Below are 72,089 nucleotides of genomic sequence, written 5' to 3'. Positions count from 1 at the left end.
GGAGAAAAAAAGAAACTTTGGGAAATTACCCGATTACAAGGAAATGGCCCGGGATTATATCAGGTGCAGTGCAAAACACAAACACATGCCAAAACTAAGCTCACAGATGTTTCTAAAGCAGGGGAAAACATCAAGGAGGACGACACAACTTGGAGGGGAAGATATGAGGGACATGGCATGGATACATGAAAAAAAAAAAAAAGAAACAATCCTTCCCAAAGTCAAAGCCATCAAAAGGTATGGCATACCATAAAAAGCAGGGCCAAGCACCAAAGATTCCTCCATTGGTGCCCATTGAAATCGCAAGATTCCCTTTCCCATCCCGTAAGGGGACTTCATTTCCTTTCGGGAAAGGAAAGGGAATCTTGCCACCCTGAAAGAAAGCCGTACAAACACTCGGGGAAGGAGATAGGATCAAATGAAATGCTCTTGAAAAAAACCAGAAAATCGGGAATGTTTGTGCATTCAAAAAATGGCCTGTGAGGAAATGAGCTGCATTGCAAAGGACCAACACATGCCAATCCTAAGCCCACCGATGCTGCACACCAGGGGGAAAAGTCAACGAGGAGTACACACCATAGGGAGAAAGATATGAGGGACATGGCATGGACACTTAAAATAAAGAAAAAAAAAAAACTTTCTCTCAAATTCAAACCCATCAAAATGCAGGATGCCCATATGCCATCAAGTGCAGGCACATGCAGCAAAGCTTGCCAAAATTGATCCCCACTGAAGGCCAAAAGAGAAAAGAAGGACTTACAAACATGCTGGAATGGAGATAGCATCAAAGGAATTGCAATTGGAGGAGAAAACAAGAAAATTTGGGAAATTCCCCGATTACAAGGAAATAGACCGGGATTATATCATGTGAAGTGCAAAACACAAAAACATGCCAAAACTAAGCTCACCGGTGCTGCAAAAGCAGGGGGAAAAGTCAACGAGGAGTACACACCATAGGGAGAAAGATATGAGGGACATGGCATGGATACTTAAAAAAAAAGAAAAAAAAATACTTTCTCCCAAAGTCAAAACCATCAAAATGCAGGATGGCCATATGCCGTCAAGTGAAGGCACATGCAGCAAAGCTTGCCAAAATTGATCCCCACTGAAGGCCAAAAGGGAAACGAAGAAGTTACAAAAATACTGGAATGGAGATACCATCAAAGGAATTGCAATTGGAGGAGAAAAAAAGGAAATTTGGGAAATTCCCCGATTACAAGAAAATGGACCGGGATTATATCAGGTGCAGTGCAAAACACAAAAAAGTGCCAATACTAAGCTCACAGATGTTTCAAAAGCAGGGGAAAACATCAAGGAGGAGGACACAACTTGGAGGGGAAGATATCAGGGACATGGCATGGATGCATGAAAAAAAACAAAAAAAGAAAACACTTCATACCCAATGTCAAAGCCATCAAAAGGCATGGCATGCCATCAAGGGAAGGGACAAGCACCAAAGATTCCTCTATTGATTCCCATTGAAATCGCAAGATTCCCATTCCCTTCCCCAAAGGACATGAAATTTCCTTTCGGGAAGGGAAAGGGAATCTGGCCACCCTGAAAAGAAAGCCACACAAACCCTCTGGAAAGGAGATAGGATAAATGAAATGGAATTGAAAAAACAAAGAAAATCAGGAATATTTGTGCATTCAAAAAATGCCCTGTGAGGGAATGAGCTGCATTGCAAAGGACCAACACATGCCAAAACTAAGCTCACCGATGCTGCAAAAGCAGGGGGAAAAGTCAAGGAGGAGTACACACCATAGGGAGAAATATATGAGGGACAAGGCATGGACCCTTAAAAAAAAACGAAAAAAAAATACTTTCTCCCAAAGTCAAACCCATCAAAATGCAGGATGGCCATATGCCATCTAGTGCAGGCACATGGAGCAAAGTTTCCAAAATTGAGCCCCACTGCAGGCCAAAAGAGAAAAGAAGGACTTACAAACATTCTGGAATGGAGATACCATCAAAGGAATTGCAATTGGAGGAGAAAAAAAGAAACTTTGGGAAATTCCCCGATTACAAAAACGGGACTGGGATTATATCAGGTGCAGGGCAAAACACAAACACATGCCAAAACTAAGCTCACAGATGTTTGAAAACCAGGGGAAAAATCATGGAGTGGGACACAACTTGGAGGGGAAGATATGAGGGACATGGCATGGATACATGAAATAAAAATAGGAAAGCAATCCTTCCCAAAGTCAAAGCCATCAAAAGACATGGCATGCCATAAGAAGCAGGGCCAAGCACCAAAGATTCCTCCCTTGGTGCCCATTGAAATCGCAAAATTCCCTTTCCCATCCCGTAAGGGGACTTCATTTCCATTCGAGAAGGGAAAGGGAATCTTGCCACCCTGAAAGAAAGACATACAAACACTCTGGGAAGGAGATAGGATCAAATGAAATGGAATTGAATAAAAACAGAAAATCGGGAAAGTTTGTGCATTCAAAAAATGGCCTGTGAGGAAATGAGCTGCATTGCAAAGGACCAACACATGACAAAACTAAGCCCACCGATGCTGCACACCAGGGGGAAATGTCAACGAGGAGTACACACCATAGGGAGAAAGATATGAGGGACATTGCATGGACACTTAAAATAAAGAAAAAAAAAATTCTCTCAAATTCAAACCCATCAAAATGCAGGATGGCCATATGCCATCAAGTGCAGGCACATGCAGCAAAGCTTGCCAAAATTGATCCCCACTGAAGGCCAAAAGAGAAAAGAAGGACTTACAAACATGCTGGAATGGAGATAGCATCAAAGGAATTGCAATTGGAGGAGAAAACAAGAAAATTTGGGAAATTCCCCGATTACAAGAAATTGGCCCGGGATTATATCAGGTGCAGTTCAAAACACAAAAACATGCCAAAACTAAGCTCACAGATGTTTCAAAAGCAGGGGAAAACAATAAGGAGGACTACAAAACTTGGAGGGGAACATATGAGGGACATGGCATAAATACATGAAAAAAAATAAAAAAAGAAAACACTTCATACCCAATGTCAAAGCCATCAAAAGGTATGGCATACCATAAAAAGCAGGGACATGCACCAAAGATTCCTCTATTGGTTCCCATTGAAATAGGAACATTCCCTTTCCCTTCCCGAAATTACATGAAATTTCCTTTTGGGAAGGAAAGGCAATCTGGCCACACAGAAAAGAAAGCCTTACAAACACTCTGGTAAGGAGATAGGATCAAATGAAATGCAATTGAAAAAAACAAATAAATCGGGAATTTTGTGCCTTCAATAAAGGGCCTGTGAGGAAATGAGCCGCATTGCAAAGTACCAACACATGCCAAAACTAAGCTCACCGATGTTGCAAAAGCAGGGGGAAAAGTCAACGAGGAGTACACACCATAGGGAGAAAGAGATGAGGGACATTCCATGAACACTTAAAAAAAAAAGCAAAAAAAATATTTTTCCTGAAGTCAAAACCATCAAAATGCAGGCAGGCCATATGCCATCAAGTGCAGGCACATGTAGAAAAGCTTGCCGAAATTGATCCCCACTGAAGGCCAAAAGAGAAAAGAAGGAATTACAAACACGCTGGAATGGAGATAGCATCAAATGTATTGCAAGTGGAGGAAAAAAAAAGAAAATTTGGGAAATTCCCCGATTACAAGAAAATGGACCGGGATTATATCAGGTGCAGTGCAAAACACAAAAACATGCCACAACTAAGCTCACAGATGTTTCAAAAGCAGGGGAAAATATCAAGGAGGACAACACAACTTGGAGGGGAAGATATGAGGGACATGGCATGGATACATAAAAACAATACAAAAAAAAGAAAACAATCCCTCCCAAAGTCAAAGCCATCAAAAGGAATTGCATGCCATCAACTGCAGGGAAAAGCAACAATGATTACTTTATTGGTCCCCATTGAAATCACAAGATTCCCTTTCCCTTCCCCACAGGACATGAAATTTCATTTCGGGAAGGGAAAGGGAATATTTCCACCCTGAAAGAAAGCCTTACAAAGACTCTGGAAAGGAGATAGGATCAAATGAAATGCACTTCAAAAAAAACAGAAAATCAGGAATGTTTGTGCATTCAGAAAATGCCCTGTGAGGGAATGAGATGCATTGCAAAGGAACAACACATGCCAAAAATAAGCTCACCGATGCTGCAACAGCAGGGGGAAAATTCAACGAGGAGTACACACCATAGGGAGAAACATATGAGGGACATGGCATGGACACTTTAAAAAAAAGAAAAAAAAATTCTTTCTCCCAAAGACAAACCCATCAAAATGCAGGATGTCCATATGCCATCTAGTGCAGGCACATGGAGCAAAGCTTTCCAAAATTGATCCCCACTGAAGGCCAAAAGAGTAAAGAAGGACTTACAAACACGCTAGAATGGAGATACCATCAAAGGAATTGCAATTGGTGGAGAAATAAAAAAAATTTGGAAAATTCCCCGATTACAAGTAAATGGACCGGGATTATATCAGGTGCAGTACAACACACCAAAACATGCCAAAACTAAGCTCACAGATGTTTCAAAAGAAGTGGAAAACATCAAGGAGGAGGACACAAGTTGGAGGGGAAGATATGAGGGACACGGCATGGATACATGAAAAAAAAGAAAAAGAAAACAATCCTTCCCAATGTCAAAGCCATCAAAAGGTATGGCATGCCATCAACAGCAGGGACATGCACCAATGATTCCTTTATTGGTCCCCATTGAAATCGCAAGATTCCCTTTCCCTTCCTGAAAGGAAACTTCATTTAAATTTGGGAAGGGAAAGGTAATCTTGCGACCCTGCAAAGAAAGCCTTACAAACACTCTGGAAAGGAGATAGGATGAAATGAAATGCACTTCAAAAAAAACAGAAAATCAGGAATGTTTGTGCATTCAGAAAATGCCCTGTGAGGGAATGAGATGCATTGCAAAGGAACAACACATGCCAAAAATAAGCTCACCGATGCTGCAACAGCAGGGGGAAAATTCAACGAGGAGTACACACCATAGGGAGAAACATATGAGGGACATGGCATGGACACTTTAAAAAAAAGAAAAAAAAATTCTTTCTCCCAAAGACAAACCCATCAAAATGCAGGATGTCCATATGCCATCTAGTGCAGGCACATGGAGCAAAGCTTTCCAAAATTGATCCCCACTGAAGACCAAAAGAGTAAAGAAGGACTTACAAACACGCTAGAATGGAGATACCATCAAAGGAATTGCAATTGGTGGAGAAATAAAAAAAATTTGGAAAATTCCCCGATTACAAGTAAATGGACCGGGATTATATCAGGTGCAGTACAACACACCAAAACATGCCAAAACTAAGCTCACAGATGTTTCAAAAGAAGTGGAAAACATCAAGGAGGAGGACACAAGTTGGAGGGGAAGATATGAGGGACACGGCATGGATACATGAAAAAAAAGAAAAAGAAAACAATCCTTCCCAATGTCAAAGCCATCAAAAGGTATGGCATGCCATCAACAGCAGGGACATGCACCAATGATTCCTTTATTGGTCCCCATTGAAATCGCAAGATTCCCTTTCCCTTCCTGAAAGGAAACTTCATTTAAATTTGGGAAGGGAAAGGTAATCTTGCGACCCTGCAAAGAAAGCCTTACAAACACTCTGGAAAGGAGATAGGATCCAATGAATTGCTATTCAAAAAAAACCAGAAAATCGGGAATGTTTGTGCCTTCAAAAAATGGCCTGTGAGGAAATGAGATGCATTGCAAAGGACCAACACATGCCAAAACTAAGCTCACCGATGTTGCAAAAGCAGGGGGAAAAGTCAAAGAGCAGTACACTCCATAGGCAGAAAGATATGAGGGACATGGCATGGACACTTGAAAAAAAAGAAAAAAAATTTATTTTTCCCAAAGTCAAAATCATCAAAATGCAGGATGGCCAACCGCCATCATGTGCAGGCACATGCAGCAAGGATTTCCAGAATTGATCCCCACTGAAGGCCAAAAGAGAAAAGAAGGACTTACAAACACGCTGGAATGGAGACACTACCAAAGGAATTGCAATTGGAGGAGAAAAAAAAAAACTTTGGGAAATTCCCCGATAACAAGGAAATGGACCGGGATTATATCAGGTGCAGTGCAAAACACAAAAACATGCCAAAACTAAGCTCACAGATGTTTCAAAAGCAGGGGAAAACATCAAGGAAGAGGACACAACTTGGAGGAGAAGATATGAGGGACATGGCATGGATACATGAAAAAAAAAAAAAAATTCCTTCCCAAACTCAAAGCCATCAAAAGGCCTGGCATGCCATCAAGGGCCGGGACAAGCACCAAAGATTCCTCTTTTGGTTCCCATTGAAATCGCAAGATCCCTATTCCCTCCCTGAAAGGAAATTTGCTTTCGGGAAGGAAAAAGGAACCTTGCGAACCTGCAAAGAAAGCCTTACTAACACTCTGGAAAAGAGATAGGATCAAATGAAATGCAATTGATAAAAACCAGAAAATTGGGAATATTTGTGTTTTCAAAAATGGCCTGTGAGGGAATGAGCTGCATTGCAAAGGACCAACACATGCCAAAACTAAGCTCACCGATGTTGCAAAAGCAGGGGGAAATGTCAACGCGGAGTACACACCATATGGAGAAAGACATGAGGGACATGGCATGGACACCCAAAAATAAAAAGCAAAAGAAAAATATTTTTCGCAAAGTCAAAACCATCAAAAGGCAGGATGGCCATATGCCATCAAGTGCAGGCACATGCAGCAAAGCTTGCCAAAATTGATCCCCACTGAAGGCCAAAAGAGTAAAGAAGGACTTAAGAACATGCTGTAATTGAGATAGTATCAATAGAATTGCAATTGGAGGAGAAAAAAAGAAAATTTGGCAAATTCCCCAATTACAAGAAAATGGCCCGGGATTATATCAGGTGCAGTGCAAAACACAAAAACGTGCCAAAACTAAGCTCACAGATGTTTCAAAAGCAGGGGAGAACATCAAGGAGGGAGACTAAATTGGAGTGGAATATAATAAGGACATGGCATGGATTCATGGAAAAAAAAAAAAAATATTCCTTCCCAAAGTCAAAGCCATCAAAAGGCCTGGCATGCCATCAAGGGCAGGGACTAGCACCAAAGATTCCTCTATTGGTCCCCATTGAAATCGAAAGATTCCCATTCCCTTCCTGAAAGGAAATTTCCTTACAGGAAGGGAAAGGGAATCTTGCCACCCTGAAAAGAAAGCCTTACAAACACTCTGGAAAGGGAGATAGGATCAAATGAAATGCAATTGATAAAAAAAGAAAATTGGGAATATTTGTGTTTTCAAAAATGGCCTGTGAGGGAATGAGCTGCATTGCAAAGGACCAACACATGCCAAAACTAAGCTCACCAATGTTGCAAAAGCAGGGGGAAAAGTCAACGATGAGTACACACCATTAGGAGAAAGATATGAGAGACATGGCTTGGACACTAAAATAAAAGAAAAAAAAAAACGTTTTCCCAAAGTCAAAACAATCAAACAGGATGGTTATATGCAATCAATTGAAGGCACATACAGCAAAGCTTGCCAAAATTGATCCCATTGAAGGCCAAAAGAGAAAAGAAGGACTTACAAACACGCTGGAATGGAGATACCATCAAAGGAATTGCAATTGGAGGAGAAAAAATGAAAATTTGGGAAATTCACCGATTACAAGAAAATGGACCGGGACTATATCAGGTACATGCCAAAACTAAGCTCACAGATGTTTCAAAAGCAGGGGAAAATATCAAGGACGACGACACAACTTGGAGGGGAAGATATGAGGGACATGGCATGGATATATTAAAAAAAAAAAGAAAAAAAGAAAAAAATCCTTCCCAAAGTCAAAGCCATCAAAAGACATGGCATGCCATCAAAGGCAGGGACAAGCACCATAGATTCCTCTATTGCTCCACATTGAAATCGCACGGTTCCCTTTCCCTTCCCCAATGGAAATGAAATTTCATTTCGGAAACGGAAAGAAAACCTTGCGACCATGAAAACAAAGGCTTACAAACACTCAGAAAAGAAATAGGATCAAATGAAACGCAATTGAAAAAAACCAGAAAATCGAGACTTTTTGTCCCTTCAAAAAATGGCCTGTAAGGAAATGTGCAGCATTGCAAAGGACCAACACATGCCAAAACTAATCTCACCGATGTTGCAAAAGCAGGGGGAAAAGTCAACGATGAGTACACACCATTGGGAGAAAGATATGAGAGACATGGCTTGGACACTAAAATAAAAGAAAAAAAAAAACATTTTCCCAAAGTCAAAACAATCAAACAGGATGGTTATATGCAATCAATTGAAGGCACATACAGCAAAGCTTCCCAAAATTGATCCCATTGAAGGCCAAAAGAGAAAAGAAGGACTTACAAACCCGCGGGAATGGAGATACCATCAAAGGAATTGCAATTGGAGGAGAAAAAATGAAAATTTGGGAAATTCACCGATTACAAGAAAATGGACCCGGACTATATCAGGTACATGCCAAAACTAAGCTCACAGATATTTCAAAAGCAGGGGAAAACATCAAGGACGACGACACAACTTGGAGGGGAAGATATGAGGGACATGGCATGGATATATTAAAAAAAAAAAGAAAAAAAGAAAAAAATCCTTCCCAAAGTCAAAGCCATCAAAAGACATGGCATGCCATCAAGGGCAGGGACAAGCACCATAGATTCCTCTATTGCTCCACATTGAAATCGCACGGTTCCCTTTCCCTTCCCCAATGGAAATGAAATTTCATTTCGGAAACGGAAAGAAAACCTTGCAACCTTGAAAACAAAGGCTTACAAACACTCAGAAAAGAGATAGGATCAAATAAATGCAATTGAAAAAAACCAGAAAATCGAGACTTTTTTTCCCTTCAAAAAATGGCCTGTAAGGAAATGTACAGCATTGCAAAGGACCAACACATGCCAAAACTAAGCTCACCAATGTTGCCAAAGCAGTGGGAAATTGAACGTGGAGTACACACCGTAGGGAGAAAGATATGAGGGACATGGCATGCACACTTGAAAAAAAACCAATTTTCCCAAAGGAAACCCATCTAAATTCAGGATGGCCATATGCCATCAATTGCAGGCAGATGCAGCAAAGCTTGCCAAAATTGATCCCCACTGAAGGCCAAAAGAGAAAAGAAGGAGTTACAAACACGCTGGAATGGAGATACCATCAAAGGAATTGCAATTGGAGGAGAAAGAAAGAAAATTTGGGAAATTTCCCGATTACAAGGAAATGGACCGGGATTATATCAGGTGCAGTGGAAAACACCAAAACATGCCAAAACTAAGCTCACAGATGTTTCAAAAGCAGGGGAAAACATCAAGGAGGAGGACACAACTTGGAGGGGAAGATATGATGGACATGGCATGAACATTTAACAAAAAGAAAAAAAAAAAAGAAAACAATCCTTCCCAAAGTCAAAGCCATCATAAGGCATGGCACGCCATCAAGGGCAGGGACAAGCACCAAAGATTCCTCTATTGGTCCCCATTGAAATCGCAAGATTCCCTTTCCATTTTCGAAAGGAAATTTAATTTCCTTTCGGGAAGGGAAAGGGAATCTTGCCACCCTGAAAAGTAAACCTTACAAACACTCTGGAAAGGAGATAGGATCAAATGAAATGCAATTAAAAAAAAACAGAATATCGGGAATTTCTGTGCCTTCAAAAAATGGTCTGTGAGGAAATGAGCTGCATTGCAAAGGACCAACACATGCCAAAACTAAGCTCACCGATTTTGCAAAAGCAGGGGGAAAAGTCAACGAGGAGTACACACCATAGAGAGAAAGATATGAGGGACATGGCATGGACACTTAAAAATAAATAAATAAATAAATAAAACTTTTCCCAAAGTCAAAACCATCAAAATGCAGGATGGCCATATTTCCCGAGTGATAAATGACACAAGACTCGGATAAGTTTTGCTGGTGCTTTATTAAGGGCCTGGGGGACTGGGGGACTCACGTCCCAATGTCCGAACCCCCAAATTCACATTAGGATGCTTCCCTCTTATACATGCAATTCACAACAAAGTCTCCAAGAAACAGTTCCCCTTGCCTTTTCACAGACCCCTTGTGATACATTCCTTGGTTCACAAACAAGATTATTAATCCTCTGCTTATCTTATTCTGAGAGCATTGTATGCTGCCTCCAGACAGGTTAGCATTCTTACTTTCCTGCACTAGTTTAATTATTTATTAAATGCCTAAGACTAGCTGCTAGGTTACACACAAAACCCAACACACTTTCAACGGCTACAAAACTACTTTTTAACATACCAGATCACAAACATCTCACTATAATTAAATATTTTGCTAAATTTAATTTCTTTTCCAACATTTCCCCCCTTTTGAGCATCCTTCAGTCCTGCTGCAAGGATGCTCAATCAACAGTATTGACAGTAACATCTTCATAACGAGGTGGGGAGTGTTCTTCATTCTGCCGCTCGCGGGTCATCGCCTTCAGCAACCGGAGAGATCGCCTCTTTTCCTTTTCGATCACACCTAAGAGGCATCTATATACAATCCATATAGTCACTGGAAATACAGAAAACATTAGTACATACTGTATAGCAGACGTAATCCAGCCAGACAGGTGAAGCCCCAAAGAATCAAATACTGCTCCTATCCAATTATGCTGTGCTTCCTTTTCAATTTCCTTGGTTTTTGTTTCCACTTCTGCCAGCTGAGAAATATCTTTCTCAACTTCAAGTGTAACATTTGGAATGTGTACACAGCAATGATCTATTCTCCTACTCAGGTAACCACAAACTCCATGCTCTTTTAACAGTAGCAAATCCAATGCCATTCTATTTTGTAGGGCCATTCTTGATGTAGCTTGCAATTGCACATTTAGATCTTTAAATCCCTTCTTAGTAGCTGCTGCCAACCTTTCTGTCTGTCCTAACAAATTGTTGAGCATTTCCCTGTTTCAGTATGTCGCTACCAGAGGGAATAATGACTCCAATATCCATCCAAATTGTACTCCTGAGCCAGGTTCATGCCACTGCTCCTCTAGGGATTCTTCCCTCTTTCTGAGTCCTTTCGTTTGGATCAATCTATTCTGTTTCCAGTATGGACACAATGTGGGAACCCCTAGGGTGATTTGTGTTACTGATCCATCTAGAGGTAAATGTGTGGTCCACTGCCTGTGTCCCAACACCCAGACTAGATTTCCAGGACTGTGCACAGTAGTATATCTGCAATCTATAGGTCCATCCATGGACTCTCTGCTAACCGTGTGATCATACCCCCTACACTCACATCCCCACTTTAATGCCATTTTCACCGGTACCAATCCAATTCGGTCTTCCGGTGTATCACATGTAAAAACCTCAGTACAATTCCAATCCTCTTTCTGCGGTCTGAACTCTCGGGAAGATGTAGACGTAATGAGGGCCCTATAATGTGACTGATTCTTTACTCCTGACCATTGGATGCACCACTGTACTTCCCCAAGGTAGTTATAGTGTTCCAAAACACTAGGTCCCCATAATGTCTTCCAACTGTTCCAGGTGTCAAAATTCTGTGTGACATTCTGACAACTCATCTCATTTCATTGGGATTTCGTTCTTATTCGTACTGTATTGCATGGCTCATCTATTGGGGTTGCAATTAAACACCTCCTGGTATTTTGAATCCAACCATAATGATTGGATTTCTTTCCACATTCCTCTCTAGTCATAGCCCAAATGGTCATACACAAATCCCTCCATACATCTACTGGTTTGGGAACTGACTGGCAGGACCATGAAACATTCTTGAATGTTTCAGGCATTTTGGTTACCGGTATTATTCCCCAGGGAATTGGTTCACCTGCAGCCTGTGGTAATGGCAGGCAAGCTGTTATCTTAGTCACATTCTGCATGATCCCAAAATCTCTGATTAATCCTACCACTAAGTTTTCCTGCTCAGTATTTCATTCTATTGTATCATTAACCTCCCGTCTACTCCTTCTACCGTGTCTCTGTAAGGATAACATCATTCTGTCATGCCTCCACCATGCATTTCCTATTCTAGGATTAGTGACACTCGACCACCCACAGCCTTTGTCTTCCTTCTCCCACCAACTGGTCCCGTCCTCTATTCTGTCCCAGGTCAGTTCCCTATTTTGCTTCCACCATTTAACCCAAAGGTTCTTTTGATATCTTGATCTTACTAGGAAGGAACAATTTATTCTGAGAGGTGGCCCATCCCACATGTCCACTGCCACTGATACTGGATTAACCTTTATGTTTTCAGCACGATCCCCTGTCCATGGCAAAACCCTCATACTCACTCTTTTGTAATCAAAACAATCCCGTATTGTTTTGATATATACCAAACATGTATATTCTCCCGTATCGTTTGTGGTTACCTTGGTAAGATTCAGTACCGTGTTTCCTTGTTGTTTATCCTGATCCCAACCGACTCCTATCTTGCCTCGGCTTCTTTCAGCCCCCGTTGCCGTATTGCAATAACTTCACCGGCCTCAACTTTCTGGCTGTCAAAGATAACACAAGTTAATTGAACATCCATCCCTTCCATGACTGTAACCTTTGTTTCTTCAACCTGTACTAGAGTAGACCCTTGAACGGGTACTAGTCTCATGATCACTAGCAGTATTATAATTAAGAAGGTGGCTTTGCGTGGAAGATCATCCGGGTTGGAGACACTATCTGGGTTTCCCATTGGAACGGTGCCTTCTTTACCCTGGTGTAATGGATCCAAGCATCCATCCCCTGGACCTTCACCGCCGTGTAGGTCGTCATCATCACCTGGTAGGGTCTGCTTCATGATTCCCGCAGCGGATCCGTGATCCACTTCTTGACGTACACCTGGTCCCCAGGCTGGATGTCGTGGACAGAATTCTCCAGCGTGAGCGGTCTATTCCACTGTAACGTATTTCTTAAAGAATTCAAGATCTTATTAAGTGACATAACATACTCTGCAATCGCCTGGTCCCCACTCACATGTACCTCCCCTTTTAATACAGTTGCATGATATGGTTTGCAATATAATATCTCATATGGACTTACGCCTACCTTTTCCCTTGGTTTAATTCGAATCCTGAGTAGGGCCAAAGGCAAAGCTTGAGGCCAGTGCAGTTTAGCTTCCTGGCAAATCTTTTTGATTTGTCCTTTCAGGGTTTGATTCATCCTTTCCACCTGCCCACTAGACTGAGGTCTCCAGGGGGTATGCAAATTCCAGGTTATATCTAACATTTGTGCTAATTCCTGCACTACCCCGGCTATAAAATGCGGACCCCTATCTGATGACAATCCTAAAGGTACTCCAAATCTTGGTATTATTTCTTTTAACAAGGTTTTTACCACCTCCTTAGCCTGATTAGTTCTACATGGAAAAGCTTCCGGCCACCCTGAGAACGTACATATGTACACTAACAAGTATCTGCATCCCTGTGCCCTAGGCAATTCAGAAAAATCAACTTGCCAGTAATCTCCTGGTTGTGGCCCGACTTGTAACTTTCCCATTTGTATTTGTCTCCTAACTACTGGATTATTTTTCAAACATACCGGGCACATTGCATTAACTCTTTTTGCCATTGTTAACATCTGATTAAAGATTATCTCATTCTTCAAAAATTTTACCAATACTTCTGCCCCCCAATGACATTTATTATGTTCTGATTCCAAAATAAATTTCATTATGCGGGTAGGTACCACTATTTGTCCCATTGGTGTAACGTACCACCCAAGTTGATTCTTCTGTGCCCCTAGCAAGGTTATTAGTTTTCCATCTTCTATTGAATATTTGGGCTCCTGATTCAGGAATGGGGTAGCCGGATTTGTTCTTACCGGTACCAATGCCATTTGAGTCCATACTTCCCGTGCCACTTGCCGTGCTGTAACATCAGCAAATCGATTTCCTCTGTAAACGTCTCCTTCCGCAGTCTGATGTCCTCTAACATGCATTACTGCAACTGCTTTGGGACTGTGTACCGCATCCAGTAGCTGTAGCACTTCTTCCCGGTGCTTGATGTTGGTTCCCTGTGAATTCAAAAACCCCCTTTCCTTCCATAACGCCCCATGTACATGAACCACACCAAAGGCATATTTAGAATCTGTCTAGATATTAACCTTTTTGTCCTTGCTCAAATACAGGGCTCTGGTGAGTCCAATCACCTCTGCCTTCTGGGCCGAAGTTCCAGGTAACAAAGCCTTTGCTTCTATTACCTGATCCAATGTTACCACTGCATACCCGGCATAGCGAGTCCCAGTCTCAACAAAACTGGATCCATCAGTGTATAGTTCCCATTCAGGTTCTTCCAATGGTTCATCCTTTAGGTCAGGTCTGCTGGCATATACTTGTTCAATTACCTCTACGCAATCGTGCACCAGTCCCTCAACCTCCTGGTCACTGCGTAAAAACTCTGCTGGATTAACATGATTAGTAGTCCTTATTTCAATATCATCCTGTTCTCTCAGGATGGCCTGGTATTGCAACATTCAACTGGATGATAGCCAGTGACCCCCCTTTTGCTCCAAAACGGCCATGACCATATGGGGAACAAACACTTTCATTTTTGCCCCCAAAGTCAATTTCCGGGCCTCTTGAATAAGAATTATTGTTGCCGCCACGGCTCGTAAACACGAGGGCCACCCGGAACTTACCGAATCCAGTTGTTTAGAGAAGTATCCCACTGGCCTCTTCCAGGATCCCACCTTCTGGGTGAGGACCCCCAATGCCAGTTTTTGCCTCTCATTCACGTACAACTGGAATTCCTTGGTCAGGTCAGGGAGTCCTAGGGCTGGGGCCTCCTTCAGTGCCTGCTTCAATTCCTGGAAGGCCTTCTTTTGCTGTGTCGTCCACTCCAACCGATGCTGCTTCAAGGCCTCATATAGTGGCTTGGCTTCGGAGACCGAAATTCATGATCCACAGTCGACACCATCCCACCATTCCTAGAAAATATCTCAATTCCTGATGGTTACAAGGCAAAGGAATAGAACATATTGCCTCTATTCGGTTTACTCCCAAACGTCTCTGCCCTTGTGTGATCTCACAACCGAGGTAAATAACGCTATTTTTGACCAATTGAGCTTTTTCCTTAGAAACCCAATACCCTGCTGGGCCAAGCATGTTGAGTAATTTAATTGTTAATTCCACACACATTTCTCTTTCCTTAGTAGCCAGAAAAATGTCATCCACGTACTGCAGGACTACATACAAGGATGGGGATATTGTTACCTGGGTTATCTTCCATTCCTCCAGCTCCTTGGCCAGTTGGTTTCCAAAAATAGTAGGGCTGCTTTTAAATCCCTGTGGGATTCTGGTCCATGTAAGCTGCTTCTTTCTCCCAAAATCAGGACTCTCCCACTCGAAGGCAAAATATTTCCTACTCTCTACTGCCAGTGGGATGCAGAAGGCGGCATCTTTAAGGTCAATCACTGAGAACCATTTAAACTCCTCCGATACAGGTGTTAACAAGGTATAAGGATTAGCAACAACTGGATGTATGTCTTTCACTATTTCATTAATAGCCCTTAAGTCCTCTACCAAACGGTACTTACCATTAGGTTTCTTTACTGGAAAAATTGGAGTATTATACTCCGATTCACATTCCTGTAATATTCCTTGAGCCAAAAATTGTTTAATTAACGGGGCTACTCCCCTCCTTGCCTCAAGCTTCAAGGGGTATTGCTTTATCCTCACTGGTCGGGCCCCTTCCTTTAGTTCCACCTTTACTGGCTGCGCAAATTTAGATTTTCCGGGGACACCTGACTCCTATACCCAGGGTACTACAGCCTGCTCAATTTCTTCTGGAATAGGAGAGGCATCCACTTCCTTGATCACAAAAATGCCTGCTATTTGTTCCTCAGGTATTTCCAATTTCACCCTTCCCCCTTCAAATATTATTTTCACATTAAGTCGGGACAACAGGTCTCTGCCAAGAAGGGGTGTGGGGCAGTTTGGCATATACAAAAATTGGTGATCTAATTCCTTCCCCCCAAACCTAAGATTTAAAGGTTGTAAAAATGGTCGTTCCTCTAGCTTCCCTGTTGCCTCCACCACCTGTACCGTTGTGTCACTCAAAGGTCCCAATCGTCTATTGAGTACAGAATAAGTAGCTCCAGTGTCTACCATAAATTCTTGATCCCGTGAATCCTCCCACAGGAGCGTTCCCCATTGGACCTGTCCTTAATCCCATGTTTCCCATGCCCATACCTCCTCTAACCGGGCATTCATTTTTCCAGTGTCCCAAATGTCGGCAAAATACACACTGGTTTGGATCCAACCTCCCCATGTTAGGTGCAAACCCAAATCCTCCCAGACCTCTTGGCAACCTTCTTTGTCCGCGATTAGCTCCTCCCCGACCTCAACCCCCAATGGGTCTTCCTCCTGCCCCTGTCTGTTGCATTACAGCCAGAATACTAGCTTGTTGTCTTTTTGCAGTTTTTTTTTCCCTGTTGTTGTATACCTTCCACGCTACCTCCAGCATTTTATCCAAACTCCTAGTATCCTCTCCTTCCAGCTGTTGTAACTTTTTCCTAATATCCTCTTGTGATTGCCCCATAAACAACAATGCCAATTGAAGTTTTCCTGATTGATCCTCTACATCTAAATTAGTAAACTTCTGAGCCATGTCTTTTAATTGTTCTAAAAAGGCAGACGGAGACTCAGTCTTGTCCTGCTTGACCGAATACAACTTAGACCAGTTCATAGTCTTAGGTATTCCTGTCCTAATTCCTTCCACTAACAATTCCTGATATCGTTTTACAGCCCTTATTCCTCCCGTAGAGTTTGGGTCCCACTTAGGTTCCTCACTTGGTACCAATTCATCAACTGTCTCATTTAGTTGTCTCAACCGAATTTCCTCACGAGCCTTTTCTCTAGTGGCTCTAATAACCATTTCCTTTTCCGTGGAATCCATTATAGTATCTAATAAACCCTGAAAATCATTCCAGTCCAGATTCTGAGTCTTTATTACCATTTTAACCACCCTTGCCACCCTTTCAGGATCCTCCCGATAACTCCCGCTGATTGCTTCCATATTACCAAATCCCCCGGGGAGAAAGGCACCTTTATAAGTATCCTTTCTCCCTGTGGTCCCACAGATTCCCTTAACGGCGCAATTAACTGTGGCCCCTTCTGCCCCTTCCTTCCCTTGCGAGTCTGCCCTGCTAACGGAGTTCTTTTAACACTCTCATTCTTTTCACCATCACCACCATCACTATCACTCTCACTAGATCCCGTTTTTATAGCTATATCTGGAGGGGGAGCAGGGGGCGCATTAGGAGCAACCGGAACCCTCGGAGGTGCTATACAATAAGACAAATCTTCCTCAACTGAAGGATACAAATTACGCTCCTTTCTTTCTTCACATCCCACACACTCCCTTTCATCATTCACTTCTAAAACCAAGATACCACATTCCTTTTGCCATTCCTCTTTCCGATATAAAATGAAAAACAAATCCAAATATGGTATTTCATCCCATTTCTCATTTCTCATTAAAAATTGCATCAAAGATTCCATTATCCCCAATTCCAGTGTACCATTCACCGGCCATCCCGCTTCCCCAAACTCATATTCAGGCCACCAATGATTACAATAATCTATCATTTTACTTTTATCCAATTCTTGATAATACGCCTCACTTTTCCACCGTTTCAATATACAATCTAATGGTGTATTTCCTGGTATTTTACCATTGGCTTGCACTAAGGTTTTAAAAGTTTTAAAAGACATCATATTACAACCTTTAATTCCACCTTTAATCCCAATAAACCAATATACCTTAAACCAATATACCTTCTCGCCGTCCTTCCCTAAAACAAACAGGAGGCGAGTTCCGGTCCTGCGTCCTTAGACATCTTATGGCCGGAGCCTAGGCTTTTTTACCAACCACCAAATCCAAATCCAATTATCACCTTTTTCCAATATAAAGCACCTTCGGGCTTACCTTGGCAGTTGTCCAACAGGGGCAGGGGGGCCGGGTACGACCGATGACTCCCCGAGAAGTGCTCGGTGCCGGCTTGGAGAGGATCGGGAAAAGAACCGCCCCAGCAGCCTTTGGAGTGCTGCCGGGGTCGCCAGAAAACTGTTGCCCGATTGATAAATGACACAAAACTCGGATAAGTTTTGCTGGTGCTTTATTAAGGGCCCGGGGAACTGGGGGACTCACGTCCCAAAGTCCGAACCCCCAAATTCACATTTGGATGCTTCCCTCTTATACATGCAATTCACAACAAAGTCTCCAAGAAACAGTTCCCCTTGCCTTTTCACAGACCCCTTGTGATACATTCCTTGGTTCACAAACAAGATCATTAATACTCTGCTTATATTATTCTAAGAGCATTGTATGCTGCCTCCAGACAGGATAGCATTCTTACTTTCCTGCACCAGTTTAAATATTTATTAAATGCCTAAGACTAGCTGCTAGGTTACACACAAAACCCAACACACTTTCAACGGCTAAAAAACTACATTTTAAAAAACCAGTTCACACACATCTCACTATAATTAAATATTTTGCTAAATTTCATTCCTTTTCCAAAAGCAATATGCCATCAAGTGTAGGCACATGGAGCAAAGCTTGCCAAAATTGATCCCCACTGAAGGCCAAAGGAGAAAAGAAGGACTTACAAACACGCTGGAATGGAGACACCATCAGAGGAATTGCAATTGGAGGAGAAAAAAAGAAAAATTAGGAAATTCCCCGATTACAAGAAAATGGACCGAGACTATATCAGGTGCAGTGAAAAACACAAAAAGAGGCCAATCCACGATACGCAGGATGTTTCCCAGACCCATGGTGGGAACACTGCCAAGTCGGACTGGTTTGATGGTACCAAGTATCTCGTGTCAATTGCCATCCAGAAGCGGAGCACCTGAGTTTTGTTTGCCAAAGAAAAAGGCCTTGGTTTGTGTTTGGGGCTTATTGCCTAGAGTAGCCAGCTGGCTCCTAAAAATCTACGATAGGCAGGATGGTTGCCAGACGCAAGGTGGCACCAGTGACAAGTCGGGCTGGTTTGATAGTACAGACTAGTTCCTGCAAGCTGCCTTCCACAAGTGGGGTAGGTGAGTTTTGTTTGCCAGGGAAACGGGGAAAGGCTTGTGTCTGGGGGCCTATGGCCTGGAATTACCGGCTGGCTACTGAAAATCCGCGATATGCAGGATTGTTCCCAGACCCAAGGTGGCATCAGTGCCAAGTCGGGCTGGTTTGATAGTACCAACTGGCTCCTGCAAGGGCAGATTGCAAGAGCCACATGGTACTATCCAAACAGCCTGACTTGGCACTGGTGCCACCTTGGGTCTGGGAACCATACTGCGTATCGTGGATTTTGTGGAGCCAGGCAGCCATTGCCGGCCACTGGCCCCCGAACACAAAACTCGGCCCGTACACCTGGCAAACAAAACTCAACGGCCCCGCTTGTGGATATCAGATTTCGGACCCACTCGCTACTATCAAACCACCCCTACTTGGCACTGGTGCCACCTTGGGTCTGGGAACCATCCTGCGTATCGTGGATTTTCAGGAGCCAGCCGGGCACTCCCAGCCATACTACCCCAAACACAAACCACGGCCCTTTTCCCTGGCAAACTAAACTCACCTGCCCCGCTTCTGGATGGCAGATTACAGGAGCCAGTTGATAATATCAAATCAGCCCGAATTTGCACTGGTGCCACCTTGGGTCTGGGAACCACCCTGTCTGTCGTGGATTTTCAGGAGCCAGCCGGCCACGCCAGGCCATAGTACCCTAGACACAAACGTCGGCCTGTTTCCCTGAAAAACAAAACTCACCTGCCCTGCTTCTGGATGGCAGATTGCAGGAGACACTTGGTACTATCAAACCAGCCCGACTTGGCACTGGGGTCACCTTGTGTCTGGGAAGCATCCGGGGTATCATGGATTTTCAGGAGCCAGCCGGGCACTCCCAGCCATACTACCCCCAACAAAAACCACGGCCCTTTTCTCTGGCAAACAAAACTCAACTACCCCGCTTCTGGATGACAGATTGCAGGAGACACTTGGTACTATCAAACCTTCTCGACTTGGCACTCGTACCACCTTGGGTCTTACAAACAGCCTCCCGATCGTAGCTTATCAGGAGCCAGCCACAGCCCACTAGACCATAGTATACCCATCACAAACCTCAGCCCGTTTCCCTGGCAAAAAAAACTCAGCTGCCCCCATTCTGGATGGCAGATTGCAGGAGCCACTTTACACCATCAAACCAGCCCAACTCGGCACTGGTGCCACCTTGGGTCTGGGAACCATCCTGCCTATCGTAGCTTTTCAGGAGCCAGCCGGCCACTCCCAGCCAAACTCCCCCAACAAAAACCACGGCCCTTTTTTCTGACAAACAAAATTTCGCTGCCCCGCTTCTGGATGGCAGATTGCAGGAGCCACTTGGTACTATCAAACCAGCCCGACTTGGCACTGGTGCCACCTCTGGTCTGCGAACCATGCTGCGTATCGTGGGTTCTAAGGAGCCAGCCGGACACTCCCAGCCACAGGCCTCCAAACACAAACAACGGCGCTTTCCCCGGGAAAACAAAACTCGCCTGCCAACTTTTTGATGGCAGATTGCAGGAGCCACTTGGTACTATCAAACCAGCCCAACTTGGCACTGGTGCCACCATGGGTCTGGTCACCATCCTGCCTATCGTAGCTTTTCGGGACCCAGCCGGTCACTGCCAGCCATAGGCCCCCAGACACAAACCTCGGCCTGTTTCCCTGGCAAACAAAAGTAAGCTGCCCCGCTTCTGGATGGCAGATTGCAGGAGCCACTTGGTACTATCAAACCAGCCCAACTTGGCACTGGTGCCACCTTGGGTCTGGGAACCATCCTGCGTATCGTGGCTTCTAAGGAGCCAGCCGGCCACTGCCAGCCCCAGGCCCCCAAACACAAACAACGGCACTTTTCTCTGGCAAACAAAACTCAGCTTCCCCTCTTCAGGATGGCAGATTGCAGGAGCCACTTGGTACTATCAAACCAGCCCAACTTGGCACTGGTGCCACCATGGGTCTGGTCACCATCCTGCCTATCGTAGCTTTTCAGGAGCCAGCCGGTCACTCCCAGCCATAGGCCCCCAGACACAAACCTCGGCACGTTTCCCTGGCAAACAAAAGTAAACTGCCCCGCTTCTGGATGGCAGATTGCAGGAGCCACTTTGCACCATCAAACCAGCCCGACTTGGCACTGGTGCCCCCTCTGGTCTGGGAGCCACCCTGCGTATTGTGCATTGTCAGGAACCAGCCGACCACTCTTGGCCACAGAACCCAATCAAACACAACGGCCCGTTTCCCTGGCAAAAAAACCTCTGCTGTCCCGCTTCTGGATGGGACATTGCAGGAGGCACTTGACACTGACAAACCAGCCCGACTTGCCACTGGTGCCACCTTCGGTCTGGGAACCATGCTGCATATCATGGATTTTCAGGAGACAGCCGTCCACTCCCAGCCACAGGGCCAACAAAAAAAACTATGGCCATTTTCCTTGGCAAACAAAACTCAGCTGCCCCACTTCTGGATGGCCGATTGCAGGAGCCACTTGGTACTATCAAACAAGCCCGACTTGGCACTGGTGCCACCTTGGGTCTGGAAGCCATCATGCGTATGGTTGATTTTCAGGAGTCCGCCGACCAGTCTCATCCATAGGCCCCCAAACACAAACCACAGCCCTTTTCCTTGGAAAACAAAACTCGCCTGTCAACTTTTGGATGGCAGATTGCAGGAGCCACTTGGTACTATCAAACCAGCCCAACTTGGCACTGGTGCCACCATGGGTCTGGGAACCATCCTGCCTATCGTAGCTTTTCAGGAGCCAGCCGGTCACTCCCAGCCATGGGCCCCCAGACACAAACCTCGGCACGTTTCCCTGCCAAACAAAAGTAAGCTGTCCCGCTTCTGGATGGCAGATTGCAGGAGCCACTTTGCAGAATCAAACCAGCCTGACTTGGCACTGGTGGCACCTCTGGTCTGGGAATCATCCTGCGTATCGTGGATTTTCAGGAAACAGCCGGCTACTCCCAGCCACAGGCCCCCAAACACAAACCACGGCCGATTTCCCTGGCAAACAAAACTCTGGTGCCCCGCATCTGGATGGCAGATTGCAGGAGCCACTTTGCACCATGAAACCAGCCCAACTTGGCACTGGTGCCACCTGTGATCTGGGAACCATCCTGCCTATCGTGGATTTTCAGGGGCCAGCCGGCCACTCTCATCCATAGGCAACCAAACACAAACCACGGCCCTTTTCTCTGGCAAACAAAACTCAACTGCCCCTCTTCTGGCTGGCAAATTTCAGGAGCCACTTGGTACTACAAAACCAGCCTGACTTGGCACTGGTGCCACCTTGGGTCTGGTTACCATCCTGCGTATCGTGCATTTTAAGGAGCCAGCTGGCCACTCCCAGCCATAGGCCCCCAAACACAACTCACGGCCCTTTTCTCTGGCAAACACAACTCAGCTGCCCCTCTTCTGGATGGCAGATTGCAGGAGCCACTTGGTACTATCAAACCAGCCTGACTTGGCACTGGTGCCACCATGGGTCTGGTAACCATCCTGCCTATCGTAGCTTTTCAGGAGCCAGCTGGTCACTCCCAGCCATAGGCCCCCAGACACAAACCTCGGCCCGTTTCCCTGGCAAACAAAAGTAAGCTACCCTGCTTCTGGATGGCAGATTGCAGGAGCCACTTTGCACCATCAAACCAGCCCGACTTTGCACTGGTGCCACCTCTGGTCTGGGAACCATCCTGCGTATCGTGGATTCTAAGGAGCCAGCCGGCCACTCCCAGCCACAGGGCCCCAAACAAAAACAACGGCGCTTTTCCCTGGAAAACAAAACTCGCCTGCCAACTTTTTGATGGCAGATTGCAGGAGCCACTTGGTACTATCAAACCAGCCCAACTTGGCACTGGTGCCACCATGGGTCTGGTCACCATCCTGCCTATCGTAGCTTTTCAGGAGCCAGCCGGTCACTCCCAGCCATAGGCCCCCAGACACAAACCTCGGCCCGTTTCCCTGGCAAACAAAATTAAGCTGCCCCGCTTCTGGATGGCAGATTGCAGGAGCCACTTGGTGCAACAAACCAGCCCGACGTGGCACAGGTGCCACCTTGGGTCTGGCAACCATCCAGCCTATCGTGGATTCTAAGCAGCCAGCCGGCCACTCCCAGCCACAGGCCCCCAAACACAAACAACGGCGCTTTTCCCTGGAAAACAAAACTCGCCTGCCAACTTTTTGATGGCAGATTGCAGGAGCCACTTTGTATTATCAAACCAGCCCAACTTGGCACTGGTGCAACCATGGGTCTGGTCACCATCCTGCCTATCGTAGCTTTTCAGGAGCCAGCTGGCAACTCCCAGCCATATGACCCCAAACACAAACCACGGACCTTTTCTCTGGCAAACAAAAATCAGCTGCCCCGCTTCTGGATGGCAGATTGCAGGAGCCACTTTGCACTATCAAACCAACCCAACTGACTACTGAAAATCGACCATACGCATGATGGCTTCCAGACCCACGGCAGCACCACTGCCAAGTACGGCTCGTTTCATAGTACAAAGTGGCTCCTGCAATCTGCCATCCAGAAGCTGGGCAGCTGAGTTTTGTTTGCCAGAGAAAAGGGCCGTGGGTTGTGTTTGGGGGCATATGGTTGGGAGTGGCCAGCTGGCTCCTTAAAATGCATGATAGGCAGGATGGTTCCAAGACCAAAGATTGCACCAGTGCCAAGTCGGGCTGGTTTGATGGTGCAAAGTGGCTCCTGCAATCTGCCATCCCGAAGCGGGGCACCTGAATTTTGTTTGCCAGGGAAATGGGCCGCGGTTTCTGTTAGGGACATATGGCTGGGAGTGGCCGGCTGGCTCCTTAGAACCCACGATACGCAGGATGGTTCGCAGACCAGAGGTGGCACCAGTGCCAAGTTGGGCTGGTTTGATAGTACCAAGTGCGTCCTGCAATCTGCCATCCCGAAGCGGGGCACCTGAATTTTGTTTGCCATCGATGTGGTCCGAGGTTTGTGTTTGAGGTCCTATGGCTGGGAGTGGCCAGATGACTCCTGAAAATCAAACATACGCATGATGGCTTCCAGTCCCAAGGTGGCACCAGAGCCAAGTCGGGCTGGTTTGATAGTACCAAGTGCGTCCTGCAATCTGCCATCCAGAAGCGGGGCAGATGAGTTTTGTTTGCCAGAGAAAAGGGCCGTGGGTTGTGTTTGGGTGCCTATGCCTTGGAGTGGCCAGCTGGCTCCTTAAAATGCACGATAGGCAGGATGGTGACCAGACCCAAGGTGGCACCAGTGCAAAGTCGGGCTGTTTTTGTAATACCAAGTGGCTCCTGCAATTTGCCATTCAGAAGAGGGGCAGTTTTGGTTTGTTTGCCCGAGAAAAAGGCTGTGGTTTGTGTTTGGGGGCATATGGCTGAGAGTGGCCGGCTGGCCCCTGAAAATCCACGATAGGCAGGATGGTTCCCAGACCAGAGGTGCCACCAGTGCCAAGTCGGGCTGGTTTGATGGTGCAAAGTGGCTCCTGCAATCTGTAATCCAGAAGCGGGGTAGCTTACTTTTGTTTGCCAGGGAAACGGGCCGAGGTTTGTGTCTTGGGGCCTATGGCTGGGAGTGACCGGCTGGCTCCTGAAAAGCTACGATAGGCAGGATGGTTCCCAGACCCATGGTGGCACCAGTGCCAAGTTGGGCTGGTTTGATAGTACCAAGTGGCTCCTGCAATCTGCCATCAAAAAGTTGGCAGGCGAGTTTTGTTTTCCAGGGAAAAGCGCCGTTGTTTGTGTTTGGGGGCCTGGGGCTGGGAGTGGCCGGCTGGCTCCTTAGAATCCATGATACGCAGGATGGTTCTCAGACCTGAGGTGGCACCAGTGCCAAGTCGGGCAGGTTTGATACTACCAAGTGGCTCCTGCAATCTGCCATCCAGAAGCGGGGTAGCTTACTTTTGTTTGCCAGGGAAACGGGCCGAGGTTTGTGTCTGGGGGCCTATGGCTGGGAGTGACCGGCTGGCTCCTGAAAAGTTACGATAGGCAGGATGGTGACCAGACCATGGTGGCACCAGTGCCAAGTTGGGCTGGTTTGATAGTACCAAGTGGCTCCTGCAATCTGCCATTAAAGAGTTTGCAGGTGAGTTTTGTTTTCCGTGGAAAAGCGCCGTTGTTTTTCTTTGGGGGTCTGTGGCTGGGAGTGGCCGGCTGGCTCCTTAGAATCCACGATACGCAGGATGGTGACCAGACCCAAGGTGGCACCAGTGCCAAGTCGGGCTGGTTTGATAGTACCATGTGGCTCCTGCAATCTGCCATCCAGAAGCAGGGCAGCTGAGTTTTGTTTGCCAGAGAAAAGGGCTGTGGTTTGTGTTTGGGGGCTTCTGTTTGGCAGTGGCCGGCTGGCTCCTTAAAATCCATGACAGACTGCATGGTTCCCAGACCCATGGTGGCACCAGTGCCAAGTTGGGCTGGTTTGATAGTAGCAAGTGGCTCCTGCAATCTGCCATCAAAAATTTGCCAGGCGAGTTTTCTTTTTCAGGGAAAAGCGCCGTTGTTTGTGTTTGGGGCCCTGTGGCTGGGAGTGGCCAGCTGGCTCCCTAGAATCCACGATGCGCAGGATGGTTCCAAGACCAGAGGTGGCACCAGTGCCAAGTCAGGCTGGTTTGATGGTGCAAAGTGGCTCCTGCAATCTGCCATCCAGAAGCGGGGCAGCTTAATTTTGTTTGCCAGGGAAACGGGCCGAGGTTTGTGTCTGGGGGCCTATGGCTGGGAGTGACCGGCTGGCTCCTGAAAAGGTACGATAGGCAGGATGTTTACCAGACCCATGGTGGCACCAGTGCCAAGTTGGGCTGGTTAGATAGTACCAAGTGGCTCCTGCAATCTGCCATCAAAAAGTTGGCAGGCGAGTTTTGTTTTCCGGGGAAAAGCTCTGTTGTTTGTGTTTGGGGGCCTGTGGCTGGGAGTGGCCGGCTGGCTCCTTAGAATCCACGATAGGCAGGATGGTTCCCAGACCAGAGGTGGCACCAGTGCAAAGTCGGGCTGGTTTGATGGTGCAAAGTGGCTCCTGCAATCTGCCATCCAGAAGCGGGGAAGCTTACTTTTGTTTGCCAGGGAAACGGGCGGAGGTTTGTGTCTGGGGGCCTATGGCTGGGAGTGACCGGCTGGCTCCTGAAAAGCTACGATAGGCAGGATGGTTCCCAGACCCATGGTGGCACCAGTGCCAAGTTGGGCTGGTTTGATAGTACCAAGTGGCTCCTGCAATCTGCCATCCAGAAGAGGGCCAGCTGAGTTTTGTTTTCCAGAGAAAAGGGCCGTGGGTTGTGTTTGGGGGCCTGTGGCTTGGAGTGGCCAGCTGGATCCTTAAAATGCACGATACGCAGGATGGTGACCAGACCCAAGGTGGCACCAGTGCCAAGTCGGGCTGTTTTTGTAATACCAAATGGCTCCTGCAATTTGCCATCCAGAAGAGGGGCAGTTTTGTTTTGTTTGCCCGAGAAATGGGCTGTGGTTTGTGTTTGGAGGCATATGGCTGAGAGTGGCCGGCTGGCCCCTGAAAATCCACGTTAGGCAGGATGGTTCCCAGACCCAAGGTGGCACCAGTGCTAAGTCGGGCTGGTTTGATAGGACTAAATAGCTCCTGCAATCTGTCATCCAGAAGCGGGGCAGTTTACTTTTGTTTACCAGGGAAACGGGCCGAGCTTTGTGTCTGGGGGCCTATGGCTGGGAGTGACCAGCTGGCTCCTGAAAAGCTACGATAGGCAGGATGGTGACCAGACCCATGGTGGCACCAGTGCCAAGTTGGGCTGGTTTGATAGTACCAAGTTGCTCCTGCAATCTGCCATCAAAAAGTTGGCAGGCGAGGTTTGTTTTCCAGGGAAAAGCGCCGTTGTTTGTGTTTGGCGGCCTGTGGCTGGGAATGGCCGCCTGGCGCCTTAGAATCTACGTTACGCAGCATGGTTCTCAGAGCCAAGGTGGTACCAGTGCCAAGTCGGGCTGGTTTGATACTACCAAGTGCGTCCTGCAATCTGCCATCCAGAAGCGGGGCAGTTTACTTTTGTTTCTCAGGGAAACAGGCCGAGGTTTGTGTCTGGGGGCCTATGGCTGGGAGTGACCGGCTGGCTCATGAAAAGCTACGATAGGCAGGATGGTGACCAGACCCATGGTGGCACCAGTGCCAAGTCAGGCTGGTTTGATAGTACCAAGTGGCTCCTGCAATCTGCCATCAAAATGTTGGCAGGCGAGTTTTGTTTTCCAGGGAAAAGCGCCGTTGTTTGTGTTTGGGGGCCTGTGGCTGGGAGTGGCCGGCTGGCTCCTTAGAATCCATGATACGCAGGATGGTTCCCAAACCAGAGGTGGCACCAGTGCCAAGTAGGGCTGGTTTGATGGTGCAAAGTGGCTCCTGCAATCTGCCATCCAGAAGCGGGGTAGCTTACTTTTGTTTGCCAGGGAAACGGGCCGAGCTTTGTGTCTGGGGGCCTATGGCTGGGAGTGACCGGCTGGCTCCTGAAATGCTACGATAGGCAGGATGGTTACCAGACCCATGGTGGCACCAGTGCCAAGTTGGGCTGGTTTGATAGTACCAAGTGGCTCCTGCAATCTGCTATCAAAAAGTCGGCAGGCGAGTTTTGTTTTCCGGGGAAAAGCGCCGTTGTTTGTGTTTGGGGCCCTGTGGCTGGGAGTGGCCGGCTGGCTCCTTAGAATCCACGATAGGCAGGATGGTTCCCAGACCAGAGGTGGCACCAGTGCAAAGTCGGGCTGGTTTGATGGTGCAAAGTGGCTCCTGCAATCTGCCATCCAGAAGCGGGGCAGCTTACTTTTGTTTGCCAGGGAAACGGGCGGAGGTTTGTGTCTGGGGGCCTATGGCTGGGAGTGACCAGCTGGCTCCTGAAAAGCTACGATAGGCAGGATGGTTCCCAGACCCATGGTGGCACCAGTGCCAAGTTGGGCTGGTTTGAAAGTACCAAGTGGCTCCTGCAATCTGCCATCCAGAAGAGGGCCAGCTGAGTTTTGTTTTCCAGAGAAAAGGGCCGTGGGTTGTGTTTGGGGGCCTGTGGCTGGGAGTGGCCAGCTGGATCCTTAAAATGCACGATACGCAGGATGGTGACCAGAACCATGGTGGCACCAGTGCCAAGTTGGGCTGGTTTGATAGTACAAAGTGGCTCCTGCAATCTGCCATGCAGAAGAGGGCCAGCTGAGTTTTGTTTGCCAGAGTAAAGGGCCGTGGGTTGTGTTTGGGGGCCTTTGGCTGGGAGTGGCCAGCTGGATCCTTAAAATGCACGATAGGCAGGATGGTGACCAGACCCAAGGTGGCACCAGTGCCAAGTCGGGCTGTTTTTGTAATACCAAATGGCTCCTGCAATTTGCCATCCAGAAGAGGGGCAGTTTTGGTTTGTTTGCCCGAGAAAAGGGCTGTGGTTTGTGTTTGGAGGCATATGGCTGAGAGTGGCCGGCTGGCCCCTGAAAATCCACGTTAGGCAGGATGGTTCCCAGACCCAAGGTGGCACCAGTGCTAAGTCGGGCTGGTTTGATAGTACTAAATAGCTCCTGCAATCTGCCATCCAGAAGCGGGGCAGTTTACTTTTTTTTACCAGGGAAACGGGCCGAGGTTTGTGTCTGGGGGCCTATGGCTGGGAGTGACCAGCTGGCTCCTGAAAAGCTACGATAGGCAGGATGGTGACCAGATCCATGATGGCACCAGTGCCAAGTTGGGCTGGTTTGATAGTACCAAGTGGCTCCTGCAATCTGCCATCAAAAAGTTGGCAGGCGAGTTTTGTTTTCCAGGGAAAAGCGCCGTTGTGTGTGTTTGGGGGCCTGTGGCTGGGAATGGCCACCTGGCGCGTTAGAATCTACGTTACGCAGCATGGTTCTCAGAGCCAAGGTGGTACCAGTGCCAAGTCGGGCTGGTTTGATACTACCAAGTGGTTCCTGCAATCTGCCATCCAGAAGCGGGGCAGTTTACTTTTGTTTCTCAGGGAAACAGGCCGAGGTTTGTGTCTGGGGGCCTATGGCTGGGAGTGACCGGCTGGCTCATGAAAAGCTACGATAGGCAGGATGGTGACCAGACCCATGGTGGCACCAGTGCCAAGTCAGGCTGGTTTGATAGTACCAAGTGGCTCCTGCAATCTGCCATCAAAATGTTGGCAGGCGAGTTTAGTTTTCCAGGGAAAAGCGCCGTTGTTTGTGTTTGGGGGCCTGTGGCTGGGAGTGGCCGGCTGGCTCCTTAGAATCCACGATACGCAGGATGATTCCCAGACCAGAGGTGGCACCAGTGCCAAGTAGGGCTGGTTTGATGGTGCAAAGTGGCTCCTGCAATCTGCCATCCAGAAGCGGTGCAGCTTAATTTTGTTTGCCAGGGAAACTGGCCGAGGTTTTTGTCTGGGGGCCTATGGCTGGCAGTGACCGGCTGCCCCCTGAAAAGCTACGATAGGCAGGATGGTGACCAGACCCATGGTGGCACCAGTGCCAAGTTAGGCTGGTTTGATAGTACCAAGTGGCTCCTGCAATCTGCCATCCAGACGCGGGGCAGCGGATTTTTGTTTGCAAGAGAAAAGGTCCGTGGTTTGTTTTTGGGGGCATATGGCTGGGAGTGGCCGGCTGGCTCCTTAAAAAGCTCGATACGCAGGATGGTTCCCAGATCCAAGGTGGCACCAGTGCCAAGTCGGGCTGTTTTTGTAGTAACAAGTGCGTCCTGCAATTTCCCCTCCAGAAGAGGGGCAGTTGAGATTTGTTTGCCAGAGAAAAGGGCCGTGGTTTGTTTTTGGGGGCTTATGGCTGAGAGTGGCCGGCTGGCCCCTGAAAATCCACGATGGGCAGGATGGTGACCAGAGCAAAGGTGGCACCAGTGCCAAGTTGGGCTGGTTTGATAGTACCAAGTGGCTCCTGCAATCTGCCATCAAAAAGTTGGCAGGCGAGTTTTGTTTTCCAGGGAAAAGCGCCGTTGTTTTTGTTTGGGGCCTGTGGCTGGGACTGGCCGTCTGGCTCCTTAGAATCCACGATACACAGGATGGTTCCCAGACCAGAGGTTGCACCAGTGCCTAGTCCGGCTGGTTTGATGGTGCAAAGTGGCTCCTGCAATCTGCCATCCAGAAGCGGGCCTGCTTAATTTTGTTTGCCAGGGAAACGGGCCGAGGTTTTTGTCTGGGGGCCTATGGCTGGCAGTGACCGGCTGCCCCCTGAAAAGCTACGATAGGCAGGATGGTGACCAGACCCATGGTGGCACCAGTGCCTAGTTGGGGGGGTTTGATAGTACCAAGTGGCTCCTGCAATCTGCCATCAAATAGTTGGCAGGCGAGTTTTGTTTTCCAGGAAAAAAGCGCCGTTGTTTGTGTTTGGGGGCCTGTGGCTGGGAGTGGCCGGCTGGCTCCTTAGAATCCACGATACGCAGAATGGTTCCCAGACCCAAGGTGGCACCAGTGCCAAGTCGGGCTGGTTTGATGGTGCAAAGTGGCTCCTGCAATCTGCCATCCAGAAGCGGGGTAGCTTATTTTTGTTTGCCAGGGAAACGGGCCGAGGTTTGTGTCTGGGGGCCTATGGCTGGGAGTGACCGGCTGGCTCCTGAAAAGCTACGATAGGCAGGATGGTGACCAGACCCATGGTGGCACCAGTGCCAAGTTGGGCTGGTTTTATAGTACCAAGTGGCTCCTGCAATCTTCCATCAAAAAGTTGGCAGGCGAGTTTTGTTTTCCCGGGAAAAGCGCCGTTGTTTTTGTTTGGGGGCGTGTGGCTGGGAGTGGCCGGCTGGCTCCTTAGAATCCACGATACGCAGCATGGTTCCCAGACCAGAGGTGGCACCAGTGCCAAGTTGGGCTGGTTTCATAATACCAAGTGGCTCCTGCAATCTGCCATCCAGAAGCGGGGCAGCTTAATTATGTTTGCCAGGGAAACGGGCCGAGGTTTTTGTCTGGGGGCCTATGGCTGGGAGTGACCGGCTGGCTCCTGAAAAGCTGCGATACGCCGGATGGTGACCAGACCCATGGTGGCACCAGTGCCAAGTTTGGCTGGTTTGATAGTACCAAGTGGCTCCTGCAATCTGCCACCAAAGAGTTGGCAGGCGAGTTTAGTTTTCCAGGGAAAAGCGCCGTTGTTTGTGTTTGGGGGCCTGTGGCTGGGAGTGGCCGGCTGGCTCCTTAGAATCCAGGATACGCAGGATGGTTCCCAGACCCAAGGTGGCACCAGTGCCAAGTCGGGCTGGTTTGATAGTACCAAGTGGCTCCTGCAATCTGCCATCCAGAAGCGGGGCAGCTGAGTTTTGTTTGCCAGAGAAAAGGGCTGTGGTTTGTGTTTGGGGGCCTATGGCTGGCAGTGGCCGGCTGGCTCCTTAAAATCCATGATACACAGCATGGTTCCCAGACCCAAGGTGGCACCAGTGCCAAGTAGGGCTGGTTTGACAGTGTCAAGTGCCTCCTGCAATCTCCCATCCAGAAGCGGGGCAGCTGAGTTTTTTTTGCCAGCTAAACGGGCCGTTGTTTTTGATTGGGTTCTGTGGCCGAGAGTGTTCGGCTGGCTCCTGACAATCCACAATACGCTGGATGGTTCCCAGACCCAAGGTGGCACCAGTGCCAAGTCGGGCTGGTTTGATAGTACAAAGTGGCTCCTGCAATCTGCCATCCAGAAGCTGGGCAGCTGAGTTTTGTTTGCCTGCGAAAAGGGCCGTGGGTTGTGTTTGGGGACATATGGCTGGAATGGCCAGCTGTCTCCTTAAAATGCACGTTACACAGGATGGCGACCAGACCCAAGGTGGCACCAGTGCCAAGTCGGGCTGGTTTTGCAGTACCAAGTGGCTTCAGCAATTTGCCATCCAGATGAGGGGCAGTTGAGTTTTGTTTACCAGAGTAAAGGGCCGTGGTTTTTGTTTGGGGGCCTATGGCTGAGAGTGGCCGGCTGGCCCCTGAAAATCCGCATTAGGCAGGATGGTTCCCAGATCCAAGGTGGCACCAGTGCCAAGTCGGGCTGGTTTGATGGTGCAAAGTGGCTCCTGCCATCTGCCATCCAGACGCGGGGCAGCGGATTTTTGTTTGCAAGAGAAAAGGTCCGTGGTTTGTTTTTGGGGGCATATGGCTGGGAGTGGCCGGCTGGCTCCTTAAAAAGCTCGATACGCAGGATGGTTCCCTGACACAAGGTGGCACCAGTGCCAAGTCGGGCTCTTTTTGTAGTAACAAGTGCGTCCTGCAATTTCCCCTCCAGAAGACGGGCAGTTGAGTTTTGCTTGCCAGAGAAAAGGACCGTGGTTTGTTTTTGGGGGCCTATGGCTGGGAGTGACCGGCTGGCTCATGAAAAGCTACGATAGGCAGGATGGTGACCAGACCCATGGTGGCACCAGTGCCAAGTTGGGCTGGTTTGATAGTACCAAGTAGCTCCTGCAATCTGCCATCAAAAAGTTGGCAGGTGAGTTTTGTTTTCCAGGGAAAAGCGCCGTTGTTTGTATTTGGGGGCCTGTGGCTGGAAGTGGCCGGCTGGCTCCTTATAATCCATGATACGCAGCATGGTTCCCAGACCAGAGGTGGCACCAGTGCCAAGTCGGGCTGGTTTGATGGTGCAAAGTGGCTCCTGCAATCTGCCATCCAGAAGCGGGGTAGCTTACTTTTGTTTGCCAGGGAAACGGGCCGAGGTTTTTGTCTGGGGGCCTATGGCTGGCAGTGACCGGCTGGCTCCTGAAAAGCTACGATAGGCAGGATGGTGACCAGACCCAAGGTGGCACCAGTGCCAAGTTGGGCTAGTTTCATAGTACCAAGTGGCTCCTGCAATCTGCCATCAAAAAGTTTGCAGGCGAGTTTAGTTTTCCAGGGAAAAGCGCCGTTGTTTGTGTTTGGGGGCCTGTGGCTGGGAGTGGCCGGCTGGCTCCTTAGAATCCACAATAGGCAGGATGGTTCCCAGACCAGAGGTGGCACCAGTGCCAAGTCGGGCTGGTTTGATGGTGGAAAGTGGTCCTGCAATCTGCCATCCAGAAGCGGGGTAGCTTACTTTTGTTTGCCAGGGAAACGGGCCGAGGTTTTTGTCTGGGTGCCTATGGCTGGCAGTGACCGGCTGCCTCCTGAAAAGCTACATTAGGCAGGATGGTGACCAGACCCATGGTGGAGCCAGTGCCAATTTGGGCTGGTTTGATAGTACCATGTTGCTCCTGCAATCTCCCATCAAATAGTTGGCAGGCGAGTTTTGTTTTCCAGGGAAAAGCACCATTGTTTTTGTTTGGGGGCCTGTGGCTGGGAGTGGCCGGCTGGCTCCTTAGAATCCACGATACGCAGGATGGTTCCCAGACCCAAGGTGGCACCAGTGCCAAGTCGGGCTGGTTTGATAGCACCAAGTGGCTCCTGCAATCTTCCATGATCACGTCAAGAAAACTTTCTGGTTTCAGCCATATGCTCTTTCTTCTCTCCCTCAACTTCTCTATCACCTCTCATCTGTTTCACATGCGCTATCTTCAAGGTCCACAGGCTACTTTTCACAGAATCTTCTGGCCTGATGAAGTAAGAATGATGAATAGAACAGAGCTGGGATCTATTTTCCAGTTTGGATAAAATGCATTCTGCACACAAATCCAAGGAGAAGGTGCTGCCCCGATGCCCAGAAAAACTTTCACTCCTGCTAATATTCTACGTCAACCGCAACTTAGTCTGAAAGAAAAGCTTTTTTTCTGAGAGCATCTGAGATGTTTGCATGAAGCACTGATATCTGACATATGCAATTTTGAATAGGAGAGGAAAAAGAAAATGGCAAGGAGTTTTTAATTGTAGTGGTTTCAGTTTTAATTTCCGTGCACTTTTTCAAAACTTGTCAGCTCAAATGCCCATCAACATCTTTTAGTCATCTGTAAGTCAGTATTCATATAAAATGTGCTTCAAATCCAAAGAATTTCAAATTTGCACTCCAAGCTTCTATGCCTAGATTTATGATTTCCTACACATATTAGATGAAAGGAAGGCCTTTTTTACTGTGGGAGTGCTGGAACACTGGAACAGGTTGCCCAGAGAAGTTGTGGGTGTCCCATCCCTGTAAGTATTCAAGGTCACCTTGGACGGGGCTTGGAGCAGCAACAAAGGAGAAGCTTGATGGTAGAGAAACAAAGTTGGACTATAGAAGAAACTCGGATTGAAGTATAGGAGCAAGTTTTGTCTCAGCTCTTGGGGTAAATTCAAAGTTGTACAAAATGACATTTATCTGTGCTATTCACTACTGTAACAGAAAGTTTCATGAAAACTGTACAGAAGATAGTAAATTTTAAAAGAGATAAGAATTACAGCATAAAATCCATGGGATGGGTTACAACATGAGACACTCTCTAAGAGAAAATCTCTGTGTTTCAGCACTTCATCGGGGTAAGATTTCATGAAGTGCCAAAGAAGGCGGCAAAATATCATTCGGGACATTATTTACTGGAATTCAGCCTGGCCATTAGTAGGAACTGGCTTTGAACACATCATGTAGATATACCACACACACTTTCCCTTCACTGAAAAATTACTGTTTACAACGAATAAGCAATTGACGATCAAAATTGATTGAAAGCATCTTAAACATGTCAAGTATTTCATTGTAGATGATCTGTGATCCAAATGCTTCTTCCACCTTCGAGAGGGACAGAAGAATTCTTCCATCTCATGATGGTTTAAAATTGTATCAACCAATGTTTTCTGCTGAAAAGGTATCATCTATTTTTTTCTATTTTTGGAAGAAAATATTCCTAGACATACAACAGGTGAGAACTAAGTAATTTTAAAGAAACAAATGAAATGAAAATATTCTGTAAATAGAATGAAATGAAAAGCTGTGTTTTAAATAGGAGCTAAATATTAAACAGAATTTTTGTACCAGGCATTTGAATTACTGCACCAGCTCTTTTGCCCATCAAGAGAGGCATTTAGCATTTCAGTCTTTTCCAAGGTGTTCATGATCTGCTATGCTGATCTCTGTGTGTGCCTAGGTGTGTGTGGAAGGGGGGGCATATGAAGGGGAGTGTGTATGTTTGCTTTACAATTTTTGTGGCAGATTCATGCCTCAGCACCACATTTTGTTTTAAAAAAGTCACACCGAGTGGATATGAAGTTTACTATCAACAAGAGATCGATTCCCAAATCATCCATTTGACTCTCCCTTATAAATCATGTGCTTTGTTGCATATTTTATCAAATATACTTTCAAGCCAGATGGAGGAAGGAGGATGTGGGAATCCCTCCACCATCTTGCAACTTTTATGCAAGTAGGTTTTCAAGAAAATCATCATTTCTCTTTTAAATATGTCTGGAACAGGCATGATGGTAGTGTCAACCTGTTGGAGTTTTTGTTGCTGGAAGAAGTTGTACAAAAGGATTGGTTTTTACATTGACCAGTTACTGAATCAAGCGCAGGAATACATTGGAAATTTAGCTGGGGGTTCCTTTTCCCAGCAGACTACTTCTAGAACGAGCTTGTACACTGAAGCTGACTCTTTTGCTCTCTTTTTGTTTCTTTCCTATTTTCTTGGCTTCTTTGCCACTATCTAGACAATTTTGGAACTTTGTTCCCAACTAAAATGGTTTCAATAGTCTGATTGTGATCATACATTTTTACAAGGAATTTTTAAAATCTTTCCTCGAGTTCAGAAAGTCAAGGGCTTAGATCTTTTTCTTCCCTTATCAATATTGCCATGAAATTGATAAATAAAGACCAACTCTTTATTTTTGTTTTTACCCATGTAGATAATTCCCATCCATTCATCCATTTTGTGGACCAATAGTTGCCATTCTGATGGAAGCTGTCACTTCTTAACAATAGGCATTCTGTGACTATGTTGACAGCACTTTGGGTGAAGATCCTTCCTAACTGGTCTTAGATACACATAGGGAGAAATTTGCTCAGCCAGTGTCAGTCTTAAGCATGCGTATCAGAAGATCTTTCTAGAGCTGGGAATTTTCCCATGAAAGGGATTCAGTTAGGGAAGAGACACTTGTGCCAGAGTTTTACATTCTTCTTGAACACTGCTTAAGGAACTTAGATGCCATGTCCATTTGGATCTCTGTCTGCACAGAACTTTGTCATGCCAGTGCTTGAAATGCATCTTGAAGAGAATTCACTAGCACAGAATGAAAGAGAGTGGAAGGGGTTGGTGGGGCTAACCAGGCCAAACCCCCCTGCCTAAACCAGGATACCTAGAGCCTCTTGCCCAGGATTCTATCTGGGTGTACTTTTAATGTCTTCAAAGATCCAGGCTCCACAATCTTTCTGGGCAGTCTGTGCCGTGGTTCAGTCACCCTCACAGTAAAGAAACATTTACTGATGTTCAAAGGCAATCTCCTGTATTTCAGTGTGTGCCCACTGCCTCTTGTCTTTTCCCTCAGCATCACTGAAAAGACACTGATTCCCTCCCCTTTGCACTATTGCTTCCATATGTATGTGTGCTGCCATGTAGAGGTATGTCAAAAACCTCCCTGAAGCCCAGGCAGATAATATTCCCTTCATCTACCAGTCAAGTTGATTCATCAGAGGAGTTTAAAGTGATGTTCAGCATGAAATTCCCCTGAAAAATCATGCTAACTACATTATTTGGTCATCTTTCATGAGCCTGGCAAGGATTTCCAGGAAGAGCTGCTTCATGAACTTCCTGGGAATAAAAAAGAGGCTGGCTGGTTTGTACTATCGCGAGTCCTCTTAATTGCCTTTTTTGAAGATGGGTGTCATTTGCTAACATCCACTCTTTAGCCTCTCTTGTCGTCAACATCTTAGCAAAACGCTTTCCCACTATGTCTGGCTAGGAAAAACTGTGTCAGCACAGAAAACATCTCCCATCGTGTTCTAGAAGTTGCAGAGATGTCTGCCAAGTGTTTGGCAGGAAGAAAAGAAAAGTTGTCCAAAACAGCTTCCAATCGAATGTTCATGTGATTGGAAGAGTCAGGAGAGTGCAAAGGTACTGTTTTGTATCAGTTGGCAAGGTGCGCACACAATCCCAGTGTTGTACAGCTTGCTTCTTCACCTTCCCGAAGCTGCCGCTCTTGCCGGCTCCCAGAGCCGAAGAAGCGGCTTCTTCGCGCAAAGACGATTGTGCCGCTCACAGTGCTCTCCTTAGCGCGGCTTCTGCCGAAAGACGCCCGGGAGCGGCTCTTACCTCCGGACAGCATCCTACCTTCGTCTTTCGCGTCATTTGTAGTCTACATCTCGGCAAAACGCTTTCCCACTATGTCTGGCTAGGAAAAACTGTGCCAGCACAGAAAACATCTCCCATTGTGTTCTAGAAGTTGCACGGAGGTCTGCCAAGTGTTTGGCAGGAAGAAAAGAAAAGTTGTCCAAAACAGCTTCCAATCGAACGTTCATTTTATTGGAAAACTCAGGAGAGTGCAAAGGTACTGTTTTGTATCAGTTGGCAAGGTGCGCACACAATCCCAGTGTTGTACAGCTTGCTTCTTCACCTTCCCGAAGCTGCCACTCTCGCCGGCTCCCGGAGCCCAAGAAGCGGCCTCTTCGCGCAAAGACGATTGTGCCGCTCACAGTGCTCTCCTTAGTGCGGCTTCTGCCGAAAGACGCCCGGGAGCGGCTCTTATCTCCGGACAGCATCCTACATTCGTCTTTCGCGTCTTTTGTAGTCTACATCTCGGCAAAAAGCTTTTCCACTATGTCTGGCTAGGAAAAACTGTGCCAGCACAGAAAACATCTCCCATCGTGTTCTAGACGTTGCAGAGATGTCTGCCAAGTGTTTGGCAGGAAGAAAAGAAAAGTTGTCAAAAACAGCTTCCAATCGAATGTTCATTGCGATTGGAAAAGTCAGGAGAGTGCAAAAATACTGTTTTCTATCAGTTGGCAAGGTGCGCACACAATCCCAGTGTTGTACAGCTTGCTTCTTCACCTTCCCGAAGCTACTGCTCTCTGTAGCTAAGAGCCGCTCCCGGGCGTCTTTCGGCAGAAGCCGCGCTAAGGAGCGCACTGTGAGCGGCACAATCGTCTGTGCGCGAAGAAGCCTCTTCTTCGGCTCCGGGAGCCGGCGAGAGCGGCAGCTTCGGGAAGGTGAAGAAGCAAACTGTACAACACTGGGATTGTGTGCGCAACTTGCCAAGAGATTTATGAGGGAGAGTCAAATGGATGATTTGGGAATCGATCTCTTGTTGATAGTAAACTTCATATCCACTCGGTGTGACCTTTTTAAAACAAAATGTGGTGCTGAGGCATGAATCTGCCACAAAAATTGTAAAGCAAACATACACACTCCCCTTCACGTGCCCCCCCTTCCACACACACCTAGGCACACACAGAGATCAGCATAGCAGATCATGAACACCTTGGAAAAGACTGAAATGCTAAATGCCTCTCTTGATGGGCAAAAGAGCTGGTGCAGTAATTCAAATGCCTGGTACAAAAATTCTGTTTAATATTTAGCTCCTATTTAAAACACAGCTTTTCATTTCATTCTATTTACAGAATATTTTCATTTCATTTGTTTCTTTAAAATTACTTAGTTCTCACCTGTTGTATGTCTAGGAATATTTTCTTCCAAAAATAGAAAAAAAAACACGATATCTTTTCAGCAGAAAACATTGGTTGATACAATTTTAAACCATCATGATATGGAAGAATTCTTCTGTCCCTCTCGAAGGTGGAAGAAGCATTTGGATCACAGATCATCTACAATGAAATACTTGACATGTTTAAGATGCTTTCAATCAATTTTGATCGTCAATTGCTTATTTGTTGTAAACAGTAATTTTTCAGTGAAGGGAAAGTGTGTGTGGTATATCTACATGATGTGTTCAAAGCCAGTTCCTACTAATGGCCAGGCTGAATTCCAGTAAATAATGTCCCGAATGATATTTTGCCGCCTTCTTTGGCACTTCATGAAATCTTACCCCGATGAAGTGCTGAAACACAGAGATTTTCTCTTAGAGAGTGTCTCATGTTGTAACCCATCCCATGGATTTTATGCTGTAATTCTTATCTCTTTTAAAATTTACTATCTTCTGTACAGTTTTCATGAAACTTTCTGTTACAGTAGTGAATAGCACAGATAAATGTCATTTTGTACAACTTTGAATTTACCCCAAGAGCTGAGACAAAACTTGCTCCTATACTTCAATCCGAGTTTCTTCTATAGTCCAACTTTGTTTCTCTACCATCAAGCTTCTCCTTTGTTGCTGCTCCAAGCCCCGTCCAAGGTGACCTTGAATACTTACAGGGATGGGACACCCACAACTTCTCTGGGCAACCTGTTCCAGTGTTCCAGCACTCCCACAGTAAAAAAGGCCTTCCTTTCATCTAATATGTGTAGGAAATCATAAATCTAGGCATAGAAGCTTGGAGTGCAAATTTGAAATTCTTTGGATTTGAAGCACATTTTATATGAATACTGACTTACAGATGACTAAAAGATGTTGATGGGCATTTGAGCTGACAAGTTTTGAAAAAGTGCACGGAAATTAAAACTGAAACCACTACAATTAAAAACTCCTTGCCATTTTCTTTTTCCTCTCCTATTCAAAATTGCATATGTCAGATATCAGTGCTTCATGCAAACATCTCAGATGCTCTCAGAAAAAAAGCTTTTCTTTCAGACTAAGTTGCGGTTGACGTAGAACATTAGCAGGAGTGAAAGTTTTTCTGGGCATCGGGGCAGCACCTTCTCCTTGGATTTGTGTGCAGAATGCATTTTATCCAAACTGGAAAATAGATCCCAGCTCTGTTCTATTCATCATTCTTCCTTCATCAGGCCAGAAGATTCTGTGAAAAGTAGCCTGTGGACCTTGAAGATAGCGCATGTGAACCAGATGAGAGGTGATAGAGAAGTTGAGGGAGAGAAGAAAGAGCATATGGCTGAAACCAGAAAGTATTTCTTGATGTGATCATGGAAGATTGCAGGAGCCACTTGGTGCTATCAAACCAGCCCGACTTGGCAATGGTGCCACCTTGGATCTGGGAGCCATCTTGCATATGGTGGATTTTAAGGAGCCAGCTGGCCACTCCTAGGACACACTCCCAAAAAAAACCTCGGCCCTTTTCTCTGGCAAACAAAACTCAGCTGCCCCACATCTGGATGGCAGATTGCAGGAGCCACTTGGTACTATCAAACCAGCCCAACTTGGCACTGGTGCCACCTTGGGTCTGGGAACCATCCTGCGTATTGTGGATTGTCAGGAGCCAGCAGACCACTCTCGGCCACAGCCCCCAATCAAAAACAACGGCCCGTTTCCCTGGCAAAAAAAAACTAAGCTGCCCCGCTTCTGGATGGGAGATTGCAGGAGCCACTTGGTACTATCAAACCAGCCCAACTTGGCACTGGTACCACCGTGGCTCTGGGAACCATGCTGTGTATCATGGATTGTCAGGAGCCAGCCGTCCACTCCCAGCCACAGGGCCCACATAACAAACCATGGACATTTTCCTTGGCAAACAAAACTCAGCTGCCCCGCTTCTGGATGGCAGATTGCAGGAGCCACTTGGTACTACAAAAACAGCGTGACCTGGCATTGGTGCCACCTTGGGACTGGTTACCGTCCTGCGTATCGTGTATTCTAAGAACCCAGCTGGCCACTCCCAGCCACAGGCCCCCAAACACAAACAATGGCGTTTTTCCCGGGAAAACAAAACTCGCCTGCCAACTTTTTGATGGCAGATTGCAGGAGCCACTTGGTACTATCAAACCAGCCGAACTTGGCACTGGTGCCACCATGGGTCTTGTAACCATCTTGCCTATCGTAGCTTTTCAGGAGCCAGCCGGTCACTCCCAGCCATAGGCCCCCAGACACAAACCTCGGCCCGTTTCCCTGGCAAACAAAAGTAAGCTACCCCGCTTCTGGATGGCAGATTGCAGGAGCCACTTGACATTATCAAACCAGCCCAACTTGGCACTGGTGCCACCTTGTGTCTGGGAACCATCCTGCGTATCGTGGATTCTAAGGAGCCAGCCGGCCACTCCCTGCCACAGGCCCCCAAACACAAACAATGGCGTTTTTCCCGGGAAAACAAAACTCGCCTGCCAACTTTTTGATGGCAGATTGCAGGAGCCACTTGGTACTATCAAACCAGCCCAACTTGGCACTGGTGCCACCATGGGTCTTGTAACCATCTTGCCTATCGTAGCTTTTCAGGAGCCAGCCGGTCACTCCCAGCCATAGGCCCCCAGACACAAACCTCGGCCCGTTTCCCTGGCAAACAAAAGTAAGCTACCCCGCTTCTGGATGGCAGATTGCAGGAGCCACTTGACATTATCAAACCAGCCCAACTTGGCACTGGTGCCACCTTGTGTCTGGGAACCATCCTGCGTATCGTGGATTTTCAGGAGCCAGCCGTCCACTCCCAGCCATAGGGCCAACAAAACCAACCATGGCCATTTTCCTTGGCAAACAAAACTCAGCTAGCCCGCGTCTGGATGGCCGATTGCAGGAGCCATTTGGTGCTATCAAACCAGCCCGACTTGGCATTGGTGCCACCTTGGGTCTGGAAGCCATCATGCGTATGGTTGATTTTCAGGAGTCAGCTGGCCACTCCCAGCCATGGGACATCAAACACAAACCTCGGCGCATTTCTCTGGCAAACAAAACTCAGGTGCCCCGCTTCTGGATGGCAGATTGCAGGACGCACTTGGTACTATCAAACCAGCCCGACTTGGCACTGGTGCCACCTTGGGTCTGGGAACCACCCTGCGTATCGTGGATTTTCAGGGGCCAGCTGGCCACTCCCAGCCATATGCCCCTAAACACAAACCACGGCCCGTTTCCCTGGCAAACAAAACTCAGCTGCCCCGCTTCTGGATGGCAGAATGCAGGAGCCACTTGGTACTATCAAACCAGCCCAACTTGGCACTGGTACCACCTTGGCTCTGGGAACCATCCTGCAAATTGTGGATTGTCAGGAGCCAGCCGACCACTCTCGGCCACAGCCCCCAATCAAAAACAACGGCCCGTTTCCCTGGCAAAAAAAACTGAGCTGCCCTGCTTCTGGATGGCAGATTGCAGGAGCCACTTGGTACTATCAAACCAGCCCGACTTGGCACTTGTGCCACCTTGGGTCTGGGAGCCATCCGGCGTATCGAGCATTTTCAGGAGCTAGCCGGCCACTCCCAGCCACAGTCCCCCAAACACAAACAACGGCGCTTTCCCCTGGAAAACAAAACTCGCCTGCCAACTTTTTGATGGCAGATTGCAGGAGCCACTTGGTACTATCAAACCAGTCCAACTTGGCACTGGTGCCACCATGGGTCTGGTCACCATCCTGCCTATCGTAGCTTTTCAGGAGCCCGTCGGTCACTCCCAGACATAGGCCCCCAGACACAAACCTCGGCCCGTTTCCCTGGCAAACAAAACTAAGCTGCCCCGCTTCTGGATGGTAGATTGCAGCAGCCACGTGACACTATCAAACCAGCCCAACTTGGCACTGGTGCCACCTTGGGTCTGGCAACCATCCTGCCTGTCATGGATTTTCCGGAGCCAGACGGCCAATCCCAGCTGTATGCCTCCAAAAACAAACCTTTTCTCTGGCCAACAAAACTCAACTGCCCCTCTTCTGGATGGCAAATTCTAGGACGCACTTGGTGCTACAAGAACAGCCCGACTTGGCACTGGTGCCACCTTGGGTCCTGGAACCATCCTGCGTATCGAGGATTTTCAGGAGCCAGCCGGCCACTCCCAGCCATATGCCCCAAAAGCAAACCACGGACCATTTCTCTGGCAAACAAAAGTAAGCTGCCCCGCTTCTGGATGGCAGATTGTGGGAGCCACTTGGTACTATCAAACCAGCCTGACTTGGCACTGGTGCCACCTTGGCTCTGGGAACCATCCTGCCTATCGTGGATTTTCAGGAAACAGCCGGCCACTCCCAGCCACAGGCCCCCAAACACAAACCACGGCCCATTTCCCTGGCAAACAAAACTCAGGATCCCCACTTCTGGAAGGAGACTGCAGGAGCCACTTTGCACCATCAAACCAGCCCAACTTGGCACTGGTGCAACCTTGGGTCTGGGAACCATCCTGCGTATCGTGGATTTTAAGGAGCCAGCCGGCTACTCCTAGCCACAGGCCCGGAACATAAATCACGGCACTTTTTCTCTGGCAAACAAATCTTATTTGCCCCGCTTCTGGATGGCAGATTGCAGGAGCCATTTGGTACTATCAAACCAGCCCAACTTGGCACTGGTGCCACCATGGCTCTGGGAAACATCCTGCCTATCGTAGCTTTTCAGGATCCAGCCGTCCACTCCCAGACATAGGACCTCAAACACAAACCTCGGCGCATTTCTCTGGCAAACAAAACTCAGCTGCCCCGCTTCTGGATGGCAGATTGCAGGAACCACTTGGTACTATCAAACCAGCCACACTTGGCACTGGTGCCACCTTGGGTCTGGGAACCATCCTGTGTATCGTGGATTCTAAGGAGCCAGCCGGCCATTCCCAGCCACATGCATCCCAACACAAACAACGGCGCATTTCCCTGGAAAACAAAACTCGCCTGCCAAATTTTTGATGGCAGATTGCAGGAGCCACTTGGTACTATCAAACCAGCCAAACTTGGCACTGGTGCCACCATGGGTCTGGTCACCATCCTGCCTATCGTAGCTTTTCAGGACCCAGCCGGTCACTCCCAGCCATAGGCCCCCAGACACAAACCTCAGCCCGTTTCCCTGGCAGAGGAAACTAAGCTGCCCCGGTTCTGGATGGCAGATTGCAGGAGCCACTTGGTATTATGAAACTAGGCCGACTTGGCACCGGTGCCTCATTGGGTCTAGGAACCATCCTGCCTGTCATGGATTCTAAGGAGCCAGACGGCCACTCCAAGCCGTCTGTCTCCAAAAACAAACCACAGGCCTTTTCTCTGGCCAACAAAACTCAACTGCCCCTCTTCTGGATGGCAAATTGCAGGACACACTTGGTACTACAAGAACAGCCTGACATGGCAGTGGTGCCACCTTGGGTATGGGAACCATCCTGCGTATCGAGCATTTTCAGGAGCCAGCCGGCCACTCCCTGCCAAATGCCCCAAAAACAAACCACGGACCTTTTCTCTGGCAAACAAAAATCAGCTGCCCCGCTTCTGGATGGCAGATTTCTGGAGCCACTTTGCACCATTAAACCTGCCCGACTTGGCACTGGTGCCACCTTGGATCTGGGAACCATCCTGCCTATCGTGGATTTTCAGGGGCCAGCCGGCCACTCCCAGCCATAGGCACCCAAACACAAACCAAGGCCCTTTTCTCTGGCAAACAAAATGTAGCTGCCCCGCTTCTTGATGGCAAATTGCTGAAGCCGCTTCATACTACCAGAACAGCCCGACTTGGCACTGGTGCCACCTTGGGTCGGGTTACCGTCCTCAGTATCATACATTTTAAGGAGCCAGCTGGCCACTCCCAGCCATATGACATCAAACACGACCCACGGCCCTTTACTCTGGCAAACAAAACTCAGCTGCCCAGCTTCTGGATGGCAGATTGCAGGAGCCACTTGATACTATCACACGAGCCCGACTTGGCATTGGTGCCACCTTTGGTCTGGATGCCATCATGCGTATCGTTGATTTTCAGGAGTCAGTCGGGCTGGTTTGATGGTGGAAAGTGGCTCCTGCAATCTGCCATCCAGAAGCGGGGCAGCTGATTTTGTTTTCCAGAGAAAAGTTCCGTGGGTTGTTTTTGGGGGCATATGGTTTGGACTGGCCGGCTGGCTCCGTAAAATGCACGATACGCAGGATGGTTCCCAAACCCAAGGTGGCACCACAGCCAAGTCGGGCTGTTTTTGTAGCACCAAGTGCGTCCTGCAATCTGCCATCCAGAAGCGGGGCAGCTTACTTTTATTTACCAGGGAAACGGGCCGAGGTTTGTGTTTGGGAGATTATGGCTGGGAGTGACCGGCCGGCTCCGGAAAAGCTACGATAGGCAGGATTTTGACCAGACCCATGGTGGCACCAGTGCCAAGTTGGGCTGGTTTGATAGTACCAAGTGGCTCCTGCAATCTGCCATCAAAATTTGGCAGCCGAGTTTTGTTTTCCAGAGAAAAGCGCCGTTGTTTGTGTTTGGGGGCCTGTGGCTGGGAGTGGACGGCTGGCTCCTGAAAATCCACGATACGCAGGATGGTTTCCAGAGCCAAAATGGCACCAGTGCCAAGTTGGGCTGGTTTGATAGTCCCAAGTGGCTCCTGCAATCTGCCATCCAGAAGCGGGGCACCTGAGTTTTGTTTGCCAGAGAAATGGGCCTAGGTTTGTTTTTGGGGGCCTGTGGCTGGGACTGGCCGGCTGGCTCCTTAGAATCCACGATACGCTCGAGGGTTCCCAGACCCAAGGTGGCACCAGTGTCAAGTCGGGCTGGTTTGATAGCACCAAGTGGCTCCTGCAATCTGCCATCCAGAAGCGAGGCAGCAAAGTTTTGTTTGCCAGAAAAAAGGGCCGTGGTTTGTGTTTCGGGGCCTGCGGCTGGGGGTAGCCAGCTGGCTCCTTTAAATCCACGATAGGCAGGATGGTTCCCAGACCCAAGGTGGCTGCAGTGCCAAGTCGGGCTGGTTTGATTGTCCCTAGTGGCTCCTGCAATCTGCCGTCCAGAAGCGGGGCAGCTGAGTATTTTTTGCCAGAGGAAAGGGCTGTGGTTTGTGTTTGGAGGCCTGTGGCTGGGAGTGGCTGCCTGGCTCCTGAAAATCGAGGATATGCAGGATGGTTCCCAGACCCATGGTGGGACCAGTGCCACGTCGGGCTGGTTTGACAATGTCAAGTGCCTCCTGCAATCTGCCATCCAGGAGCGGGGCAGCTGAGTTTTTTTGCCAGGGAAACGGGCTGTTGTTTTTGATTGGGGTCTGTGGCCGAGAGTGGTCGGCTGGCTCCTGACAATCCACAATACGCAGGATGGTTCCCAGACCCAAGATGGCACCAGTGCCAAGTTGGGCTGGTTTGATAGTACCAAGTGGCTCCGGCAATCTCGCATCCAGAAGCTGGGCAGCTGAGTTTTCTTTGCCAGAGAAAAGGGCCGTGGGTTTTGTTTGGGGGCATATGGCTGGAAGTAGCCAGCTGGCTCCTTAAAATGCACGATACGCAGGGTGGTTCCCAGACCCAAGGTGGCACCAGTGCCAAGTCGGGCTGTTTTTGTAGTACCAAGTGTCTCCAGCAATCTGCCATCCAGAAGCGGGGCAGCTTACTTTTGTTTGCCAGAGAAAAGGGCCACGGGTTGTGTTTGGGGGCATATGGCTGGAAGTGGCCGGCTGGCTCCTTAAAACGGTCGAAACGCAGGATGGTTCCCAGACCCAAAGTGGCACCACTGACAAGTCGGGCTGTTCTTGTAGCACCAAGTGCGTCCTGCAATTTGCCATCCAGAAGAGGGGCAGTTGAGTTCTGTTTGCCAGAGAAAAGGGCCGAGGTTTGTGTTTGGGGGCATATTGCTGTGAGTGGCCGGCTGGCCCCTGGAAATCCACGCTAGGCAGGATGGTTCCCTGACCCAAGGTGGTACCAGTGCCAAGTTGGGCTGGTTTGATAGTCCCAAGTGGCTCCTGCAAACTGCCATCCAGAAGCGGGGCAGCTGAGTTTTGTTTGCCTGGGATATGGGCCCTGGTTTGTGTTTGGGGGCATGTGGCTGGGAGTGGCCGGCTGTTTCCTGAAAATCCACGATAGGCAGGATGGTTCCCAGATCCAATGTGGCACCAGTGCCAAGCTGGGCTGGTTCGATAGTACCAAGTGGCTCTCGCAATCTGCCATCCAGAAGCGGGGAAGCTAAATTTTGTTTGCCAGGGAAACGGGCCGAGGTTTGTGTCAGGAGGCATATGGCTGGGAGTGATCGGCTGGCTCCTGAAAAGCTACTATAGGCAGGATGGTGACCAGACCCATGGTGGCAGCAGTGCCAAGTTGGGCTGGTTGGATACTACCAAGTGGCTCCTGCCATCTGCCATCAAAAAGCTGGGCAGCTGAGTTTTGTTTGCCAGAGAAAAGGGCCGTGGTTTGTGTTTGGGGGCCCTGTGGCTGGGAGTGGCCAGCTGGCTCCTAAAAATGCACGATATGCAAGATGGCTCCCAGACCCAAGGTGGCACCAGTGCCAAGTTGGGCTGGTTGGATAGTACCAAGTGGCTCCTGCAATCTGCCATCCAGAAGCGGGGCAGATAAGATTTGTTTGTCAGAAAAAAGTGCCGTGATTTATGTTCCGGGCCTGTGGCTGGGAGTAGCCGGCTGTCTCCTTAAAATCCACGATAGGCAGGATGGTTCCCAGACCCAAGGTTGCACCAGTGCCAAGTTGGGCTGGTTTGATAGTACCAAGTGGCTCCTGCAATCTGCCATCCAGAAGCGGGGCAGCTAAATTTTGTTTGCCAGGGAAACGGGCCGAGGTTTGTGTCAGGAGGCATATGGCTGGGAGTGATCGGCTGGCTCCTGAAAATCCACGATAGGCAAGATGGTGACCAGACCAAAAGTTGCACCAGTGGCAAGTCGGGCTGGTTTTGCAGTACCAAGTGGCTCCTGCAATTTGCGATCCAGAAGAGAGGCAGTTGAGTTTTGTTTGCCAGAGAAAAAGGCCGTGGTTTGTGTTTGGGGGCCTATGGCTGGGAGTGGCCGGCTGGCCCCTGAAAATCCACGCTAGGCAGGATGGTTCCCAGAGCCAAGGTGGCACCAGTGCCAAGTCGGGCTGGTTTGATGGTGCAAAGTGGCTCCTGCAATCTGCCATCCAGAAGCGGGGCAGCTGAGTTTTGTTTGCCAGGGAAATGGGCTGTGGTTTGTGTTTGGGTGCATATGGCTGGGAGTGGCCGGCTGTTTCCTGAAAATGCTCGATACGCAGGATGGTTCCCAGACCCAAGGTGGCACCACTGCCAAGTCGCCTGATTTGATAGTACCAAGTGCGTCCTGCAATCTGCCATCCCGAAGTGGGACAGCTGAGTTTTGTTTGCCAGAGAAATGCGCCGAGGTTTGTGTTTGAGGTCCTATGGCTGGGAGTGGCCAGCTGACTCCTGAAAATCAACCATACCAATGATGGCTTCCAGACCCAAGGTGGCACCAGTGCCAAGTTGGGCTGGTTTGATAGTGCCAAGTGGCTCCTGCAATCTGCCATCCAGAAGCGGGGCAGCTTACTTTTGTTTGCCAGGGAAACGGGCCGAGGTTTGTGTCTGGGGGCCTGTGGCTGGAAGTGACCGGCTGGCTCCTGAAAACCTACGATACACAGGATGGTTACCAGACCCATGGTGGCACCAGTGCCAAGTTGGGCTGGTTTGATAGTACCAAGTGGCTCCTGCAATCTGCCATCAAAAAGTTGGCAGGCGACTTTTGTTTTCCAGGGAATAGCGCTGATGTTTTTGTTTGGGGGCCTGTGGCTGGGAGTGGCCGGCTGGCTCCTTAGAATCCACGAAAGGCAGGATGGTTCCCAGAGCCAAGGTTGCACCAGTGCCAAGTCGGGCTGGTTTGATAGGACCAAGTGGCTCCTGCAATCTGCCATCCAGAAGCTGGGTAGCTGAGTTTTCTTTGCCAGAGAAAAGGGCCGTGGGTTGTGTTTGGGTGCATATGGCTGGGAGTGGCCGGCTGGTTCCTTAAAATGCACGATAGGCAGGATGGTTCCCAGATCCAAGGTGGCACCAGTGCCAATTCGGGCTGGTTCTATGGTTCAAAGTGACTCCTGCAATCTGCCATCCAGAAGCGGGGCAGCTGATTTTTGTTTGCCAGAGAAAAGGTCCGTGGTTCATTTTTGGGGCATATGGCTGGGAGTGGCCACCTGGCTCCTTAAAATGCTTGATACGCAGGATGGTTCCCAGAGCAGTGGTGGCACCAGTGCCAAGTCGGGCTGTTTTTGTAGTACCAAGTGCGTCCTACAATTTGCCATCCAGAAGAGGGGCAGTTGAGTTTTGTTTGCCAGAGAAAAGGGCCGAGGTTTATGTTTGGGGGCATATGGCTGGGAGTGGCCGGCTGGCCCCTGAAAATCCACGCTAGGCAGGATGGTTCCCAGATCCAAGGTGGTACCAGTGCCAAGTTGGGCTGGTTTGATAGTCCCAAGTGGCTCCTGCAAACTGCCATCCAGAAGCGGGCCAGCTGAGTTTTGTTTGCCAGGGAAATGGGCCGTGGTTTTCGTTTGGGGGCCTGTGGCTGGGAGTGGCCGGCTGTTTCCTGAAAATCCACGATAGGCAGGATGGTGACCAGACCCATGGTGGCACCAGTGCCAAGTTGGGCTGGTTTGATAGTACCAAGTGGCTCCCGCAATCTGCCATCCAGAAGCGGGGCAGCTTACTTTTGTTTGCCAGGGAAACGTGCCAAGGTTTGTGTCTGGGGGCCTATGGCCAGCAGTGTTCGGCTGGTTCCTGAATATGTACAATACGCAGGATGGATCCCAGATCCAAGGTGGCACCAGTGCCAAGTCGGGCTGGTTTGATAGTACCAAGTGGCTCCTGCAATCTGCATTCCAGAAGCGGGGCAGCTGAGTTTTGTTTGCCAGGGAAACGGGCCGATGTTTTTGTCTGGGGGCATAGTGCTGAGAGTGACCGGCTGGCTCCTGAAAATCCACGATAGGCAGGATGGTTACCAGACCCAAGGTGGTACCAGTGCCAAGTCGGGCTGGTTTGATAGTACCAAGTGGCTCCTGCAATTTGCCATCCAGAAGAGGGGCAGTTGAGTTTTGCTTGCCAGAGAAAAAGGCCATGGTTTTTGTTTGAGGGCTTATGGCTGAGAGTGGCCGGCTGGCCCCTGAAAATCCACGATAGGCAGGATGGTTCCCAGATCCAAGTTTGCACCAGTGCCAAGTCGGGCTGGTTTGATGGTGCAAAGTGACTCCTGCAATCTGCCATCCAGAAGGGGGGCAGCTGATTTTTGTTTGCCAGGGAAATGGGCCGTGGTTTTTGTTTGGGGGCATATGGCTGGGAGTGGCCGGCTGTTTCCTGAAAATCCACGATAGGCAGGATAGTTCCCAGAGCCAAGGTGACACCAGTGCCAAGTTGGGCTGGTTTGATAGTACCAAGTGGCTCCTGCAATCTGCCATCCAGAAGCGGGGCAGCTGAGTTTTGTTTGTCAGAGAAATGCGCCGAGGTTTTTGTTTGAGGTCCTATGGCTGGGAGTGGCCAGCTGACTCCTGAAAATCAACCATACGCATGATGGCTTCCAGACCCAAGGTGGCACCAGTGCCAAGTTGGGCTGGTTTGATAGTACCAAATGGCTCCTGCAATCGGCCATCCAGACGCGGGGTAGCTGTGTTTTGTTTGCCAAGGAAAATGGCCATGGTTTGTTTTGTGGGCCCTGTGCCTGGGAGTGGACGGCTGGCTCCTGAAAATCCACGATACGCAGGATGGTTCCCAGACCCAAGGTTGCACCAGTGCCAAGTTGGGCTGGTTTGATAGTGCCAAGTGGCTCCTGCAATCTGCCATCCAGAAGCTGGGAAGCTGATTTTTGTTTGCCAGGGAAACGGGCCGAGGTTTGTGTCTGGGGGCCTATGGCTGGGAGTGACCGGCTGGCTCCTGAAAAGCTACGATAGGCAGGATGGTTACCAGACCAATGGTGGCACCAGTGCCAAGTTGGGCTGGTTTGATAGTACCAAGTGGCTCCTGCAATCTGCCATCAAAAATTTGGCAGGCGAGTTTTGTTTTCCAGGAAAAAGCGCCGTTGTTTGGGTTTGGGGGCCTGTGGCTGGAAGTGGCCGTCTGGCTCCTTAGAATCCACGATACGGAGGATGGTTCCCAGAGCCAAGGTAGCACCTGTGCCAAGTCGGGCGGGTCTGATGGTGCAAAGTGGCTCCTGCAATCTCCATCCAGAAGCGGGGCAGCGGAGTTTTGTTTCCCAGAGAAATGGGCCGTGGTTTGTGATTGGGGGCATATGGCTGGGAGTGGCCAGCTGGCTCCTTAAAATGCACGATACGCAGGATGGTAACCAGACCCATGCTGGCACCAGTGCCAAGTCGGGCTGTTTTTGTACTAGCAAGTGCGTCCTGCAATTTACCATCCAGAAGCGGGACAGCTAAATTTTGTTTGCCAGAGAAAAGTGTTGTGGTTTGCGTTTGGGGGCATATGGCTGGGAGTGGCCGGCTGGCTCCTGAAAATCCACGATACGCAGGATGGTTCCCAGATCCAAAATGGCACCAGTGCCAAGTTGGGCTGGTTCTATGGTTCAAAGTGACTCCTGCAATCTGCCATCCAGAAGCGGGGCAGCTGATTTTTGTTTGCCAGAGAAAAGGTCCGCGGTTCGTTTTAGGGGCATATGGCTGGGAGTGGCCGGCTGGCGCCTTAAAATGCTCGATACGCAGGATGGTTCCCAGACCCAAGGTCGCAGCACTGCCCTGTCGGGCTGTTTTTGTAGTACCAAGTGCATCCTACAATTTGCCATCCAGAAGAGGGTTAGTTGAGTTTTGTTTGCCAGAGAAAAGGGCCGAAGTTTGTGTTTGGGGGCATATGGCTGGGAGTGGCCGGCTGGCCCCTGGAAATCCACGCTAGGCAGGATGGTTACCAGACCAATGGTGGCACCAGTGCCAAGTAGGGCTGGTTTGATAGTACCAAGTGGCTCCTGCAATCTGCCATCAAAAAGTTGGCAGGCGACTTTTGTTTTCCAGGGAATAGCGCTGAAGTTTGTGTTTGGGGGCCTGCGGCTGGGAGTGGCCGGCTGGCTCCTTAGAAGCCACGATAAACAGGATGGTTCCCATAGCCAAGGTGGCACCAGTACCAATTCGGGCTGGCTTGATAGTACCAAGTGGCTCCTGCAATCTGCCATCCAGAAGCGGGGCAGCTGATTTTTGTTTGCCAGAAGAAAGGGCCGTGGTTTTTTTGGGGGGCCTGTGGCTGGGAGTAGCCGACTGGCTCCTTAGAATCCACGATAGGCAGGATGGTTCCCAGACCCAAGGTTGCACCAGTGCCAAGTCGGGCTGGTTTGATAGTGTCAAGTGGCTGCTGATATCTACCATCCAGAAGCGGGGCAGCTGATTTTTGTTTGCCAAGGAAACGGGCCAAGGTTTGTGTCTGGGGGCCTATGGCTGGGAGTGACCGCCTGGCTCCTGAAAAGCTACGATAGGCAGGATGTTTACCAGACCCATGGTGGCACCAGTGCCAAGTTGGGCTGGTTTGATAGTACCAAGTGGCTCCTGCAATCTGCCATCAAAAAGTTGGCAGGCGAGTTTTGTTTGCCAGAGAAAAGCGCCAAGATTTGTGTTTGAGGTCCTATGGCTGGGAGTGGCCAGCTGACTCCTGAAAATCAACCATACGCATGATGGCTTCCAGACCCAAGGTGGCACCAGTGCCAAGGCGAGCTGGTTTAATAGTACCAAATGGCTCCTGCAATCGGACCACCAGAAGCGGGGCAGCTGGGTTTTGTTTGCCAAGGAAAATGGCCATGGTTTGTTTTGTTGGCCCTGTGGCTGGGAGTGGACGGCTGGCTCCTGAAAATCCACGATACGCAGGATGGCTCCCAGACCCAAGGTTGTACCAGTGCCAAGTTGGGCTGGTTTGATAGTACCAAGTGGCTCCTGCAATCTGCCATCCAGAAGCAGGGCAGCTGAGTGTATTTTGCCAGGGAAACGGGCCGTTGCTTTTGATTGGGGTCTCTGGCCGAGAGTGGTCGGCTGGTCCTGACAATCCACAATTTGCAGGATGGTTCCCAGACCCAAGGTGGCACCAGTGGCAAGTTGGGCTGGTTTGATAGTACCAGGTGGCTCCTGCAATCTGCCATCCAGAAGCGGGGCAGCTGAGTTTTGTTTGCCAGGGAAATGGGCCGTGGTTTGAGTTTGGCGGCATATGGCTGGGCGTGGACGGCTGTTTCCTGAAAATCCACGATACGCAGGATGGTTCTCAGACCCAAGGTGGCACCAGTGCCAAGTTGGGCTAGTTTGATCGTACCAAGTGCGTCCTGCAATTTGCCATCCAGAAGCGGGGCAGCTGAGTTTTCTTTGCCAGCGAAATGCGCCGAGGTTTGTGTTTGAGGTCCTATGGCTGGGAGTGGCCAGCTGACTCCTGAAAATCAACCATACGCATGATGGCTTCCAGACCCAAGGTGGCACCAGTGCCAAGTTGGGCTGGTTTGATAGCACCAAATGGCTCCGGCAATCGGCCATCCAGACGCGGGGTAGCTGAGTATTGTTTCCCAAGGAAAATGGCCATGGTTGGTTTTGTGGTCCCTGTGGCTGGGAGTGGACCGCTGGCTCCGGAAAATCCACGATACGCAGGATGGTTCCCAGACCCAAGGTGGCACCAGTGCCAAGTTGGGCTGGTTTGATAATGTCAAGTGGCTCCTGCAATCTGCCATCCAGAAGCGAGGCAGCTTACTTTTGTTTGCCAGGGAAACAGGCCGAGGTTTGTGTCTGGGGTCCTATGGCTGGGAGTGACCGGCTGGCTCCTGAAAAGCTACGATAGGCAGGATGGTTAGCAGACCCATGGTGGCACCCGTGGCAAGTTGGGCTGATTTGATAGTACCAAGTGGCTCCTGCAATCTGCCATCAAAAATTTGGCAGGCGAGTTTTGTTTTCCAGGGAAAAGCGCCGTTGTTTGTGTTTGGGGGCCTGTGGCTGGGAGTGGACGGCTGGCTCCTTAGAATCCACGATACGCAGCATGGTTCCCAGACCCAAGGTTGCACCAGTGCCAAGTTGGGCTGGTTTGATAGTTCCAAGTGTCTCCTGCAATCTGCCATCCAGAAGCAGGGCAGCTGATTTTTTTTTTGCCAGGGAAATGGGCATTTTTTTTTGATTGGGTTCTCTGGCCAAGAGTCCGCGGCTGGCCCCTGAAAATCCACAATACGCAGGATGGCTCCCAGACACAAGGTGGCACCAGTGCCAAGTTGGCATGGTTTGATAGTACCAATTGCGTCCTGCAATCTGCCATCCAGAAGCTGGGCAGTTGAGTTTTGTTTGCCAGAGAAAAAGGCAGCCGGTTGTGTTTGGGGGCATATGGCTGGGAGCCAGCTGGCTCCTTAAAATGCACGATACGCAGGATGGTTCCCAGACACAAGGTGGCACCAGTGCCAAGTCGGGCTGTTTTTGTAGTACCAAGTGCGTCCTGCAATTTGCATCCAGAAGAGGGGCAGTTGAGTTTTGTTTGCCAGAGAAAAGGGCTGTGGGTTGTGTTTGGGGGCATATGGCTGGGAGCCAGCTGGCTCCTTAAAATGCACAATACGCAGGATGGTTCCCAGAGCCAAGGTGGCGCCAGTGCCAAGTCGGGCTGTTTTTGTAGTACCAAGTGCGTCCTGCAATTTGCATCCAGAAGAGGGACAGTTGAGTTTTGTTTGCCAGAGAAAAGTGCCGAGGTTTGTGTTTGGGGGCCTATGGTTGGGAGTGGCCGGCTGGCCCCTGAAAAACCACGATAGGCAGGATGGTTCCCAGACCAGAGGTGGCGCCAGTGCCAAGTCGGGCTGGTTTGATAGTACCAAGTGGCTCCCGCAATCTGCCATCCAGAAGCGGGGCAGCTTACTTTTGTTTGCCAGGGAAACGTGCCAAGGTTTGTGTCTGGGGGCCTATGGCCAGCAGTGTTCGGCTGGTTCCTGAATATGTACGATACGCAGGATGGTTCCCAGATCCAAGGTGGCACCAGTGCCAAGTTGGGCTGGTTTGATAGTACCAAGTGGCTCCTGCAATCTGCCATCCAGAAGAGGGGCAGTTGAGTTTTTTTTGCCAGAGTAAAGGGCCGTGGTTTGTGTTTGGGGCCTATGGCTGAGAGTGGCCGGCTGGCACCTGAAAATCCACGCTAGGCAGGATGGTTACCAGACCCAAGGTGGCACCAGTGCCAAGTCGGGCTGGTTTGATAGTACTAAGTAGCTCCTGCGATCTGCCATCCAGAAGCGGGGTAGCTTACTTTTGTTGGCCAGGGAAACGGGCAGAGGTTTTTGTGTGGGGCCTATGGCTGGGAGTGACCGGCTGGCTCCTGAAAAGCTACACTAGTCAGGATGTTTACCAGAGCCAAGGTGGCACCAGTGCCAAGTCGGGCTGGTTTGATAGTACCACGTGGCTCCTGCCATCTGCCATCAAAAAGCTGGGCAGCTGAGCTTTGTTTGCCAGAGAAAAGGGCCGTGGTTTGTGTTTGGGGGCATATGGCTGGGAGTGGCCAGCTGGCTCCTTAAAATGCACGATATGCAAGATGGCTCCCAGACCCAAGGTGGCACCAGTGCCAAGTCGGGCTGGTTTGATAGCACCAAGTGGCTCCTGCAATCTTCCATGATCACGTGCAGAAATACTTTCTGGTTTCAGCCATATGCTCTTTCTTCTCTCCCTCAACTTCTCTGTCACCTCTCATCTGTTTAACATGCGCTATCTTCAAGGTCCACAGGCTACTTTTCTCAGTATCTTCAGGCCTGATGAAGTAAGAATGATGAATAGAACAGAGCTGGGATCTATTTTCCAGTTTGGATTAAATGCATTCTGCACACAAATCCAAGGAGAAGATGCTGCCCTGATGCCCAGAAAAACTTTCACTCCTGCTAGTGTTCTACGGCAACCGCAACTTAGTCTGAAAGAAAAGCTTTTTCTCTGAGAGCATCTGAGATGTTTGCATGAAGCACTGATATCTGACATATGCAATTTTGAATAGGAGAGGAAAAAGAAAATGGCAAGGAGTTTTTAATTGTAGTGGTTTCAATTTTAATTTCCGTGCACTTTTTCAAAACTTGTCAGCTCAAATGCCCATCAACATCTTTTAGTCATCTGTAAGTCAGGATTCATATAAAATGTGCTTCAAATCCAAAGAATTTCAAATTTGCACTCCAAGCTTCTATGCCTAGATTTATGATTTCCTACACATATTAGATGAAAGGAAGGCCTTTTTTACTGTGGGAGTGCTGGAACACTGGAACAGGTTGCCCAGAGAAGTTGTGGGTGTCCCATCCCTGTAAGTATTCAAGGTCACCTTGGACGGGGCTTGGAGCAGCAACAAAGGAGAAGCTTGATGGTAGAGAAACAAAGTTGGACTATAGAAGAAACTCGGATTGAAGTATAGGAGCAAGTTTTGTCTCAGCTCTTGGGGTAAATTCAAAGTTGTACAAAATGACATTTATCTGTGCTATTCACTACTGTAACAGAAAGTTTCATGAAAACTGTACAGAAGATAGTAAATTTTAAAAGAGATAAGAATTACAGCATAAAATCCATGGGATGGGTTACAACATGAGACACTCTCTAAGAGAAAATCTCTGTGTTTCAGCACTTCATCGGGGTAAGATTTCATGAAGTGCCAAAGAAGGCGGCAAAATATCATTCGGGACATTATTTACTGGAATTCAGCCTGGCCATTAGTAGGAACTGGCTTTGAACACATCATGTAGATATACCACACACACTTTCCCTTCACTGAAAAATTACTGTTTACAACGAATAAGCAATTGACGATCAAAATTGATTGAAAGCATCTTAAACATGTCAAGTATTTCATTGTAGATGATCTGTGATCCAAATGCTTCTTCCACCTTCGAGAGGGACAGAAGAATTCTTCCATATCATGATGGTTTAAAATTGTATCAACCAATGTTTTCTGCTGAAAAGATATCGTCTTTTTTTTTCTATTTTTGGAAGAAAATATTCCTAGACATACAACAGGTGAGAACTAAGTAATTTTAAAGAAACAAATGAAATGAAAATATTCTGTAAATAGAATGAAATGAAAAGCTGTGTTTTAAATAGGAGCTAAATATTAAACAGAATTTTTGTACCAGGCATTTGAATTACTGCACCAGCTCTTTTGCCCATCAAGAGAGGCATTTAGCATTTCAGTCTTTTCCAAGGTGTTCATGATCTGCTATGCTGATCTCTGTGTGTGCCTAGGTGTGTGTGGAAGGGGGGGCATGTGAAGGGGAGTGTGTATGTTTGCTTTACAATTGTTGTGGCAGATTCATGCCTCAGCTCCACATTTTGTTTTAAAAAGGTCACACCGAGTGGATATGAAGTTTACTATCAACAAGAGATCGATTCCCAAATCATCCATTTGACTCTCCCTTATAAATCATGTGCTTTGTTGCATATTTCATCAAATATACTTTCAAGCCAGATGGAGGAAGGAGGATGTGGGAATCCCTCCACCATCTTGCAACTTTTATGCAAGTAGGTTTTTCAAGAAAATCATCATTTCTCTTTTAAATATGTCTGGAACAGGCATGATGGTAGTGTCAACCTGTTGGAGTTTTTGTTGCTGGAAGAAGTTGTACAAAAGGATTGGTTTTTACATTGACCAGTTACTGAATCAAGCGCAGGAATACATTGGAAATTTAGCTGGGGGTTCCTTTTCCCAGCAGACTACTTCTAGAACGAGCTTGTACACTGAAGCTGACTCTTTTGCTCTCTTTTTGTTTCTTTCCTATTTTCTTGGCTTCTTTGCCACTATCTAGACAATTTTGGAACTTTGTTCCCAACTAAAATGGTTTCAATAGTCTGATTGTGATCATACATTTTTACAAGGAATTTTTAAAATCTTTCCTCGAGTTCAGAAAGTCAAGGGCTTAGATCTTTTTCTTCCCTTATCAATATTGCCATGAAATTGATAAATAAAGACCAACTCTTTATTTTTGTTTTTACCCATGTAGATAATTCCCATCCATTCATCCATTTTGTGGACCAATAGTTGCCATTCTGATGGAAGCTGTCACTTCTTAACAATAGGCATTCTGTGACTATGTTGACAGCACTTTGGGTGAAGATCCTTCCTAACTGGTCTTAGATACACATAGGGAGAAATTTGCTCAGCCAGTGTCAGTCTTAAGCATGCGTATCAGAAGATCTTTCTAGAGCTGGGAATTTTCCCATGAAAGGGATTCAGTTAGGGAAGAGACACTTGTGCCAGAGTTTTACATTCTTCTTGAACACTGCTTAAGGAACTTAGATGCCATGTCCATTTGGATCTCTGTCTGCACAGAACTTTGTCATGCCAGTGCTTGAAATGCATCTTGAAGAGAATTCACTAGCACAGAATGAAAGAGAGTGGAAGGGGTTGGTGGGGCTAACCAGGCCAAACCCCCCTGCCTAAACCAGGATACCTAGAGCCTCTTGCCCAGGATTCTATCTGGGTGTACTTTTAATGTCTTCAAAGATCCAGGCTCCACAATCTTTCTGGGCAGTCTGTGCCGTGGTTCAGTCACCCTCACAGTAAAGAAACATTTACTGATGTTCAAAGGCAATCTCCTGTATTTCAGTGTGTGCCCACTGCCTCTTGTCTTTTCCCTCAGCATCACTGAAAAGACACTGATTCCCTCCCCTTTGCACTATTGCTTCCATATGTATGTGTGCTGCCATGTAGAGGTATGTCAAAAACCTCCCTGAAGCCCAGGCAGATAATATTCCCTTCATCTACCAGTCAAGTTGATTCATCAGAGGAGTTTAAAGTGATGTTCAGCATGAAATTCCCCTGAAAAATCATGCTAACTACATTATTTGGTCATCTTTCATGAGCCTGGCAAGGATTTCCAGGAAGAGCTGCTTCATGAACTTCCTGGGAATAAAAAAGAGGCTGGCTGGTTTGTACTATCGCGAGTCCTCTTAATTGCCTTTTTTGAAGATGGGTGTCATTTGCTAACATCCACTCTTTAGCCTCTCTTGTCGTCAACATCTTAGCAAAACGCTTTCCCACTATGTCTGGCTAGGAAAAACTGTGTCAGCACAGAAAACATCTCCCATCGTGTTCTAGAAGTTGCACGGATGTCTGCCAAGTGTTTGGCAGGAAGAAAAGAAAAGTTGTCCAAAACAGCTTCCAATCGAATGTTCATGTGATTGGAAGAGTCAGGAGAGTGCAAAGGTACTGTTTTGTATCAGTTGGCAAGGTGCGCACACAATCCCAGTGTTGTACAGCTTGCTTCTTCACCTTCCCGAAGCTGCCGCTCTTGCCGGCTCCCAGAGCCGAAGAAGCGGCTTCTTCGCGCAAAGACGATTGTGCCGCTCACAGTGCTCTCCTTAGCGCGGCTTCTGCCGAAAGACACCCCGGAGCGGCTCTTAGCTCCGTACCTTCCAATTCAATTTTTTGGCTTGACAAACCAAATGGTATACTTGCAGCAGTTGGGCAGGACACTGAACTGGACTTTCTCCTTGTTGAGAGAAGCTAATGAAAAAGTTTCACTGCAATCAGAGCAGGCTGTCAAACAAGAAAAATGTCATGAAAATAAGCCAGCCTTATCCTCTTAGTCTTGCTTGTTGTGATTGGCCAAGAATGAAATGTGTCAACTCTGTGTTTCTGGGTATCACATCAGTAACAGGTACTTCAGCTGCTGTACTTCTCTCCTAAAGTTAAGAACAGAATCCAAGGAATTGTTCTTCCATGGTCTCAATTCACCCTATGAAAAAGGAGTGGAAGGTGCAGGGGTCAATTAACTTGAATGGCCTATGTCAATCAGCGGCCACTGATTTCCTGAAGGCTTCAACAGGTTACTTGCCCATGTTTTTTTTGGAATTGTTTTAACCTTTGGTCATGTTTTTCTTGGGATTCTTTTACCCTTTCCCCATTTGTTCAGCCTTTGCTCTCAAGCCTTTGCTGACAGTTCCAATATCTCGGTAGCCTGGAAAAGTGTTGTCTTGATTGATCACATCATTATTCCCTTCCAAGGGTCGTTTGCCTCAAGTCTCAGTTTGGCTGGTTTTCTGCTAGTTGATTGTCAGAGGGCAGCAGGTGTTTTGTAAGAGCAAGTACACAATCCCATAGCTTGCTTTTCTTTGGATTTGGCCTGTCTAGAAAATGGAATGACTAAACATCTCTGAGAGGCTTTTCTCTCCCCATTAGGTTTCACTGGAAGGGCAGATGCAAATCGTCTACCTAAAGTCTTGGCACAGAAGAAAGTAGTGGTTTGCTGCTGCATATAGCTAGAAGCTTAAAAAAGGAAGGCCTTGGGCTGAGGCCCATTACTTTGGCTAAGTAGAAAAGGACTGTGGGAGGTGAGGCAGCTGAATTAGAGGTAAATCAACAAGTTCTAGAACCGTCGTGTGTTCACAGCGTGGTGCATGGTGGTGGGTTGAATTGTGTTTGTTATGGCTAAAAGCTTTGGAACTGATAAAGGCCTGATGTTGGAATCCAAAAGGTTAGAGGATTTTTAAGAAATGGTTACAAAGAAGTATGTAGGCCTTAGACTGGAGTTTTGTTAGCATTGCAGAAAAGTTTCCCATGCAAGCAGAAAAGATCTCCGTGCAAGCAGAAAAGTTTCCCAAGCAGCAGACGTGAAAAATGGAAACAAGGTTATTTATTGTATATCTTTAGAAGGTTAGCATGAATAGAACTCTGTCCTTTGTCTCTTATCAACTAGTCTTTGCTTTAGCTACGATTACCTATGTTTTATAAGATTGGATAGAATGCTTGTCAAGATGTGTTTTCTGTGTCTGATTGGCTGAATTCTAGTCTGAGATGATTTTATGTATTGCAGTATGAGCCCTGTTGAAGGAGACATTTTTTGGTGTGGATCAGTGAGCTGTCATGTCTCCATTTTGTATTTTGAGACTGATGTGCTGGAAATAAAAGCAAAAATCTCTTCACTGGTCTGGTTACCATGTTATCCATATTTGGATATTTTGCCGCGACCTAGTGGGTTCCTTTTTTAAGGCGTGGGCTCCTGACACTATTGGACTTATACCTGTCCCGTCCCCCGCATATTGGTGCCTCGTGTCAGGACGTAGAATAGAAGAAAAAGAAAAATTTGTAGAAGTACCAGCTGCGGAGACCCAAGTGTTAACAAGGAGCACACTGTATCATCTCTCCCGCCGAAGCCAAGAAAATTGTAAGTAACTTATCTCGGGAGAGCGCTTGGGTGACGTTGGGAGGCAAAATAGAGAAAAAGAAAATTATTACAAGAACACAAAAATGGGAACGAATTTATCAAAAGTTGAATGGGATGTTTTTCATCATTTAGAGACAATGTTACAAGAAAAAGGTCACTGAAATTTCAAAAACTGAGCTTAAAAACTTACTTATCTGGGTTAAAGCGAATACGCAAGATTTAAATCTGCAGTCTGCTTTTACTTTTCATTTTTGGGATCAGATAAACTGGAGAATCTATAATCTAGTCTCTCTCAAAAAAGATGAAAGCTTAAGAGAACTTATGCCGGTTTGTAGAGCGCTGTTGGAGTGCTGTTTTAAACAAACGGATAATAATAAGATCAACTTGGACTCAGAAAAAAAAGCTTCTGGTTCTGTCTCATTAAATTCCAGTAAACCGGAGACTGTGTGAGTATCGGAGAATGTTACAAGTGTTGTTGCAAATGCTGAAAGTATTGCTTTGAACTCTGTTGACCAAAATCTTTCTTCTCTCTCTCTGGGAAAAAATGAGACTCTTTTGGACTTTTCTTTGCGTTGTTCTGTTAATGTAAAAATATGTGACTCTTGTAAGGGGGATGGAACAAAGTGTGTAAAAGATGGAAATGAAAAAGTGACTGTACTTCCTAAAATTGTTTGTGCAGGGACACTGAAACCTGAATTGGATTCTGTTGGGCCTGGGGTGGAGGCTGAGGTGGCTGCTTCCACTCGGGAAATTGTGGTTCCGGGGAACTCTTTTTCAGTTAAGCAAAAACATGGTTGTTCTGGTGTTTGTCAATCTATAGATACAGAGAAAGAAAAATTGGCTTTAAGGGTGGAGTCCTTTGAAAGGAAGAGATGGAAGAAACTCGCAACTGTGTTGTTGCTGAAATTCAAAAAGCTGGACTTGAAATCTCTGCAACGAAAATTCAACAAGTTTCACCTTAGAAGTACCTGGGATGGAAGATGACTGAGACGACAAGAAGACCACAGAAAATTCAGATCCGAACCAGAGTCAACAACCTACAAGAGTTACAACAACTTCTAGGAGAAATCAACTGGGTCAGACCGATGTTGGGAATCACCAATGATGAACTGAGTCCGCTCTTCCATTTGCTGAGAGGAAGTTGCGACATCACTTTGCCAAGAACTTTAACCCCTGAAGCTCGTGCTGCTCTCGACAAAGTCACAGAAGCTCCTCAAAAAAGACGAGCTCATCGCTGCGTTCCTGAAAATCCTTTCTTTCTTGCAATCTTAGGAGAGAAGATGCAGCTTTGTGGTCTCATTTTCCAGTGGGATGCCACAGAAGAAGATCCTTTGTTAATAATGGAATGGGTTTTTCCTCCCTACAGGTTTTCAAAGACCATTTGCTCAGTTTTAGAAATGATTGCATACATTATAATTAAGGCTAGAACCAGATTGTTAACTTTGGCAGGTCAAGAATGTTCAGTTATCTATTTGCCATTGAAAAATGATTATTTCAATTGGGCAATGCAAAATTCTGATGATTTACAATATGCATTCTTAGGTTTTCCAGGTGTTTGTTCCATACACTATCCAGCTCACAAACTACTGCAAGCAAAATTGAGTTTCAGAGAAAAACCTAAATTAAGTGAAGAACCTTTACATGCTGTGACTCTCTTCACTGATGGCTCTGGTAAAAGCCACAAGTCCGTTGTGACTTGGTTTAATCAAAAGACTGACGTTTGGGAATCTGATATTCAAACAGTAGAGGGATCCCCTCAGATTGTTGAGCTTGCTGCAGTAGTTTGAGCTTTTCAGCTGTTTCCTCAGCCTTTTAATTTGGTCACAGATTCTGCTTATGTTGCTAATGTAGTCAGGAGAATAGAAGGTTCCATTTTAAAGGATGTTAGTAATGAAACTTTACATCGTTGGCTTTCATGTCTTTTTATAACTTTGCAATATAGAACTAATCCATATTTTGTTTCTCACATTAGGGCGCATTCTTCACTTCCTGGATTTGTAGTGGAAGGAAATGCAAGAGCGGACAAGCTGACAATGGTCATTTCTAACACATTGCCAAATATTTTTGAACAGGCAAAATTGAGTCATGCCTTTTTCCACCAAAATGCACAAGCACTCATGCGAATGTTCCAAATCACTAAAAGTCAAGCTAAAGCTATCATTCATATTTGCCCTGACTGTCAATTGGTACAACCTCCTGTTTCTACAGGAGCAATCAACCCCCGAGGCTTACAAAGCCTACAGTTGTGGCAAACAGGTGTTACTAAATAGCCTTCTTTTGGTAAATTTAAAAATATTCATGTTTCCATAGACACGTTCTCTGGTGCAGTTTTTGCTTCCCTTCACACAGGTGAAACTGGCAGCCATGCCTGTCATCATTTCCTGCAAGCTTTTGCTTCATTGGGTATACCCCAAGAAGTAAAAACTGACAATGGTCCCGCATACATATCTCAAAAATTGGCCACATTTTTAAATGAATGGGGTGTTCGACACATTTTTGGTATTCCCCACTCTCCCACAAGCCAAGCAATCATTGAAAGAACACATCAAACCTTAAAACGCATATTAGATCAAGAGAGAGGGGGAACGGAAATCACCCCACAGATGAGACTGAGTAAGGCTTTGTATGGTTTTAATTTTCTAAATAGTTCAAGTACAGAACCAGATCCACCAATCTTTAGACACTTTTCAAATAGCACACAGGCAAAACTGAAAGAACATCCTCCTCTTCTAATTAGAAACCCTGACTCTGGACAGATGGAAGGCTCGTTTCAATTAATAACGTGGGGCAAAGGGTATGCTTCTATTTCCACAGGTGCTGGAAGAATTAAGTGGGTTCCTGCCAAAAACGTCAAACCGTATCGCACTTCAGAACCTGTTGTCGAGCCTAGAACTGAGGAAGCGAGTACGCAGACATGGACCGAATGGAAGGATCCCAGGTCTCGCCTGACGCCTCTTGTGCCTGACATTCTTTGTGCATCGGTGGAACCCATCAACTCTGATTTTGTGCCAATGTTATTTATGAGTATACGAATTGAATGCTGAATGTTTGTTTAACGAAGCAAATTTTTGGCTGAAAATTTAGGTTATTGTTTTTGTTTAGAAAGAATTCTGCCAAAACTTAGTTCTTGAAAGAGATGGGGCAGAATCAAATGGTATACTTGTTTTGCTGGATTTTAATTGTTTTGTGTCGTGCAGATTTGCCTGTGGATCAACTGAAAATGAATGTTTGGGTGACCTTAGGCAAGGCTGCCGGATCGGATACTATATGTCTGTCTAATTGGGAACCAGAAAAGCCTTTCTCAACCTGTTTGGTGGGTGTGCCAGTGAAAGAGTTTCCTTTGGTCAGAAAAGAATCCAATGGTAAACCAGGTGGAATTGACAATGGAAACAGTCCTTCCTTCAATTGGAACATTTGTTTGAAAAAACTTCTCAGGGCAGCAAATGTTTCAAACAGTTGGGATGTGTTTCTGGAGACGGACCAATATCCAGGGCAATTGCCAAAAGGGTATTGGATCATTTGCGGAGACAGAGGTTGGCAAGGCATTCCAGCCCACCTTGAAGGTGGCCCTTGTAGCATTGGTATGCTTACCATAATTGCCCCCACTGCCAAAGCAGTGATGAAAAAGAAACAAAGGAAAACCAGAGCTGTTCCTCATTATGATGAGAACTGTCAGAGTGATTTTATGCCTTGGAATGCCGCCAGAAGGCTTTCAGCAGGTATATTTCTACCCCAATTGGCTTCAGCTGTGGCATTGAGACAATTAGATCGCGTTGGATGTTGGCTGAGCAAACAAGCTAATGCCACATCCTCCGCAATCAGTGATATGTTGACCGATGTTGATAGTATTAGACATGCTACTCTTCAAAACAGAGCAGCCATTGATTTTCTCTTACTGGCAGAAGGACATGGTTGTGAGGAATTTGAAGGATTGTGTTGTATGAATTTGTCTGATCATTCTGAATCCATTCACAAAAGCATTCAAAAATTAAAGGATCTGACAGCCCAAATTAAAGAAGATGGAGGTTCCTGGTTGGATGATTTGTTTCAAAATTGGAGTTTTGCACCTTGGCTAAGGCAACTTTGCAAGATAGGTCTTTACATATTAGGTGTTCTAATACTGATATTGATAGTGGCACCTTGTATACTCTGTTGTGTTCGGCGAATGATGAACAAAACAGTCCGAGAAGTTTTTGTCATTCAAGCAGGAGAACTAGGAAGTAGAAGCACAGAGAGTGTACGAAATCTCACGAAAGCAGTAGATGAGGGTATTGACATGAACGAAGGTTTTGAATTAAGGCCTTGGAATCGACCAGAGTTTTTTGAACGATGCCTTGTGACTGTTGCCAAACGTGATTCATATCTCTCTTTCAGGGATTGGGTCTTCACAGCATGAAGTTGCTGTGCCGTAATATAGCAATGCTTCAGTTTAGTGAAAATTGGTCTTCAGCAGATAATAAGCAGAAATTTTGCAATAGAGCTATGAAACGCAAATAGCAAGCGACAAGAAAATGAAAGCTTCTAGGTCAAACAGAGAGGGGGAAATGTTGGAATCCATAAGGTTAGAGGATTTTTAAGAAATGGTTACAAAGAAGTATGTAGGCCTTAGACTGGAGTTTTGTTAGCATTGCAGAAAAGTTTCCCATGCAAGCAGAAAAAGTTTTCCATGCAAGCAGAAAAGTTTCCCAAGCTGTAGACGTGACAAATAACAATAGGCTTCTGTAGAATTGGCTTTAGGATGGCAACAAGGTTATTTAATGTATATCTTTAGAAGGTTAGCATGAATAGAACTCTGTTCTTTGTCTCTTATCCACTAGTCTTTGTTTTAGCTACGATTACCTATGTTTTATAAGATTGGATAGAATGCTTGTCAGGATGTGTTTTCTGTGTCTGATTGGCTGAATTGTAGTCTGAGATGATTTTATGTATTGCTGTATGAGCCCTGTTGAAGGAGACATTTTTTGGTGTGGATCAGTGAGCTGTCATGTCTCCATTTTGTATTTTGAGACTGATGTGCTGGAAATAAAAGCAAAAATCTCTTCACTGGTCTGGTTACCATGTTATCCATATTTGGATATTTTGCCGCGACCTAGTGGGTTCCTTTTTTAAGGCGTGGGTTCCTGACACTATTGGACTTATACCTGTCCCGTCCCCCGCATATTGGTGCCTCGTGTCAGGACGTAGAATAGAAGAAAGAGAAAGAAAAATCGTGGAAGTACCAGCTGCGGAGACCCAAGTGTTAACAAGGAGCACACTGTATCATCTCTCCCGCCGAAGCCAAGAAAATTGTAAGTAACTTATCTCGGGAGAGCGCTTGGGTGACGTTGGGAGGCAAAATAGAGAAAAAGAAAATTATTACAAGAACACAAAAATGGGAACGAATTTATCAAAAGTTGAATGGGATGTTTTTCATCATTTAGAGACAATGTTACAAGAAAAAGGTCACTCTGAAATTTCAAAAACTGAGCTTAAAACTTACTTATCTGGGTTAAAGCGAATACGCAAGATTTAAATCTGCAGTCTGCTTTTAGTTTTCATTTTTGGGATCAGATAAACTGGAGAATCTATAATCTAGTCTCTCTCAAAAAAGATGAAAGCTTAAGAGAACTTATGCCGGTTTGTAGAGCGCTGTTGGAGTGCTGTTTTAAACAAACGGATAATAATAAGATCAACTTGGACTCAGAAAAAAAAGCTTCTGGTTCTGTCTCATTAAATTCCAGTAAACCGGAGACTGTGTGTGTATCGGAGAATGTTACAAGTGTTGTTGCAAATGCTGAAAGTATTGCTTTGAACTCTGTTGACCAAAATCTTTCTTCTCTCTCTCTGGGAAAAAATGAGACTCTTTTGGACTTTTCTTTGCGTTGTTCTGTTAATGTAAAAATATGTGACTCTTGTAAGGGGGATGGAACAAAATGTGTAAAAGATGGAAATGAAAAAGTGACTGTACTTCCTAAAATTGTTTGTGCAGGGACACTGAAACTTGAATTGGATTCTGTTGGGCCTGGGGTGGAGGCTGAGGTGGCTGCTTCCACTCGGGAAATTGTGGTTCCGGGGAACTCTTTTTCAGTTAAGCAAAAACATGGTTGTTCTGGTGTTTGTCAATCTATAGATACAGAGAAAGAAAAATTGGCTTTAAGGGTGGAGTCCTTTGAAAGGAAGAGATGGAAGAAACTCGCGACTGTGTTGTTGCTGAAATTCAAAAAGCTGGACTTGAAATCTCTGCAACGAAAATTCAACAAGTTTCACCTTAGAAGTACCTGGGATGGAAGATGACTGAGACGACAAGAAGACCACAGAAAATTCAGATCCGAACCAGAGTCAACAACCTACAAGAGTTACAACAACTTCTAGGAGAAATCAACTGGGTCAGACCGATGTTGGGAATCACCAATGATGAACTGAGTCCGCTCTTCCATTTGCTGAGAGGAAGTTGCGACATCACTTTGCCAAGAACTTTAACCCCTGAAGCTCGTGCTGCTCTCGACAAAGTCACAGAAGCTCTTCAAATAAGACAAGCTCATCGCTGCGTTCCTGAAAATCCTTTCTTTCTTGCCATCTTAGGAGAGAAGATGCAGCTTTGTGGTCTCATTTTCCAGTGGGATGCCACAGAAGAAGATTCTTTGTTAATAATGGAATGGGTTTTTCCTCCCTACAGGTTTTCAAAGACCATTTGCTCAGTTTTAGAAATGATTGCATACATTATAATTAAGGCTAGAACCAGATTGTTAACTTTGGCAGGTCAAGAATGTTCAGTTATCTATTTGCCATTGAAAAATGATTATTTCAATTGGGCAATGCAAAATTCTGATGATTTACAATATGCATTCTTAGGTTTTCCAGGTGTTTGTTCCATACACTATCCAGCTCACAAACTACTGCAAGCAAAATTGAGTTTCAGAGAAAAACCTAAATTAAGTGAAGAACCTTTACATGCTGTGACTCTCTTCACTGATGGCTCTGGTAAAAGCCACAAGTCCGTTGTGACTTGGTTTAATCAAAAGACTGACGTTTGGGAATCTGATATTCAAACAGTAGAGGGATCCCCTCAGATTGTTGAGCTTGCTGCAGTAGTTTGAGCTTTTCAGCTGTTTCCTCAGCCTTTTAATTTGGTCACAGATTCTGCTTATGTTGCTAATGTAGTCAGGAGAATAGAAGGTTCCATTTTAAAGGATGTTAGTAATGAAACTTTACATCGTTGGCTTTCATGTCTTTTTATAACTTTGCAATATAGAACTAATCCATATTTTGTTTCTCACATTAGGGCGCATTCTTCACTTCCTGGATTTGTAGTGGAAGGAAATGCAAGAGCGGACAAGCTGACAATGGTCATTTCTAACACATTGCCAAATATTTTTGAACAGGCAAAATTGAGTCATGCCTTTTTCCACCAAAATGCACAAGCACTCATGCGAATGTTCCAAATCACTAAAAGTCAAGCTAAAGCTATCATTCATACTTGCCCTGACTGTCAATTGGTACAACCTCCTGTTTCTACAGGAGCAATCAACCCCCGAGGCTTACAAAGCCTACAGTTGTGGCAAACAGGTGTTACTAAATAGCCTGCTTTTGGTAAATTTAAAAATATTCATGTTTCCATAGACACGTTCTCTGGTGCAGTTTTTGCTTCCCTTCACACAGGTGAAACTGGCAGCCATGCCTGTCATCATTTCCTGCAAGCTTTTGCTTGATTGGGTATACCCCAAGAAGTAAAAACTGACAATGGTCCCGCATACATATCTCAAAAATTGGCCACATTTTTAAATGAATGGGGTGTTCGACACATTTTTGGTATTCCCCACTCTCCCACAAGCCAAGCAATCATTGAAAGAACACATCAAACCTTAAAACGCATATTAGATCAAGAGAGAGGGGGAACGGAAATCACCCCACAGATGAGACTGAGTAAGGCTTTGTATGGTTTTAATTTTCTAAATAGTTCAAGTACAGAACCAGATCCACCAATCTTTAGACACTTTTCAAATAGCACCCAGGCAAAACTGAAAGAACATCCTCCTCTTCTAATTAGAAACCCTGACTCTGGACAGATGGAAGGCCTGTTTCAATTAATAACGTGAGGCAAAGGGTATGCTTCTATTTCCACAGGTGCTGGAAGAATTAAGTGGGTTCCTGCCAAAAACGTCAAACCGTATCGCACTTCAGAACCTGTTGTCGAGCCTAGAACTGAGGAAGCGAGTACGCAGACGTGGACCGAATGGAAGGATCCCGGGTCTCGCCTGACGCCTCTTGTGCCTGACATTCTTTGTGCATCGGTGGAACCCATGAACTCTGATTTTGTGCCAATGTTATTTATGAGTATACGAATTGAATGCTGAATGTTTGTTTAACCAAGCAAATTTTTGGCTGAAAATTTAGGTTGTTGTTTTTGTTTAGAAAGAATTCTGCCAAAACTTAGTTCTTGAAAGAGATGGGGCAGAATCAAATGGTATACTTGTTTTGCTGGATTTTAATTGTTTTGTGTCGTGCAGATTTGCCTGTGGATCAACTGAAAATGAATGTTTGGGTGACCTTAGGCAAGGCTGCCGGATCGGATACTATATGTCTGTCTAATTGGGAACCAGAAAAGCCTTTCTCAACCTGTTTGGTGGGTGTGCCAGTGAAAGAGTTTCCTTTGGTCAGAAAAGAATCCAATGGTAAACCAGGTGGAATTGACAATGGAAACAGTCCTTCCTTCAATTGGAACATTTGTTTGAAAAAACTTCTCAGGGCAGCAAATGTTTCAAAGAGTTGGGATGTGTTTCTGGAGACGGACCAATATCCAGGGCAATTGCCAAAAGGGTATTGGATCATTTGCGGAGACAGAGGTTGGCAAGGCATTCCAGCCCACCTTGAAGGTGGCCCTTGTAGCATTGGTATGCTTACCATAATTGCCCCCACTGCCAAAGCAGTGATGAAAAAGAAACAAAGGAAAACCAGAGCTGTTCCTCATTATGATGAGAACTGTCAGAGTGATTTTATGCCTTGGAATGCCGCCAGAAGGCTTTCAGCAGGTATATTTCTACCCCAATTGGCTTCAGCTGTGGCATTGAGACAATTAGATCGAGTTGGATGTTGGCTGAGCAAACAAGCTAATGCCACATCCTCCGCAATCAGTGATATGTTGACCGATGTTGATAGTATTAGACATGCTACTCTTCAAAACAGAGCAGCCATTGATTTTCTCTTACTGGCACAAGGACATGGTTGTGAGGAATTTGAAGGATTGTGTTGTATGAATTTGTCTGATCATTCTGAATCCATTCACAAAAGCATTCAAAAATTAAAGGATCTGACAGCCCAAATTAAAGAAGATGGAGGTTCCTGGTTGGATGATTTGTTTCAAAATTGGAGTTTTGCACCTTGGCTAAGGCAACTTTGCAAGATAGGTCTTTACATATTAGGTGTTCTAATACTGATATTGATAGTGGCACCTTGTATACTCTGTTGTCTTCGGCGAATGATGAACAAAACAGTCCGAGAAGTTTTTGTCATTCAAGCAGGAGAACTAGGAAGTAGAAGCACAGAGAGTGTACGAAATCTCACGAAAGAAGTAGATGAGGGTATTGACATGAACGAAGGTTTTGAATTAAGGCCTTGGAATCGACCAGAGTTTTTCGAACGATGCCTTGTGACTGTTGCCAAACGTGATTCATATCTCTCTTTCAGGGATTGGGTCTTCACAGCATGAAGTTGCTGTGCCGTAATATAGCAATGCTTCAGTTTAGTGAAAATAGGTCTTCAGCAGATAATAAGCAGAAATTTTGCAATAGAGCTATGAAACGCAAATAGCAAGCGACAAGAAAATGAAAGCTTCTGGGTCAAACAGAGAGGGGGAAATGTTGGAATCCATAAGGTTAGAGGATTTTTAAGAAATGGTTACAAAGAAGTATGTAGGCCTTAGACTGGAGTTTTGTTAGCATTGCAGAAAAGTTTCCCATGCAAGCAGAAAAAGTTTTCCCTGCAAGCAGAAAAGTTTCCCAAGCTGTAGACGTGACAAATAACAATAGGCTTCTGTAGAATTGGCTTTAGGATGGCAACAAGGTTATTTAATGTATATCTTTAGAAGTTTAGCATGAATAGAACTCTGTTCTTTGTCTCTTATCCACTAGTCTTTGTTTTAGCTACGATTACCTATGTTTTATAAGATTGGATAGAATGCTTGTCAGGATGTGTTTTCTGTGTCTGATTGGCTGAATTCTAGTCTGAGATGATTTTATGTATTGCTGTATGAGCCCTGTTGAAGGAGACATTTTTTGGTGTGGATCAGTGAGCTGTCATGTCTCCATTTTGTATTTTGAGACTGATGTGCTGGAAATAAAAGCAAAAATCTCTTCACTGGTCTGGTTACCATGTTATCCATATTTGGATATTTTGCCGCGACCTAGTGGGTTCCTTTTTTAAGGCGTGGGTTCCTGACACTATTGGACTTATACCTGTCCCGTCCCCCGCATATTGGTGCCTCGTGTCAGGACGTAGAATAGAAGAAAAACAAAGAAAAATCGTGGAAGTACCAACTGCGGAGACCCAAGTGTTAACAAGGAGCACACTGTATCATCTCTCCCGCTGAAGCCAAGAAAATTGTAAGTAACTTATCTCGGGAGAGCGCTTGGGTGACGTTGGGAGGCAAAATGGAGAAAAAGAAAATTATTACAAGAACACAAAAATGGGAACGAATTTATCAAAAGTTGAATGGGATGCTTTTCATCATTTAGAGACAATGTTACAAGAAAAAGGTCACTCTGAAATTTCAAAAACTGAGCTTAAATCTTACTTATCTGGGTTAAAGCGAATACGCAAGATTTAAATCTGCAGTCTGCTTTTACTTTTCATTTTTGGGATCAGATAAACTGGAGAATCTATAATCTAGTCTCTCTCAAAAAAGATGAAAGCTTAAGAGAACTTATGCCGGTTTGTAGAGCGCTGTTGGAGTGCTGTTTTAAACAAACGGATAATAATAAGATCAACTTGGACTCAGAAAACAAAGCTTCTGGTTCTGTCTCATTAAATTCCAGTAAACCGGAGACTGTGTGTGTATCGGAGAATGTTACAAGTGTTGTTGCAAATGCTGAAAGTATTGCTTTGAACTCTGTTGACCAAAATCTTTCTTCTCTCTCTCTGGGAAAAAATGAGACTCTTTTGGACTTTTCTTTGTGTTGTTCTGTTAATGTAAAAATATGTGACTCTTGTAAGGGGGATGGAACAAAGTGTGTAAAAGATGGAAATGAAAAAGTGACTGTACTTCCTAAAATTGTTTGTGCAGGGACACTGAAACTTGAATTGGATTCTGTTGGGCCTGGGGTGGAGGCTGAGGTGGCTGCTTCCACTCGGGAAATTGTGGTTCCGGGGAACTCTTTTTCAGTTAAGCAAAAACATGGTTGTTCTGGTGTTTGTCAATCTATAGATACAGAGAAAGAAAAATTGGCTTTAAGGGTGGAGTCCTTTGAAAGGAAGAGATGGAAGAAACTCGCGACTGTGTTGTTGCTGAAATTCAAAAAGCTGGACTTGAAATCTCTGCAACGAAAATTCAACAAGTTTCACCTTAGAAGTACCTGGGATGGAAGATGACTGAGACGACAAGAAGACCACAGAAAATTCAGATCCGAACCAGAGTCAACAACCTACAAGAGTTACAACAACTTCTAGGAGAAATCAACTGGGTCAGACC

The sequence above is a fragment of the Melospiza melodia genome, chromosome 5 (genome assembly GCF_035770615.1).
Source record: "Melospiza melodia melodia isolate bMelMel2 chromosome 5, bMelMel2.pri, whole genome shotgun sequence".
Classification (NCBI taxonomy): domain Eukaryota; kingdom Metazoa; phylum Chordata; class Aves; order Passeriformes; family Passerellidae; genus Melospiza; species Melospiza melodia.
This window is presented reverse-complemented; position numbering follows the sequence as displayed.